This window comes from Meriones unguiculatus, chromosome 12, assembly GCF_030254825.1.
Source record: "Meriones unguiculatus strain TT.TT164.6M chromosome 12, Bangor_MerUng_6.1, whole genome shotgun sequence".
Taxonomy (NCBI): domain Eukaryota; kingdom Metazoa; phylum Chordata; class Mammalia; order Rodentia; family Muridae; genus Meriones; species Meriones unguiculatus.
In genome coordinates, this window is record NC_083360.1 from 34,656,785 (window position 1) to 34,727,915 (window position 71,131).

Consider the following 71,131-nt stretch of genomic DNA (forward strand, 5'->3'; position numbering starts at 1 on the left):
CCCTGCCTAGGAAAGTAAGTTGCAGGTATCTTTAGATACATTGGAAAGCATCCTAGAAAATAAGAATGTTTTCATGTGGGCCAGCCGGGTGGCTCTGCGAAGAAAAGCCATGCTGACAAGCTTGACAGGCTGAGTTCCACCCCAGAGCCCACAGTGAGAGGAAAGATCCAACTCCACAAAGTTGTCCTCTGCCCTCTGCATGGGCACGCCATATGCACTCACGCCCCACACGTCACACACACAAGAATACATACTAAAAAAAGAATGCTCTCATATAACCACAGAACCCATGTACCCGAGAAAATTACCAGTAGCTCTATAGCAGCATTTACTCACACCATCATAACCGCCCATTTTAGCCCACATTCTGATCAAGGCTCGCATTTTCCATCTGATCGTCAGATATAATCTGATGTTAGTCTTTTTTTTTTTTTTTTTAAGAAGATGGCTGATGGCTCATCCCTTTTTTTTTTAAAGATTTATTTATTTATGTATATGAACACTTTGTTTTCATGCACATCAGAAGAGTGAATCAGATTCCATTACAGATGGTTGTGAGCCACCATGTGGTTGCTGGGAATTGAACTCAGGACCTCTGGAACAGCAGTCAGTACTCTTAACCGCTGAGCCATCTCTCCAGCCCGATGTTAGTCTTTTTTAAACCACAATAATCTCCTTAAAAGTTATGTACTACATCTTTTTTTTTTTTAAATAAGATTTATTATTTATACAGCATTCTGCCTACAAGCATGCCTGTGCACCAGAAGAGGGCACCAGATCTCATTACAGATGGTGTGAGCCACCATGTAGTGAACTCAGGACCTTTGGAAGAACAATCAGTGCTCTTAACCTCTGAGCCATCTCTCCAGCCCCTACATCTACAACTTTTCCACCGTTCAAGCATGTTTCTTTGTAGACCATCCCCTGAGTGTCCCACTGAGAGTCTTCTACTCTTTATCATCACCGCCCCTCCTGTCAGTCAGGAGGCAGGTCTGGAGTGTGCTTAAACACCACGCGTAGGGGCACAGGGTGCAGCTGGGTGTCAGGCCACTTGCTCAATGCAAAGCTGTGGCTTCCATCCCTGGTATCACAGAGGGGAGAAAGTCTTAGCCCGGGGGACCCTGCTCTCTTTTTCTAGCTAGGCAGGGAACTCTTTGGGGTCACATTCTTCCTGACTGATTGCCCCAGCTCAGCATGGCCAGTGCTAAGGTCCGTACCTCACCATGTTGGGGTGACCTGCTAGTCTGCCCAGAATGCTCATGGATGTGAATGTTTGCATGTTCAGAGGTGGAAGTGTTTGCCAGTCTGCTGTGCTAGGACTGGTGACTTGTGAGACTCAGCAGGAAGTCTTGGTTGGGGATTGTCGATATCATACAGCCATGTGGCTGTGTGTTCATGGAATCGTCTTAATGCCGACTAGAGAGGGCCCAGCCAACTGTGGGCTGCGCCATCCCTGGGGAAGTGGTCCTGGGCTGTATAAGGCTATTTGACCATGACCATGAGCCAGTGAGCAGTATTCCCCCCCGCAAAAAAAAAAATCCTGCTTTAGTTTCTGCCCTAACTTCCTGCAATAATGGACCTGGTAGCATAAGATTAGATAAGCCCTTTCTTCCCCCCTAAACTCTTTTTTATTTTCCCCCTAAGCTCTTTTTGGTCAGCGTTTTATCACAGCAGTGGAAAGGAAACTGGAAAACCCAGTGAGTGAGGACTGGGGCTCTGTATTCCTGTGCTAATGACTGCTAGCAAGCCAAGCCGGGCTTGGACACTGTGTGTCCATGGTGGAAGCTGCATCCTCAATAAGTGTATTATGATGGAAAATTCTGGTTGTGCTCTGGGTGTGAGGACTCCAGCACTTGTTTTCTAACCTTGATTTTCTTGTTCTTCCAATGCATTGTGAGTTGTTAGCATGCCTTTCAATAAATCCATTGATCCATTTAGCTAGAGTTGGTTCTTCTGGTTGCAGTTCCAAACTTTGGCAGGTACAGAAACCTCCCTTTGAAAAAAGGACATATGTCTGGCTGTTGCGAGGCACACCTATAATCCTGGCACTTGGGAGACAGAGACAGGCTGACCTGGTCTACAGAGTGAGCTCCAGGACAGCCAGGGCTACACAGAGAAACCTTGTCTCCAGAAAAAAGAAAAGGAAAAAAAAAAAAAAAAGCATATGTATATTTTGATTTTGGCCATCCCAGAACAGCTGGTATGGAATTTGCCCATCCCCCCTATACATAAGCAACATAACGTTTAGCCATGGTCAGCACAGCTGTGCTCTCTGGAAGAAGTTCCAGGTCTACCCTGCTATTTCAGCTGAGTAATGTTGAGAAATGGGCAGAATCCAGAGTGCAGGCCTCATACACAGGGGCAGCTACGTCCAGGCTGACCCTGGAGATTGGCTCTTGGAGGACAGGGTCCCAAAGAAAAGTGGAGGGAGAGTGCTGTGCTTGGGTGCTGCCCCCTTGGGGCCTTCGCAGCATTGCCAACAGCACAGGTAGCACAGCCGGAGGCCGCCTGTCACACCCAGCTTAAGGCTTTGCTGTGTGCTGAAAATTCTCACGATGTTTGAGACAGGGAGACCTCTATAGTTTGTCCTGGTGGAAGAAAAGCTGCTGGAGGCAGAAGATTAAGCTAAGAGTTCCAAAGTGGTGCTGCCCAGGTCAGGAGTGACTCCAACCTACCTAGAGATAAGGATTTGTGAATGCATTGGAGAAAGACCCCACGTCCCAGTCACCCCGGAACAGAGAGCATCTCTTTCCCAGTATTTAAGCAAAGGTCCCAGGGAAGGATCCGATTTCTTGAAGAAAATACCAATATTTTCTATGCCAGAGCTACCCAGGCCCAAGGTTGGGAGTGGACCAGCTCCACCTGGAACACATCTGCTGCAGGAACTCCCCAAGAACAAGCTAGGATGCTGGGCTGGCGAGCTGTTGTTGAAATTGAGACAGGCCAAAAGCCCCTGGGAAGAGGCAGTGGCACTAACCTGTAACCCCAGCTTCCAGGAGGCTCAGAAGGAGGGTGGCTCTGATTTGAGGACCAGCCTGGGCTACAGAGTGAGATCTAATCCAGCTACTATATATATATATATATATATATATATATATATATATATAGCAAGATCCTGTCCTCTCCACCTAAAAATAGAGACGAGAGAGCTCTGTCTTGAAAACTGTATGCTGTTTCATCTGGCAGTCTGTTAGTGTCGGGTTCAAGTCCGTCCACTCTGCGTGGAGGGACATCAGGACTAGATTTCAGTTATTTAAGGATGACATCTCCCTGGCTTGTCCTTCTCCCCTCCTATGGTAATGGCTGATCTGGAGCAATCAGTGTAGCCCCTGGGGAAATCCCAGGTAGTTCTCCCAGGTCCCCCATAACACGAGCCCCAGTGCCTATGCCTTCGGGAAAGGCTCAAATCCCCTGTCACAGGCTGTGTGAGGCAGTGCAGGATTGGGTACGTTGGCCAGTTCCCAGCAGTTCCTCTGCCTGGCAGCTGTGCCTGGCTGCGTGTGGCTCAAGCCCTTCCCTTTCAGTGCTAAGTCAGTGCTGAACAACTGAGGTATACTCTTTTCTAGGGGTTTTCAGGAGAGAATAATGAATATTAAGATACAGAGAAGCCAGAACCCTCATGAATTGTTGGGAGCCTGGTCTGATGGTCTCCAAGAGCAAACACAAGTAAGCTGTGGTTCAGGGTCTTGCTACAGGTGCCTTGTTCACAGACCCTGGCTTCTAGCTCCAGCACTGTATAGACGGGGGATGGTGGCATAATTTTAGCACTCATATGTATTCATTGTGTGTGGGGCACCTTTATCTATTTATCTGTGTTCACATTTATGTACATGGGTTTACATTTATTTACTTACTTGTGTGTGAGAGAGAAAGCGGGCACATGTGGAACTTAAAAAACCTTTTTGCAGGTTGGATCTCTCTCTTTTTAACATTTATCTTTATTTAACAAATTACTGCATGTGGAGGTCAGAGGACTTGTGAGAGCCTGCCCTCTTCTTCCGTGTGGGTACCGGAGGTCTAACTCAAGTCCCTCTAAGTGTCTCTGCACCCACCCGGCTTTGAGGCGAGGTCTCTCAGAGATCTGTCAGAGGCTCACTCCTATCTCTGCTCCCACCTCACCTTCAGAGTGCTGGTACCACAGATGTAAGCTACTTCACCTGGCTTTTTATGTGGCTCCAGGGAAGTTGGATGGCAACTTTACCTGCTGAACCATCTTGCTGGCTCGTTGGGGAGGATGGGGGAACATTATCAGTAAATTGTGTCTGATAAGAAATTAAACCCAGACTATGTAAAGAATTCCTAAATCTCAACCATAACAAGAACTAATTAATTCAAGTGAAGGCAATGAGCCTGTGAGATGGCAAGTGCTCTTTACCATAGAGCCATCTCCCCATCCCTGTCTCTCTCTTAATTTTCAGCGTCTCATTGTACTTGGAGTTCAGCTTTGACTGACTGGCTAGCCAGTCTCCCTTCCCTCCACGTGTGGGCTTACAGAACTCTTCCAATGGCCTGGCTTTTACACAGGTGCTGGGGACCCAAAAGCAGGTCCTCAAGCTTGCACTGGAAGCACTTTACCGTCAGAGACAATTTTGAGAGCACATTTATAAATGCTATATGAATAAAAGCTACACTGGCACAGAAATTTCCAGTTCGGCCGATCAAGACTCTTTGTAGTTCAACCAAATGTGCTTTTGGTCTGATTCATCCAAATAAGGCATGGCCAGACCCACATTCCTGAGGTTCTGTGTCTAAGGCCTTACAGCTTGAGGCCGACTCCCAGAGCCGCTGCTGGTGAGCTGCTGAAGGATCCTCCGCAGCAGTGACTTTGCCATAATCATGCTTTGTTGTTCTTTTGTTTTCGAGGCAGGGTCTCACAGACAGCTCAGGCTGTCTGGAACTCACTGCGGTCCGGTCTCTGTCTACCTAGGGTGGGATTACGGGCGTGTGCCACCAAGCCGCGAATCACTCGTACTAAATGTACCTCAGGGCTCATGATGAAATGAGAAAACCTTGTTGTGAGGAAGAAAAAAAAATTACAGGTAGACTCTGGCCAGGATCCTTTTTAAATAGCTTCCTCCTGGAGAAAACTCAGGCTATTTTTGGAAAGTGGGACATTTAAAAACTATTTCAAAATCTTTAAAATAGGGGGCTGCTTGTTCCCGTTCCTGAGAGTTTAGGAAATCGGAGGGTCTCAAAGGAACCTATCAGGAAGCGGTTGCCATCGTAGGATGCCAATGCGGGTCCTGGATTTCCGCCCAGGGATGCCTGTTCCCATTTCCGCAGCGAAGGCCGCGCCACGGGACCCCGCCCGACCTTGAAGGGCCGCTCGACCTTGAAGTCCACGTTTGCCTCAGTTACTCCCTCCGTGCAATGGGAAGATCCCCATCATCACCGGGGAAGGCCAGAGGTCCCGCCACGCTCCTAAGGACTGCCAGATTGCGTGGCCACCTTGCTCAACTGCCCTGCGACTCTTCCCCCACCCACCGCGCCGCAAGCCCTCGGTAGGAGCCCGCGGGCGGGAACCTGCCTCCGCGCGCTACGGCGCACGCGCGCCTCGCTCCCCGCCCCGCCCGAGTCCGCGTGCGCCCATAGGCCCGCCGCCCCGTCACTCCGTCTGGGAAGCAGTTGTGATTGACCCAGGTCCGGGCGCGCGACCGGGCAGTGGGCGGGGCACAGGCCGGGTATAAAAAAAGCGGCGGCCAGGCTCGTGCCGCTTTGCAGACGCCGCTGTCCCCTGTCGTCTATTGCTGCAGCCATGGTCAACCCCACCGTGTTCTTCGACATCGAGGCCGATGGCCAGCCCTTGGGCCGCGTCTCCTTCGAGGTGGGGTGGGCGGTGACGCTCCGGGGTGGGGTCCTGGGGGCGGAGTGGGGGAGGCCCCCGCGGTCGCGGGCCGACCCTCCTGGGGAGCGAGCGCGGGCGGCGGCGCCATTTCCTGACGAGGGGCCATTTTGGGAGGCCGGCGAGGCGCGGGGAGGCTGGGCGGGCGGCGGACAAAGCCGGGCGCGGCCGTTGGGGGGAGGGGACCGCCGCCTCCCCCGCCCGCCCCGGCCTGCCCGCGGGCGCACGTGGCGGGGCCCTGTGGGGCCCCACGAGGCCGGGCGCACGTGCTCGGCGCGCCTCTCCCGTCGGGGAGCCGTTGGGCTCCGCCCTGCTGTGCGGCGGCCGGGGCCTCTCCCCGAGCACCCTCCCCGAGCCGCTGCCTTTTGGTTGCATCTGGGCAGAGACCCTGCCTAAGGTCTCAAGGACGAAGGCTCGGCGAGCCGGAGCGTGCCCGTTAGTCCGGGTGACTCGGGGGGTTCTTCCTAATGCGGGGTTTGGTAACAGGCTGTGCTCTATGACCATGACTCGAGCGTTTCTCCGTCTGGTCAGAAGCAGCAATATTTGTTTAGAGGCCCAAAACACTCCATCCACATCCACCCCCCCCAGCGGAAACGGGAAAGGCCTGGCCTTTGCTGGTACTCAAGGACCGCCTCCCGTCGCAGTGATGGCGCAGCGGGGGAGGCGCTCTGGAACCCCTCCCGATCACCCTCTGTGGAACAGACATGTTATGACTGGCCACGCTGCCGGTTTGCACTGACCAAGGTGGATTGCCAGTGGTTAGTGAATTCATTAATTTTGGAGATGTTAAGTGGTTGCTTAGAGATCAGTTAGTAATTAAAGTGTCCTAAGCAATTGGCGTCCTTCTTTTACAAAATGAAACGTTCTTGTTAACTCCAGTACAAGGCCTTAGGCCACAGTGAAATGTTACATAGTGTCTATCCTGTTACACGATTTCTCCAGAAGCTATCCTTGGTTGGGTTTTGATGCTCTTAATTCCAAAGCTAGATTTCCCCACCTACCAGTGCAGGAGGTTCTAATTAGTTTTCAGCCAGCGTTTATCTGTAGTTAGAGCTGATAATTGACAAGGGAAAGTTTCCTGTGGAAACTTGGCTTATGCTTAGTACTGGGTAGGAGGTTAGTATCAGGTTAGCCAGAGCTTAACAGGAGTGAGACAGGACCTGCAGTTCCATAGGTGAGAACAGAGACGGAGCTGCCAAGAAGGGCTTTAAAGCCTTACTGGCAATAAAAAATGGACTTGCAACGCTCTGAGAAAAGGAATTAAAAACCCTTTAAACCATAGTATATTCATCTGAGAAACATAGTTGCTGCAACTTGATAAGAAATTGTGGTTTTCAGCTAGGTATGACAGGGCTTGTAAACACTGAGGAGAAAGGGTCAAAGCCCCTACTAGGATGTAAGGGACCAAGAAATGGCCACTCAGCTGATGCTTAAAGCTACACTGACAAGGTTGAAGGTGTAGCATTTTCACTGCCAGTGTCTAACAGCTTATTTACCTAATACATCGTGGGACAGTGCTTTTTCAGAATTTTTGATTTTAGATTCCAACATGAAGTTGGAGGTGATGTACATTTGAGAAGCCTGAAGTCTATTCAGAAGTAGGTGTGATGTATTAAAAGCTCTGAGTCATGCTTAAGGAGCCTGCCACTATTTAAGTTATGACCAGTTTCGGATAGTCTGCATATCTTTGGTTCTCATGTTTCTCCCGACCGTGTAGGACCTTAAAAGTTGTTAGGAGTGATTTTTACTAGGAATTGAAAATGGTGTTCTCTCCTAGTAAGAATGAATTTATGATTTAGAAATCCTAAAGCTAAGTGTATTAGGTGTGAGCATAGTCACTATGTGTTGTTAATTAGCTGTTATTTTACCTTACAGCTGTTTGCAGACAAAGTTCCAAAGACAGCAGGTTGGTTTTTTTTTCCCCCCCTTTTTAAACATTTAACAGTTTTATGGATAGTTATTTTAAGAAGAAAGTATATATGTGTGTGCATTTTTGTTTCTAACAGAAAACTTCCGTGCTCTGAGCACTGGAGAGAAGGGATTTGGATATAAGGGTTCCTCCTTCCACAGAATCATTCCAGGATTCATGTGCCAGGTACGAAATTGACTGAATATTTTAGTTATTTTAATTTAGGATTGAATGTTTCAACTGTGCCTTACCTGAGCCAGTATTATACCATTTATTTCCAGTTACATAGTTTTTTTCCAGTATGTGAAGGTATGCACATGCATAACAGTGCACATGTGGAGGTCAGTTCTTCAAAGCAAGTGCCTGCCATACAAGGATCCCAGAACTCTGGGTGTGGAGGCACATGCTCTGACACTGTCAGCCAGCCTACCTAATGCTTTGAGCCCTAGGCCGATAAGACTTGCCAAAAGGTGGATGGCCCTTGAGGACAGCAGTTGAAATCCTGTGACTTATATGCATACAACAACAAAGAATTCAAAATGCATAAAAGCTGTACCTTGTAGACTTTCCAGTTACACTGCCAGAGTAACAAATTTCTATCTTATGTTCACAGGGTGGTGACTTCACACGCCATAATGGCACTGGTGGCAGGTCCATCTACGGGGAGAAATTTGAGGATGAGAACTTCATCCTGAAGCATACAGGTCCTGGCATCTTGTCCATGGCAAATGCTGGACCAAACACAAATGGTTCCCAGTTTTTTATCTGCACTGCCAAGACTGAGTGGTAAGAAAAGAAACATGATAAATGATCTGTTTGAGAGAGAACAGAGCCCTGCTGAGGGTCACTTGTTCAGTATTTCTTTTGTTCCACCTCTTAGATAGTGGAAGTTAAAGCCAGTAAGAATGCTGATTGTATCTGGATTGTAGCTGTCTTTATCTTAGTGTGCAATCTGCCTCTAGTTGCTGATAGTAGTTATCATTCTTCTACAGGCTGGATGGCAAGCATGTGGTTTTTGGGAAGGTGAAAGATGGCATGAACATTGTGGAAGCCATGGAGCGTTTTGGGTCCAGGAATGGCAAGACCAGCAAGAAGATCACAATTTCCGACTGTGGACAACTCTAAACTAATTCTTTTGACTTGCGGGCATCTTACCCACCAGACCATTCCTTCTGTAGCTCAGGAGAGCACCCCAATCCCATTTGCTCGAAGTACCCTGTGATCTCTGCTCTCGCTGAAGTTCTTTGGGTTCCATATTTTCCTCATTCCCCTCCAAGTCTAGTTGGATTGCAGAGTTAAGTTTATGATTATGAATAAAAATAAATAAGAACGGTTTGTCCTTGTTTGTACTGGGATATTGGTATAGGTCTCTAAGCAACTGGTTAGGTTACTTGGCTGTGAAGATAGCAGCACTTGTAAGGTTTTTGTTTGCCCTAACCCAAGAGGTCTTAACTGCCACTGGAGTAGAATGGGGTTAATCCTTGAAACCCAAGTAGACATGTGGCCAATCGAGTTAGGTCACTTGGGACTGGAGTGGGATTTGTGCTTATTAGTACTTGGTTCTTTTTCCAGAACTGAGGCTGCTCACCACCTCTAATTCAAGATCCAGGAAAGCCATTGCCCTCTTCTGATCTCTTTGGGTACCTGGTGTACAAACATGGCATACATATAGGCAAAATATTCAAGATTGAGAAGTCATTCTTGGCTATGTTTTTGTTTTGGTGCATATATGTGTCTAGAAACTGGAGGTTTCCAACCTCTTGGAGCTTGAGTTAGAAATGGCTGTGAGCTACCTGATGTGTTAACTGAACTCTGGGCCTTTGCAAGTGCATCTGATTGCTGAGCCATCTGTCTAGCTCCTAAACACTTTAGTTAGTATTCTGTTGGGTAGGGATATACATGTGGATTTTAGGTTAACTTTCAGGTTTGGTGGCAAGCACGCTTACCCGCTGAGTCACCTTGCCAGCCCCAGTATCTCATACAGTGATTACCTATATTAAGATTTATTTTTTTAGTTATCTTCATTTAGATGTAATTTACATTGGAATTGGAATTATAATGTTAAACATCCCTTTCAACAACTCGAATCACATTACTAGAATGGAATGGGTCCCTTGTGGCTAGAGTCTGAGCCACCTGATATGGTTGCCAGGAACCAAACTTGGATATATTGGATATATACAATATATTCTTAGCCACTGAGCCGTCTCTCCAGTTTTAATATTTAAAAAAGAAATGCCAGATAGTTCAGGGTTAAAATCATTTATTGTTGGAGAAGACCTGAATTAAGTTCCCAGTGCCCACAACCATCTGTGACTCCAATTCATGGAATCCAGTGCCCACTCCTGACCTCCATGGGCACCAAGTATACATGGTTCATATACAGAGATGCGTGCACACACACATTAGGGTATTTTCGGTTTTTGTGTGTGTGTGTGTTTTTAACACTTAAGAGCCAGGTGGTGGTGCATGCGTTTAATCCCAGTACTCAGGAGGCAGAGGAGCCAGCTCTACAGAGTAAATTCCAGGGCTGTTACACAGAGAAACCCTGTTTCAAAAATTGAAACAATGTTTCTTGTCTGCTGTACACCTGGAACAGCAAGGGACTTGGCCTCAGACTTGATACAACCTAAAAGCTAAACAGTAACTTCCTGAGAATTGAAACAGCCTCAAGCTAGGCATGGTGATACAGGCCTATCTTTCACCACTTTAGGAAATAAAAGATGTATCAAGTTTGAGACTAGCTTCAGCTGCATGAGTTCCAAACCAGCTTAAGCTGAATGAGAAGTAGTTACATACCCAGAGCCTCACACAAAGTGAATGTCCCACCACTGAGCTATGCCTCCAAGCATGTTCACTTTTTTATTCTTAAAGCAACTTGAGGTGGCTGGAGAAATTATAAGCTCGTGCCCCTCCCCAAATTTGAGGCCAGCCTGATCTACATAGGTCTAAGCCAGTAATGGCCCATAGAATGAGACCCTGTCTCAAAATTAATAAGCCAGACCAAACAAAAGACTGGATACAGCTATTTAAAGTGTTGCATAGTTTTGTCTCCTAAAAGTTTGTGTTGAACTTCAATCCCCATGATGAAGTACTAAGAGGACAGAAACAAAACAAAACTGGTGTTTAGAGGTATGTTTTTTTTGGCTTTCCTTTTTTTGTAGTCTTTGTAAGTCTGGAATTTACTCTGAACTCATAGGCTACCTCCTTCCAGGTGCTGGGTTCTGGGGTCAAAGAGGAACAATCCTAAGAGCTGATGAGTGCTTGAGAGGTAGTTGGTAAGTGAGCTAATTGTTCCTTCTCAGTGAAGTAGGCTCAGCATGGCAGGGGAATTCATGAATGAGCTAATCAGACGAGAAGCTCTAAGTCATTCAATGACCACGTTTTGTTTACCTGGATGTTCAATGACTACAGAATCTATAACTAAACACTTAGCATTAGTTTAGCATTCATTACTCAGAACTTTTAAGTATGTGCAGAAAAAAAAAACAGCACTCATTTAGGACGACAGACCCTGTTGTCCAGCTCCATGGTGGACCTTGGCACCCCTACCAACTCCAGCATTATAATGCCTGCATGACACACATTGCTTCTTTAAAGGGACATCTCTTCAGATACGCATATCTGAAAACAAATGTGGAGAGGAGAAAGTGCACAGAGGCATTCCAGGAGCTGGAAAAATGGCTTAGGTGTTTTCACGGGTGTTTATACGTGTGTGTGTGTGTGTGTGTGTAATTTATTTTTTTTCTCTGAGCATTGGTATGAAGGTGTCAGAATCCGTGGAACTGGAGTTATACACAGTTAATGAGTTGCCATGTGGGTGCTGGGAATTGAACCCCTGGTCCTTAACCACTGAGCCATCTCTCCAGCCCTTCACGGGGTTTCTTAAAGTGAACACAATGATTTGCATGGTTTTGTAGATATTTTGGGTTAATAGGGTAGCAAATCATTTTCAAGGTCACCTCAGGCCAACAGATTTTTCTTTTAAGACGTCTATGTAAATCTGGCATATGTATACTGAGTGCATTTGCCTGTGGACTGCAGAAGAGAACATCAGATCCCTCATGGAGCTGGAGTTATGAGAAGTTGTGAGCCACCCTGTGAACCCTGTGAGGCCTGGGAACCTGATTCAGATCCCCTGCAAAAGCAGAGAGAACCCTTTACTGCTAAGCTGTATTTCCAGCTCCTGAAGGCTCCTATGCACTTTCTCCTTCCCACACTTTTTCTTGATGGTGACAGCCAGAGAGCCAGTCTCTGTATCACCAACAACCCTTCTGAAACAGTGTATGGCAGAATCTCAGTACATGGAGTTAAGAGAAAGACACAGGAAGGAAAGCACACCTACTGTCACAGAAAATCAAACTTGTTCCGAGAGAACCCAGCAGAGTTCATACAAAGCCGGCTACAGACACCCAAGGCTCCCTGTCCTGGATGAGCTAGCCACTGGCATGGATTGGAAGCACAAACACATTTCAGGGCCACTCCAGCCAACTCAGATCAATTAAGTTGGAATGGAGACGCTGGCTAAGAGCCTAGGATCAGGGTTTGAGGCGAGCTGAGCATGATCAGAACTGAGCATGGTGTGTGGCGTGTGAACGCACTTCTGGATCCCCCTGAAAATATCGAGATGTATGTATGTGGTCACAACCCAAAGTGGCCTGAAGAAAAGGAGAGTTACTAAGGAACTGGTACCAGCCAGTCAAGAGAAAGGAGACATTTTGAGTTGGGTTGGAATTGCTAACATTTTTATCAGGGTAATGACAGGATCCCAAGGTGATGTTGCTGAATTCTATACAATGGATATGGCCACGGCAGTTCATCACCATGTCCATACCCATGCTTAACTAGGTAGTCTAGGTTTCTGGGCAGTTGGCAGTGTGCTGCTTTCCCACTGACCATTCTTGGGAAGAAAGACTTACACTGCTAGAGTGGAATCTTGCTCCACATGCACAGTTAATTGGACAGTGAAAGCCAAACTTTTTGGCTCCACACCAAGGATAAAGCCTCCATGCCTCCAGGAAGTGTATCTAATAGCTACCTCATCTATGAGCTGTTTGAAAAACCTGAGACTAGATGAAAAGCCACCAAAGCTCTGAACAGTCTGCTCTCCCCACAACTCTAGAACGAGAGCTTTGTGATGCTTCTACCTTCATCTTCAGAAAAACTAAAAACTGACATGGCATGCCCACAGCCATACCCAATCCCTTGTATAATCAAGCTCTTTGCACCAACAGAACCTATTCTTGAGGTCAGACTGCTGTGTATGAGCTTGGCAAGTACTTTTTAATCCGAATTTATAAAATCAGACCCCTGGGGCTGGAGAGAGAACCCAGCAGTTAAGAGCACTTCTTGTTCTTTTGGAGGACTGTGGTACAGAACTCCAGTTCTGAGGGATTCAATACCTTGTTTGACCTCCATAGCAACAGGAATGTACATGGGGCATAGACATACATTTGAGCAGAACACTCATAAAATGTAAAAAAATTAAAAAAAAATGAGACTGATTAGTTTATTTCCCAGTTATTCTTGGGATTAAATAGGTAAGTCCATGGGGGCTGGAGAGATGGCTCAGTGATTAAGAGCACTGTTTGCTCTTCCTAAGGACCCGAGTTCAAACCCCAGCACCCACATGACAGCTCACAACTGTCTGTAACTCCAGGCCTGACACCAATGCACATAAAAGAAAAGATTGTTTAAAAAAAAAAATAGGTAAGTCCATATAAACCATAATGATTGGTTTTCTTTTTTGTTTTTGTTTTGCAAAATAGGGTTTCTGTGAGTAGCTCTGGCTATCCTTGAACTCACTCTACAGATCAGGCTGGCCTCGAACTCACAGAAACCCACCTGCCCCTGCCTCTGGCCTGCTGGGATTAAGGGCATGTGCATCAACCATGCCTGGTTGGTTTTCAAAGAAAATGTTGAGTAGCCTTTCCTATCTGTAGAAAAAATTCAGGGTTTGGAATGTTGTTCAGTGGTAAAAAGCCCTGGGTTCAAACTCTAGAAGCATGAAAAAGAAAAAGCTACAAAACAATTCTTTAACTCTTTGAGTTAAACAGTGTCATCCGTTTCTTACCTCAGACATGTTGCTCTTGTGTTTAGTCATCTTGTACTTTGTGTGAAGTGGAGCCATCCCCTTCACAATTACCACTGTTTAGATGGAAACTAAGAAGATGGATGGTTCTGAGAATGCCACGTGGCCTGGGTGGCCAGGGCTGTGATGTAGGCGCTGCTCTCTCTAACATTGCAAGTGCTGAGGGAACCATACAGACTGCTTAGTCCAGCCCACCCCTTCTCACACAGAATACATTTAATTCCATCATATAAACTAGGAGCAACTTCGTCCACATGAAATTAACAAGCTACAGACAATGCAACATTCAATGAAGCAGAAGATGCAGGGAAAACTCATGCTAGCTGAAGTTTTTCTTTTCTTGTTATAAACTATACAGGAGAAGTTTAAGAAAAGACTAAAACTGACAACTTTCTAATTTGGAAAAGTGACTAATTTTATTTTTCAATTTTTATTAAACAATATACTGAAATCTAAGTAACAGCTATGAAAAGATATTTGTTGTTTTGTTTTTTGAGAGAGTTTCTCTATGTACTGTCTTAGAACTTCTAGTGACATTTTTTGAGAATTCTAGATTCTTTAAAAAACACAGAAATGCTGTAAGACTGTGCTTTTGTTTTAATCCCAGGTGTAGAGATGTGGAGCTGCTTCCGACTGTCCACAGCAGCTGACTATGATTTGTCTCATGCTCTAGCAGTAGTGTGGTTTTGCCAGCTACAGCTACTTTCTGTGATTGTGTGGTGTTTGGAATTCTGGAAACTTTTTCAGAGGGAACATAAATGCTAGGGCCCCAAGAGGTGTGGTGGGTGGTTGTTGTTTACTTAGGGAGGAGGGCTGCAGTTTGTTAGTAGCTGTGGCCAAAAAATAAAAATAAAAGGAAAAAAAATTACATTCAGGGATCTCTCTCCCTCCCTGCCCCCCGCTATCCTTCTTTCTCTCCTGTGAAACTGGAATGAGGGAGGATAAAGAAGGATCCACAAAGTAGCAAAGATCTACTACTATAGGAACTCACTCTGTAGACCAGGCTGGACTCAGAGATCTGCTTGCTTCTGCCTCCCAAGTGCTGGGATAAAAGTTGTGAGCTATCACCACCCAGCTATGGAACCTTCATCTTATTTGTTTGTAAAGTGGAATTTTCTATTAGATGCAAATGTAGACATTTGAAATTAGAAAAGAATTCAAATCAATTGGCTAAAGCTTTTTTTTTTTTTTTTAAAGAAAGATGGGGTCTCATGTAAGCCACACAAGCCTTGAATTCACTATGTAGGCAAAGATTGACCCAAGCGCTAGGATTACAGGCATGTACCATAGTATCTATTGTTGGGGTTTTTTCCCTTTTTTCTTTTTGAGATAGGGTTTTGTTGTAGAAAATAATAATTGCTAATAATATTTATTATTAAAAGCCTATAATTATTACGACGGTTTTATTTAACACGATATCAAACAATAAAGACAAAGGCACCTGATAAATTTTACATATGCAAGTACGTATGTGCACCACTTACATGCCTGGTACTCATAGATGCCAGAAGAGGGTGTTAGATGCCTTGGAACTGGAGTTACAGGGGACTGGGAGCAGCCCCATGGGTGCTGGGAGTTGAACCCAGGTCCTCTGGTAGAGTAGCCAGTACTCTTAACTGCAGAACCATCTCTCCTGCCCCAATCTTAACAAAAACACCGCTTTCTATATCTGATAGTTTAAAATAGGAACAAAAGGGACTGGAGAGATGGCTCAGAGGCTAAGAGCACTGGCTGCTCTTCCAAAGGTCCTGATTTCAATTCCCAGCAACCACATGGTGGCTCATAACCATCTAGAATGAGATCTGGTGCCCTCTTCTGATGTGCAGGCAGAATATAAATAAATAAATCTTAAAAAAATAAAATAGAAACAAAAACTATAAAATGGGTGCTGGAGAGATGGCTCACAGGTTAAGAGCACTGCCTGCTCTTCCAGAGGTCTTGAGTTCAATTCCCAGCAACCACATGGTGGCTCACAACCATCTGTAATGAGATCTGGTGCCCTCTTTTGGCATGCAGTTGTAATGCAGACAGAACATTGTAAACATAATAAATAAATCTTAAAATATATATATGTAAAATGGGTCTAGCGAGAGGGCTCAGTTGGGAAGTGCTTGCTTATGTCGACATGAGGATTTGAGTTTGGATCTTCAGTCCTCATGCAGAAAAGCACAGTATTAGGGGCTGTAAGATGGCTCAGAGGCAAAAACTTGGCTTGTAAGCCTAATGACCTGAGTTCATGCCAAGAACCCACAGAAGGGTGGAGAGAACGGACTCTGAAGTACACATGTACTGTGGCAGGCAAGCAAACACATCCTCAGTTCCCACCCCTATCCCCTGAGACAGGGTTTCTTTGTGTAGTCCTGGCTGTCTCAGACTTGATGTGTAGACCAGGCTGGCCTCAAATTCAGAGATCCGCCTGCCTCTGCCTCCTGAGTGGTGGGATTAAAGGTGTGCGCCACCACCTGCCTGGCCATACTTAAATTGTAAAGCACTAAAAAAGCAAAATTCTACACACACAGTAGCACCCATCTATAGTAACCCAGCATCAGAAGACAGAGCCAAGCAGATTCCCAGAGTTCCTTGGCTAGCCTGTTTAGCTGAACAGAAAAGTTCCAGGCTCAGTGGGATCCTGCCTTAAAGGGAAGGTAGAGTGTGACTGAAGAACTCACTTGATACCTCTGGCCTCTATACACATATAATAATGTATTCAGTAACAACTCTACAGGACTCAGTTTCTTCAAAAATTAAAGTTCAAGAACAGACCTATGGCTTAAACAAGTGAACAAAAGTAATAAGAAAATGCAAAATACAGGCTGGGTGTGGTGGCATATGGCTATAATCTCAGCATGCGAGCGGTAGAGGCAAGAGGACCAGGCATTTAAAGTGCACCCTCAGCCAAACAGTGAGCTCAGACACACTGGGCGATATGAGGCCCTGACTCAAAAAACCAATACCGGGCCTCAAAAGATAGCTCAGAGGTTAAGAGCACTGGCTGTTCTTGCAAAGGTCCTGAGTTCAATTCCCAGCAACCACATGGTGGCTCATAATCATCAATAATGGGATCTGGTGCCCTCTTCTGGAGTGCCGGCACACATGCAGGCAGAACACTGCATAAATAACATATCGTACAAAAAAAGGGGGGGGAGAGGGGGTCTGGAGAGATGTCTGAGCGGTTAAGAACACTGGCTGTTCTTCCAGAGGACCCCAGTTCAACTCCCAGCACGCATATGGCAGCTCACAACCGTCTGTAACTCTAGTTCCAGGAGATCACACACCCTCAGACACATGCAGGCAAAACATCAATGCACGTGAAATAAAAATAAATAAATTATAAAAAGAAAAAAAAAAAAAACCAAAACAACCAAGATAGAACTTGTCGAGCTTTTTTTTTAACTGTTTATGTTCTGCCTACATATATACCTGCCCACCAGAAGAGGGCACCAGATCTCATTACAGATGGTTAGGAGCCACCATCTGGGAATTCAGCTCAGGACCCCAGAAGAGCAGCCAGTGCTCTTAACCTCTGAGCCAGCTTTCCAGCCCAAACTTGTCTAGATCTTAATTCAAATAAACTATAAAAAAATAAAACTGTAGGGGCTATAGAGATGGCTCAGTGGTTAAGAGCGCTGTCTGCTCTTCCAAAGGACCTGGGTTCAATTCCCAGCACCCACATGGCAGCTCACAACTGTCTGTAAAGCCAATTTCAAGGGATCTGATACCTTCACACTAAATACACATAAAATAAAATAAAAATAAAAATAAAACTGCAAAAAAATAAACATAAACAAAAAACAAATAAACAAACAAACACTGACTGGTACTTGGTAATAAAAATGTTAGCTGTCTTAGAGGTGCCCTGTCTTTAGTGGACTCTAAGACGTCTCTATAATACACAGATGTGAAAGTAATGGGTTAAAGCAATCCATTAGTAGTGGCAGGTGGGACATGGTTAAAACTGATCACAACAACCGAATCTGGAGGACCAGGATGCATGGCTTTGTCACACTAGTGCTATTCTCTGTATTTCTGTGTATTTGTCAGAATTTTCATAACAACATATTTCTTCAAAAATGAGTTGTTTGATACTATTATATCATAAAATATTCATTTCTCACAAAGACTTATACTGAAGAAAAACCAAGTTTTGGCTGTCCTGTTAGCTAGTGAGTTAATTTGTATCTCGTCGTTACTTAGATGCCATTTTTAAAGACTGTAAACTACTGCAGGTTCTTGGGATCAATGAGAGAACACAAAAAATAGAATTCCAATACCAAATCAGAAAAGTTGAGTTCAGTAGCACCACTTCTAGGTCAGGGTGTGAACTCTGGAGCCAGAAAGACCTGGGTTTGTGTCCTAACTCCACTGACCTATCCACCAGCTAAGCTGTCTTCTCAGCAGATTAACAAGTCCTGTGGACACTAGGTAGCGTGCCCAGCAAATAGGGTAACAAGACTCCTCGATGAGCAGAGCAGTTAGCACAGGCACAGCACGTGGTGAAGGGCCAACTCATTTCACTGCCCAGTTTTGATCCTGAATGCACACTTCCCCACTGTCTAACACCCTGGCAGTATGTATTTCCCCATTGCCAGCATTAACTCACAAATTTTTCTTTCTTAGTAACAGTATGTTTCTAAAACCTGATCCAACCTAACACAGTTGGTTGAATTCAAACTAACATAGTATCAATTAAGGCACACTACATTCCACTCTGTGTTTTAAGATTATTCTGAATAATAATGTGCAACTTAAAATCTCAATGTCTGAACAAGATCTTTATCTTTTGAGAAAGAGTCTCTTGTAGTGTAGGTTGTCCTAGAACCTGGAATGTAGGCAAGGTTCAAGTGAATTCTGAAGGTCCTGCCCACACCTCCTAAATGCTGGGGATTTAGCATTTAGCAGACACTGGCCATGCCCAGCTGTAAGCAGCATATTTCCAACATATCATGAAGAAATACTGAGACAAATTAATTTTGTAAAAAAATTTTTTTATCAATTCTATTTTTGTATAAAACACAAGGGAGAAACCTGGTCAATCAACACATGACTCTGACCACAGGGAAAGGGACGTATCAAACTTCTCCAGTCTAAAAACATACAAATGTTTCTTTTATCCTGTCTACAGCAATTGTCTATGCTTTTCCATCGAACCGTTCTTAAGAATTCCATACACCCCACTGGGGTCCTCTGTCCCAGTTACAGACAGGGAGGGAGAGCAGGTGTGTTAACTCACTTCCTAGGCAGTTTTCTGCTGTCCCTTCTTTCCAATCAGAGATTTGTGAATGTGCGGGATCACACCTAGAACGAAAATTTTAAGAATGGTTATTTTTAATAATTCTTTATATCCTAATGCTTTAATGCTAAAGTAAAAAAGCAATTATACAAAGGATCAAATTTATTTAAGTCCTTTTTCTCACTTGGATCCTATTAAACCCACAAGGGCCTAGGAACCATTCTATAGGACAGTAAATGTAGCTAGCTACAGTCATCAGAAGGTTCTGTAAGGAATGTTCAAAACAGATGGGGAACCACCAGCTTAGCTCACACCTTTACAGATCCTCAATACAGAACCATTTCAATCCTGCCAAGTCTATTACATTAAGTAGTTCCTCAAGATCATGTTACCTCTCTAGCATAGTTCAAAATGAGTGGGGAAATATTTTAAACCTTAGACTGGAAGCATCGCACCTGTTTAGATAAAGAACAAGCTAAAATAAAAAGAGCACTGCACATGACAAGAGAACAAATATTTACTCGGATCACTATGAAAAGGGGGTTGGGGCTCCAGAGATGGCTCAGTGATTAAGAGCACTGGCTGTTCTTCCAGAGGTTCAGAGTTCAATCCCAGCAACCACATAGTGGCTCCCAGCCATCTATAATAAGATCTGGTGCCCTCTTCTGGCATGCAGATGTACATGCAGATAGAGTATCATCTACATAAAATAAATAAATCTTAAAAAAAAAAAAAAAAAGGAGGGCTTGTGGGCCCAGAGTTGTGGCTCAATTATACAGTGTTTACCTATAGTATTTGTGAGGACCAGGTTCACCCCACTACCAACTGTTGTAGTACAGGTAACACTTGCGGAATTCAAATCCACATGGTTTCTAGTCAACCATTTAAACACACAGCACCACTGATCTGAACGATATATTAGTTAAAAATAATCTAAGCTTAATAATACATACCGCCCCCAGCTATGGTAGCCTTGATAAGTGAATCCAACTCTTCGTCACCTCGGATTGCAAGCTGCAAGTGACGTGGAGTGATGCGCTTTACTTTGAGATCTTTAGAAGCATTACCTGCCAACTCCAGCACCTACAACGGTCCATAGAATGACACAATTAGGGAAATAGTGGGCTTCTAAACGTAGAACAACTTCTACATTTATCTGTATCTGTGCATAACGCAGTTTTTCCTGCATTGTAGTATGCTTTTGTGACATTCAATACCTCTTATTGACTCCTCTCATATTCATTCCCTGCACAAACACAAAGGAACATGCAAAAACCTGCTTTAAAAAAAAAAGGTTTTGTTTGTTTGTTTGAAGTCAGGGCCATGTTGTGCAGCACAACCTGCCTTAAACTCAGTGAGTGATCTTTCTGCCTCAGCCTCCTTGGTGCTGAAATTAACAGCATGTGCTGTTATGCCTGGTACACAAGACCCAAAGGATTAGCCAAGAATCTAAATTGAACATTTAGAAGCTATATGTTTTGATATGTGTGTATGTATATATATACACGTATACATATAAAATATATATGTATGCATATATGTATGTATATAAATTTGGTTTCTCAACACAGGGTTTCTATCTGTAGCCCTGGCTGCCCTGAACTCACTTTGTAGAGCCTGGCCTTAAACTCACAGAGATCCACCTGCCTCTGCCTCTTAAGTGCTGGGATTACAGTGTGTGCCACCACAGCCAGCTATATATTTTGATATATTAATGTAGTCCATTTTTGCTGTGTTTAGAGACAATTTAGTAAGTCCAGTTTTCTTTAATGGTTGGAACTTCTTTAACATTTCAGAAAAACGGGCTGGCGAGTTGGCTCAGGTTAAGAGCACTGGCTCCTTTTCCTGAGTTCAATTCCCAGCAACCACATGGTAGCTCCCAACCATCTATAATGAGATCTGGTGTCCTTTTCTTGCATGTAGGCAGAACACTGTACACATAATAAATAAATCTTTAAAAAAAATTAAGAAAAACAAAACTGGGGGACTCTGGTGGGTAAGGTTGAAGTCTGACATTTCCGAATAGCTCTGTGCTTGATCTGTAACGGTGGACTCCCTTTTCTCAGTGGGAGGATTCTTTCTGCACCTGACCTGGGTATCCCAGATCTCTTAAGAAGGGTCACATAGCCCTCAGAGAAGATCACAGTCCTCCCCTTAAGGGAAACCCCTGATTTCACAGCAAAAAAAAAAAGGTGCTATGTGCTGCATGATATCATCAGCTTTCCATCATGGCTGATGGCTGACTGAGATCTGTCATTTATCTGGAGAAGAGAGGGCACCCCTCCTCCCTAGAGACTCACTGCTGAACTCCTGAGGCTCAGCTCCTGGCCAGGCTGTCTGGAGCCTGCCCGACCACCAAGAGCTCGATGACCACTCGGGAACGCACCAGTGGACCTGCCTTCCGGCTGGTTTGGATGTCTGCCCGAGTCCTCTGCTGTGCTTACCTGGCACAGCAGCTTCATCAGGAGCTCTCAAACTGGTCCACAGGCTGCTGGAACTCCTGAATTCCCACTGCCCCTGATACTGGCAATTTCATTTTAAAAAGCTAACTGTAACACCCAGGTGGAAAACTCCGTTCCACCCCCACCTCACCCCCAATGAGACTGAGAGCCTTGCCGACTAGCACACTGGCCTCACCCTAAAGCACTCTAGATGGTCCTGAAAGAAACAGACCCGGCTCCCTGGGTCGCTCTGTTCTTTCTCTAGAAGCCAACAGCTGTGCCCCAGACTTCTGCTGAATGGAGAACTGACAAAAACAAAAGAACTTTTGGAGAAGGAAGGGGTCATGCATCCTAGGCTGGCCTTGAACTTCTGATCCTCCTGGTCCCAAGTTTGGGGATTATAGTTATGTGCCACACCTACCTTCATAGAAATCTTTTCAAATGTGAGCTCTATAGACCTATAATAAGCTAGAAGCATTTTATTCTGTAGTCGAAATTTTCTTTTTGCTTAGTTTTGAAAAGGATCACTCTTGTGGAGCTGAGACTATCATTTCTTTTGACAAAGTCTTGCTAATTTTGAGATTACAGTGTACCAGCTTGCCCAGCTAACACTGCATTTGTTATGTGTCATTACCTGCATCAGCTCTATTGGAACTGTTACTTCTGTTTTATTTTTCCTGACCAGGTTTCTCTGTGTAATAAAGCCATGGCTGTCCTGGACTTGCTCTGTACAGCAGGCTGGCCTTGAACTCACAGAGATCTGTCCGCCTCTGCCTCCTGAGTGCTGGGATTAAAAGCACATGCCAACACACTTGGCTCTGGCACTGTTACATCTTTGATAGAAATAACAAAAATAACTCCACAGAGCACCCTCATTTAAAAGCAGAGCACAGACAATGTCATATATCTGAATCAAATGTTGGGCAAGCCTTAAAACCTCCCAGGGCCTTACTTGGGCCTCTGGTTTGTCCAGGGTGGGTAGACCACAGCTGATGCATACCAGAGCATGCCTGCATGAGTGCTTTGAAAATGCTCCAAAAGGTTCTAGTCATTGGAAAATGATTACCTCTAACATAAACTCTTAGATTAGGGCTCACAATTTTATCTCTACTAAATAATGCCAATTTTTTTTTTGTTTTCTTTTGTTTTTGTTTTTCGAGACAGGGTTTCTTGTAGCCCTAGCTGTTCTACATCTCACTCTATAGACTAGACTGGTCTAAAAGTCAGAGATCCACCTGCCTTTGTCTCCAAGTACTGAGATTAAAGGTGTGACCCACCACCACCAGGTCAAAACTCCAAAATTTAAATACCTAGAACATGCTGACTTTTTTTTTCTTCAAAACATCTATTTATGTGGCACTTGTGTTTTTATTGAGTTGGTGGACAAAGACATAAAAATAGGTGCAAAAACTAAACCCCCTTTGCAATCCAGAATTCATGGTTCATTTTGAGTTTTGATACATGTAAGACATGATACTTAAGATAGTTCAAAGTGCTGACGGCATTGTCTTGCTAATAAGGCTGCGTCTAAGAATAAGGGGAGTGATAACTTAAAAGCATAAAACACTAAAAATAGAGAGCTCCACACATCTATTTATGTACCTATTTTCTCACTGAGCTGTACTGGTTGAAAGTCTAATGCTACCCTAAAAACTATGAGTGAAACAGCATGTTATCTCAGTCACTTAGGGGTTTAGGATAGGACAAGTCTAATGCGAGCTGAGGCAGCCTATAAGACTGCCTCAAAGAAACAAAGGATGGAACTAGCAAGGTGTCTCAGCGGTTATGAGCACTGGCTGCTCTCCCAGAGGGCCCTGGTTCAATTCCCAGAACTCACGTGGTAGAGCATAACCATCCTTCCTTAACTCCAGACCCAGAGTATCTGACACCCTCTTCTGGTTTCTGTGAGTACTGAATGCAAGTGGTACACAGACATACAAGAAGGTAAAACACCGAATACATAAAATATTAAGACAACACCCCCTCCCCCAAAGGAGTAGAGATGTAGATCATTGTAGAGTGGTTCCCTACCTCATCAGGTCTTGGGTTCAATCCCAAGTACTACAAACAAACTAGGACTGTAGAAAGACACCAAATGGAATGAATGAGCTATAATTCTATGTGCCATAGCACACAGAAATGTTTACCTTTATGGAGACTGTGAAAGTGTCACAACAGTATCAAAATGTCCCCGTGAAACCTTTGGCTCATAACACAACAAAGCCAAACTAGCTATAATTCAGTTAAACCTTGAGCCTCACAGTGAAATGAAGGCAACGATAGCTGAGAGACATTCCACCCACGCTGCTCAGCTGTTTCCTATCACATCTTCCCAATTCAGAATCTTCTGCCCTCCCTGGCTGTCTCTACTGCCTAACTTGCTTGCTATTCAATTACTTTCCTGGTTTGGAATGTTTCATGCAGTCCTAGTCACTCTCCACAGGTGGGCTAAAGATGGGAAAGCAGTGGTCCAGTACCCTCATATTAAGAAGTCTTGCCAGCTGGGTGTTGGTGGCACACACTTTTAATCCTAGCACCCAGGAGGTAGAGGCAGGTGGATCCCTGGGTTGGAGGCCAGTTTGGTCTACAGAGTGTATTCTAAGACAGCCAGAGCTATACAGAGAGACCCTGTCTTGAAAAACAACAGAAGTTTTGCCAAAGTAACTCACCTACCTGAAATGTGAAGCTAATCTGTAACCACAAGAAGAGAACTGTTAACTCTTCTACCTATTACATCAGAAGGTACTTGATTTTCACAGCTTGTTTTTTGTTGTTTTTGGAACAGGGTCTCTCTAGATAGCCCAGGATGGCCTCAAACTCACTATCTTCCTATCTCAGCCTCCTGAGTGCTAAGATTACAAGCATGTGCCACCATGCCTACCAATATCATTATGAATCTAAGAAGGCATAAACTAAGAAGGCATGCTGTACCTTCATTAATATTGTCCCCAAGAGTTTCTGATCCTGCCTCTACCTCTTACTGGGATTACAATATCCTCAGTTTATGTGCTGTTGGGAACAAACACTGCCAACTGACTAACATCTATACCTCATACTTCAGTTAATTAGAACAGTATTTATTTATCATGTCACTTAAAAATATGGTTTGCTGGCCCTCATTTGAATGTGAATAAAAAACAACAACAACAAAAAAAACAAAAAACAAAAAACAAGTACACCAAGACTCTTTAAAATTGGCCCAAATTGATAACTTGATGAGACGGCCTGGTCTACAGATTCCCAATCAACCAAACCAAACCAAACCAACAAACAAAAACCTCTCCAAACTAAGCAGAACACAGAGCAAGTACCAGACCAGCATGAGCTTCTGTCCCGAAAAAGTGAAACAGAAAGAAAAAAAGCAGCAGCGAGGGTGGAGGTATATATTTGCAACTCCACCAAGTGGAGACAAGGATCAGAAGTTCAAGGTCACCCTCTGGTATATTGGAGTCTGAGACTAGACTGGACAATGAGAGTCACTGGCCAGGCAGTGGTAGGGAACACCTTTAATCCCAGTCTCAGGAGGCAGAGGCAGGTGGATTTCTAAGTTTAGGGCAGCTTGGTCTACAGAATGAGTTCTAGGACAACCAGGGCTACACAGAGACCTTGTCTCAAAAACAAAAGTGCATTAACCTCTTTCTAAGCATTCTCCATGGCAGCCTCAGCGTTTAGTTTAGAGCAACCGTTTGGACCCCCACACAGGACATCTCCACAAACCTCAGCTGTGAGGTACTCCAGAATTGCAGCGCTGTACACAGCAGCAGTGGCACCCACCCGTCCATGGCTTGTGGTGCGGGTCTTCAAGTGTCTGTGGATGCGGCCCACAGGAAACTGAAAAAGAGACGTCTTGTTGGGGAGCACTGCAGAGTTTTGACAACATATGGTTGAGCCTAACTCGAGGCTTAGTGATATTACAGGCCAAGTTTACTTGGTAATGAACAGTCCTAGGGCCTACATGTGCTGAAATCGCCCCCAATCTTGACGTTTTGGACAACACAGTTCGACTGTAAAATGATAATTATACCATGTTGCTATTAATTACAAGTTCAACACAGCCCAATAATCACAACTATATCTACTCAATTCTTTCACATAAAAGCCACATGACTTTGAACCTCCACCATTCTCCTCTGACCCTAACTCTGTTCTTTCCTCAATTTCAAAAGGTCATGTGATATTTAAGGAAAATCAGTCCCTCTCTTTCAATGTGATACTTGCCTTCTGAGAAAGCAATTTTTCATTTCCAAAGGATCCTAATCCTACCATCCTACCTCCTTACCTGTACTATCTGCTTTGTTTGTTCATGTGTTTGTTCTGGTTTTGGGGTGTTGGTAATACAACCTAGGGCCTTGCACATGCTAAGTAGCTCTACTGCAGAGCTAGATTCCAAAGTACCAGTCTCCTGCCACTTTACTGCTTCATTATTTCAACAACTCCAATTACTTCCTTCCTGGCAGCTATCTAGGTACCTGTTTTTCAAAGGCAAAATTCAAAAACAAGTCCTGAAACCCTTACTTTTATGTGTATTTTCTGTTTGTGTTGTTTTTCAAGACAGGCTTTCTCTGTGTAGCTATTGCTGTTCTGGAACTCTCTCCGTAGACCAGGCTGGCCTCGAACTCAGAGATCTGCCTGCCTCTGCCTTCTGAGTGCTGGGATTAGGCGTGCGCCACCATAGCCCAGCTTATACTTGTCTAAGACAGTGTTGCACCTCAAGTCTGGCTTCAAATTCTCAATCCTCTTGCCATAGTATCTGTGGCACTGGTTTTATGGGTGTGCACTGCAATGCCTGGCTACCTGTAACTCAGGGTTCTGTTCTCACTTCTCCCGACCCAAACTTGGCTTCTGATAAATACTATTTTTGAAGTCCATGATATTTCAGTTACCAAATCTAGCAGGCACTTGTAGATCTCATTCTCAAGAAGAAAGAGCATCTCCAGAACTCACTACAATTTTCTTAAGAGCACTATCAATGCCTTATCCCTGGTTTTGTATTATTGGTAAGGCATGCTGTCTGGAATATAACAGTACCCCCAAGTCTGTTGGAGGAAGGTCCAACTATGTTTTCAAATGCTGATCTCAGTTCCTTGAGATCTGGATACCACCCTGCTGCCATGGGCGTTGTTATTAATGTTTTACTAGCTTCTGTACCCATGTGATGAGAAGTAATGTTCCCCAACTATACCCGATTGGCTGATTAAAAGACCTACACCTGGGCAGGGCCGAAGTGAGAGTCATGGCGAAGGCCCTTGGGTTTTGGGGAGAGAAGGATCTTGGGTAGAAGGAGACAGCGACCACAAAAGGAAGGAGGAGAGAGGCCACGATGGGTTAGCATGGAGAGGAGCACTTGGAGGGATCAGCGTGGATGGAGGAAAACAGCTCAGATGAGAGAATAAGCAACTATTTATGGAATTACGAATGGAAATTACCTAGATAGAAATTATTAGAGCAGATGGTGTGGGATGGGGGCTTGGGAGATAAGGGTAGCTTAGGAGGTACTATTTGCCCAGCCCCAGGTAAAATAAGGCTGTTCTATAAAGTCTATCAGGTGTCTGTATCTTTTATCGATTTTAAGATCATGCTGGATAATACTGCTGTAGTAATTACATGGCTAATAATAAACATTATCAACTCCTACTTTTTAAATTATCAGCAACACAAACCATCTCTTACTAAGCTTTAGAGACTATAAAGACTGTTATTATTTGTTTATTTATGTGTGTAAGTAAACATGTGAGCCTAGGTCCTGTAGAAGCCACTGAATCCCCTAAGACTGGAGTACAGTTGTGATCTGCCCTAGGAGTGCTGGGAATCCAACAAGGACCTTCTGGAAGAACAGCCAGTTCTGTTAACAGCTGAGCTTCTTTCCAGCCCTACAATGAGATATAGGGTCTTTTTTAGTTTTTACATTTTTTTTTAAGATTTATTTATTATTTATACAGTGTTCTGCCATACATAGCAGAAGAGGGCACCAGCTCTCACTATAGATGGTTATGAGCCACCATGTGGTTGCTGGGAATTGAACTCAGGACCTTTGGAAGAACAGTGAGTGTTCTCAACCTCTGAGCCATCTCTCCAGCCCTAATACAGGGTCTTGTTAGCAAGTTGGTGGTGGCACATGCCTTTAATCGCAGTACTCAGGAGGCAGAGGCAGTTGAATCTCTGAGTTCAAGGCCAGTCTTGTCTACAATGCAAGATCCAGGACAGCCAGGGCTACAGAGAAAAGCAAAGACAGGGTCTCGCTACATTCTCAGGCTGCCCTGGACCTTGATTCTGTTGTCCCTGACTCCTGGTAGCTGGGAGCACAGGCATGTGCCCAGGTCTTCTTTGCCTTGGTCATATGGACAAGACCAAGTATCCCTCTTAGAGCAGACTATTAGAACAATTTAGCAGACTATTAGAATACAACTGGAATCTAGCACTGAGGAGAGAAGGCATTAGGCTCACAAGCTTGAGGATAACCTGGGTTCCAAGACCCTGTCTACAAACTGGCCCCCAACCAAAACAAAACAATATTTTGAAAGGGACCATCAATGCTCCTGTGTTTCTTAGTAAACCTTAGATTAGGAAACTTATCTGTAATGTGGATTATTAGTTTTACATAAATGATCTCAAACTGGTTAACTCTGTGTACCACCATCTTTAGGAAGAAGGACTTCCTTCCACTTGTAAATATCTTAACATGCATTTCAGTGAACTTCACAGTAATGAGCATGGCTTCATCTTATAGCTCACTCACACTACAATTCCAATGTCTCTTTTAAGCTCTACATCTTAGAGAAACCTTTTGGGGGGACAAGGCAGGAGCTTCCTTTCAACGCTATGCCTCCTTCCATTTGCTATGGCTACTTGTTTTTGTAGTGCAAGAAACTGAATCTAGGGTCTCCTGCGTGATGTCCCTTTCTTTGTAGTTTTTCTTTGCTCTTGCTATGGCGTATGGGCTGGCCTCCAACCTGCAGAAATCTTCCCATCTTGCCTCCTAAGTGCCGAGATTCTAAGCTTGTTCCACACACAGACTTGCATTCTACTTTTTGCGGCAGAGTACTGCTAAGCTGCCAAGGCTGGTCTTGAAAACACTATGTATGTAGCCCAGGTTGGCCTTGAATTTGTGATCCTACTGCCTCAACCTCCTAAGCAGCTAGTGTCACAGGCAGCACTCTTTTTGTGTATGGGTACTTTGCCTATATGTATGTCTGCATACCACTTGTGCTCCTGAGTCTCTGGAACCAGATTTACAAACAACTGTAGCTGCCATTTGGGTGCTGAGAATTGAGTCCATGTCAGTGCTCTTAACTGCTGAGTTGTTTCTCCAGCTTCTACATGAATTGAGTGATTTTTGTCTTTTATTTTGTTTTTTTCTTGAGAGAAGGTTTCTTTGTTTAACCCTTGTCCTGGAACCTGTTCTGTAGACTAGGCTGGCTTTGAGCTCAGAGATCTGCCTGCCTCTGCTTCCCGCCTCCTAAATCCTGGGATTAGAGGTATGTGCCATCACTGTGCAGTTACATGCGTGCTTTTAATCCTTTTAAACTACACTAAAATATGTACCACCATCTGTGTCCTGGGTACTAAGGGATCTGGAAGTAAACGCCTTTATATGTCAGTCCCTCTAACCAGCTCTTTTCTCTCTTAAAAAATTAATCTATTTTATGTGCATTGGTGTTTTGTCTATCTGCATGAGGGTGTCAGATCCCCTGGAACTGAAGTTACAGATAGTTGTGAGCTGCTATGTTGGGTGCTGGGAATTGAACCAGGGCCATCTGGAAAGAGCAGCCAGTGCTCTTAACCACTGAACCATCTCTCCAGCCTTTTGTTTCTTAAACCAACGTAACAATCTCCACTTGACTACTGTCACAGTTTGCATACACTTGAAGTAAATTCTGAGAATTTAAGTAGTGCCCTAAAATACATAATGTATGCTGTAGAGCTAAGTTCCCGAACTCTAGAAGATGACTCGGTGATTAAGAGCACACTGCCTTTTACAGAGGCTCTGGGTTTGGTTTCCAGCACACACATGCAGCTCACTCCAGAGGTTCCAATGCCTTCTTTGGGCCTCTGCACACAGTATAAATATATGCAGGCAAAACACTCATACACATAAAATTAAATAAAAAATGGAGAAAAAGAAGAGAACTTAAGTTCTTATCCCTTTTCACATAGATGATGTCATCTACTTGCTTGAACGTTTGTTGTAAGAAACCTGATTTTGGGCTGGAAAGATGGTTCAGAGTTTAGGAACACTGGCTGTTCTTCCAAAGGTCCTGAGTTCAATTCCCAGCAATCGCATGGTGGCTCATAACCACCTATAATGAGATCTGGTGCCCTCTTCTGGCCTGCAGGCATGCACGCAGGTGAAATACTGCACACATAATAAATAAATGAATAACCTGATTTTGCTGTTGTGGTGGTGCACACCTGAGGCAGAAGGGTAACATGGACTACAAATGGAAGCTCTGCGAAAAAAAACAACAACACACACACACAAGACATCACACAGTACAGATAATTCTTCTCTTAAAAATTATTTATTTATTTATGTGTGCATAAATGCTTGCTATAACACACAAATGAAGGTCAGAACATAACCTGCTGGAACTGGTTACCTCCTTCCATTATGTGGGTCCTGAGACTTGAACTCAGGTCAGATCGTCAGACTTGATGCCAAGTGCTCTTCAAATTGAGCAATCCTAATTTCCCTTTTAAAAAGTATTTCTTGGGTAGTTGGGTATGGTGGCACATGCCTTTAATCCCAGAACTCGGAGAGGCACAGGCAGGTAGATCACTGTGAGCCTCGTGTACAAAGCAAGTCCAGGACAGCCAAGGCTACCCAGAGAGACCCTATCTCAAAACATCAAAAACAAAAACAAAAAAACAAACAAAAATAAAGAAGAAAGTGTTACATGGATCTGGAGGATGGGGAGGATGGGTCATCTGGTTAAGAGCATTTCCTGCTCTTGCAGAGGACTTGGGTTCACTTCCCGACAGCTACATGGCATGTAACTCCACATAACATGTAACTCCAGTTCCAGAATATCTGACTCCCTCCTTCTGGCCTCCTTGGGCACTGTACATACATGCTACACAGACATACACGTAGGCAAAACACCCACACACATAAAGATAAGTAAATCTTTAAAAAATGAAAGTGTTTCTTGGCCTGGGGATGTAGCTCAGTACCTTCCTAGAATGTGTAAGGCAAGGTCCATTATTTATTTTTTATGATGTATTTATTTTTAGCCAGGAGTAGTGAAACATATCTTTGATACCAGGACATGGGAGGCAGAGGCAGGCAGATCTCTGAGTTTGAGGCCAGTCTGGTTTATAGAGTGAGTTTCAGAACTGCCAGGACTATATAGAGAAACTCTGGCTCAAACAAAACAAAGCCAAAAAAAAAAAGTCAGAAGACAGTGTTGGATCCCATGGAAATGGAGCTACAGATGATTGAGTGATTGTGAGCTGCCATGTGGGTTCTGGGACTCAAACCCAGGTCCTCTAGTAGAACAGCAAGTGCTCTGAACCACTGAGCCAACTCTCCAGCCCCTCTTTAAAGTATTCCTTATGTGTAGGGAATAATTTTAACCCCTCTGGAAAAATTGAGTCTACAGGTTAAAGTTGTAATAACTCACATACAAGAAGTTGAAAATACTCAGAAATTTAGAGCGTACTTGTTAGTCTACAGTGGAGGCCACTGGGAAATAATCAGAATAGCAGAATCATCCAATATTGGCCTCCAAGTCTAGTCTATCCTGGAAGTCAATGAACCACTTTAAACATTCTCAAAAGGAAAACCAGAGTATACTCACTTTACATTTGTAACAATGGAGATCATGGATATAACCTTGAAAGAGCAGGTACTTCAAGGGTTTATGTTAAAGTACATGCGTGTTTGTGTGGAGGTAGGAGATGGGTCAACTCTCCCTGGAGCAGGTGTTACAGGTGGCTGTGACTCTTCCGATATGGGTGCTGGGAACCAAACCTACGTGTTCTACAAGATCAATATACACTCTTTTTTTTTTGTTTGTTTTCAAGACAGTGTTTCCCCGTGTGGCCCCCGGCTCAAGCTCACAGAGCCCTGCCTGCCTCTGTCTACAAGAGTAGTACAAGTTCTTAACAGCAATTCAGCACTTCAGGCCCAAGAACTAATAGGAAAAAATCACCAAGTTCATTAAGGCATCCTGTTCTCTCACACATTAATATCTTACTAATGATGTAAATCTTAACCAGTTAATCACACACTCAAGGTCTATCATAATAAAAGGACATTTCTGTAATTAATGAAACATCTCTGGGTCATGAATCGTAGAAAATAGTAAACTGCGGCAGAGTGGGTTCACGCGTTACCTGCAGCCCGGCTCTCTGGGAGCGGGACACCGCCTTAGCCTTGGCCTTCCCACTATCCTTTCCAGCTTTGCCTCCAGCCTAGAGGAAAAGAATTTCGAGTTGAAAATGTTACCTCAAGAAAAAAAAAAAGTCAAGAAACAAAATTTCTAGTTTTACTCTGTGTAGAAATATCTAATAATTAAAAACCTAAAATATCTAGGTAATCACCTACCTCACTGCAAATATATATATATTTCAAACATTAAACCTTATTTAAAATTTAAGATATCTATAAATTTAGACATATCTTGCAAATTTCTGATTGATCACATAAGTTTCATGCATTTCTGAGACATTTAACTTTTTTTTCTTTTTTAAGGCAGGGTCTCTCTATATAGGTTCTGGCTGTCCTGGAACTTTCTCTGTAGACTAGGCTGGTCTTGAACTCAGAGATCTATCTGCCTCTGCCTCCTGAGAGGTGAGTTTAAAGCTGTGTGCCATCACAGACCGGCTAACATTTAGCTTTTTAAAAAGTCAGAATCACATTTCCATACAAAACTAAGAATTTAGCTTTTCGGAGAAGAAAAACAGCACATTATCAAAAACTATGCTAACCAAAACCAATACTGAAAAAAGTGAATGATTTGCCTCATGATTCAGCAATTCCATTTTTAGTTATTATACCCCAAACAAGCCAAGACTTAGATGAGTACTTGTACAGCTCTGCTCACGGCTGTATTATTTACAACACCAAACAAACAGAATCAGTAAGTGTAATGGACTGAACTGACTTGGTGACTAAATGGTAGCACTCTTCAGGTCAGGAGAGAGAAATGAAGGATGTTGATGTTCGTCACTGAGGGTATGTCTGTACTGAGTATATTAATTTTGGCTGCTTCCTGTTTCATTCTCTGTTTCCTGGCCAGCCAAGAGGTAAACACCCTCTTGTTACCATAATGCTTTGCCCAAGAATATGGGGTCAAGTGAGCAAGGGCTGAATCATCTGAAACCATGAGCCAAAATCAATCCTTTTTTAAAAACCTTTCTGTCAAGTAGCTGGTCATAGTGATGAGAAAAGTAAGTAATAGAGAAATTGGTACCAGGAACAGGGTTATTGTCATGACCAAACTTGACCTGTGTCTCCGTTGTCTCCTTGGCTTCTAGAACTGGTTTATAAGAAGAATGTGGAAGAGTTTGGAGATGTGGGTTATAAAAGCCCTGGGATGTTGTAAGCAGAACTCAATCAACAATTTTGGTGGTAGCTCAGAATACGACACATTTAAAAAATATACAACAAAGATTATACAGGGATCCAGATAGGAACAAACATTCTATTGGGAAATGGACAAAGACATTATACACTATAAACACAATGTCCCATTCACATTATAATTGTCTATATTTTGTATATGTCCTGAAACTGTGGGAAACTGAATTTAAAGATGCCACATTAGTGAATTTAGGGAGGGATTTCAAGATTGCAGAGCACCCAAGCTTTGCTATTGTCATTGCTAGCTGCTGTGAACAAAGATCAGGATCAAAAAGCTCAACATTTTTTTTTAAAGATTTTATTTATTTATTTCGAATGTTCTATCTTTATGTACACCTGAATGCCAGAAGAGAGCAGAAGGTATAGATGGTTGTGAGCCACCATGTGGTTGCTGGGAATTGAACTCAGGGATCTCTGGAAGAGCAGTCGGGGAGCTCTTAACCACTGAGCCATCTCTCCAGCCCAAAGCTCAACAGTTTTTAAAAGTAAAAATTTAAAAACATTAATTTTATCCTTTTATGTGTGTGTTATGCCTGCATGTCTGTCTGTGCACCTTGTGTATGCCTGGCACCCATGGAAGTCAGAAGAGCACAGTGCCCCAGGTCTGGTTGTGAGCTGCCATGTGGGTACTGGGAACTGAACCTTGATCCTCTGAACAGCAGTGCTCTTAACCACTGAGCTATCTGTCCAGCCAAGTAGGATTATAAAAACTATTGTTGGCTACAAAAGGAATGAGTTAAGTTGTGGTAAGGTGAATGTGGTTGTTAAAGCAACATCATTAAAGATATGTCAAAGCCCAAGTGGGTGTCACAGCCTCTGTTCCTACTATTCCAGAGTCAGAGACAGGACTTAGAGTTAGAGTTAGAAGCCAGGCTGAGGTGCACAGTAAGTTCCAGGACAGCCTGGGTACACAGTTAAGTTAGGCTCCTGTGGTAGGTTCTGGGAGCACAACTTGTTAAATGACTACTTCCATTATACAGATTCTGGATACCTTTTTAAAACACAGCAACAAAAGCAAACCTCACAAAAACAATAAATTGCTACTTCACCTAACCTCCCAATTCATATATAATTAATTCTTTTCACTTTACATTTAAAATAGTTGATGACTGAGAAATAGAAAATGGAGCTCATCCAATAGAGGGGACTGGCACTAACCTGAGCACCTCAGCTCGATCCCTGAGGCTCACTGGTGCAGAGAGAACAGACTTTGGCAAGCTGTCCTCTGCCCTCCATAAGCCCACCCATGCATAAACACAACATATACGCACTTAAAAAAGTGAAAGAGGAAAAATTTCTTAGATTGGGATAAGCTTCTTGGTTAAAAGTTTATGCACAGGAAAAGGAGCCCATTGAAATATATTTTCATTTCTAAAAAACTTGAAAATTGATGTCTTCCTATTACTTCTAATAGATACACTTTTACTTCTTAACTATTAAAAATAAACCTTACCAAGGACAACCAGTGCTTCCGGTATCTTTTTTGGTTTGTTGTTACTGTTTTTGTTTTTCCAAGACAAGATTTCTGTGTAGCCTTGGCTGTCCTGAAACTCACTTTGTAGACCAGACTGGCTTCAAACTCAGAGAAATCCTCCTGCCTCTGCCTACCAAGTGCTGGGATTAAAGGGATTAAAGGTGTGTGCCACTACACCCAGTATTTTATATTTTAAGTTAATGCTTATGTACTTTTAAATGGATATCGAAAACCTATCACTAGAATTTTTAAGAAAAATAAGGATCATGAAAATCATTTGCTTGAGCAAATTTATTTACAAAGAAGTAACACATGCTGCTTGTCAGAGTGCGTCCCCATAATCACCATATAACTGCAACAACAGAACTTTTTTTTAAAAAAGATTTATTTATTATCTATATAGCATTCTGTCTGCATTTACATCTGCATGCCAGAAGAAGGCATCAGATTTCATTTATAGATGGTTGTGAGCTACCATGTGGGTGCTGGGAATTGAACTCAGGACCTCTGGCAGAGCAGCCAGTGTTCTTAACCTCTGAGCCATCTCTCCAGCCCATGACAGAACTTTTCTAGTTCAATGTTTGAGAATTTTACAATCCAAACTTGGATACTTTCCATGAGTCAATCTGCTTATAGCTGATCTATTAAATACCTCACATTTCTGTCAACATGAGACAGATTACATTATTTGGGGTTGATTTTAACTTTTAAGCAAGAAGCACCCATTGAAGGTAACTGTTGTCTTGTGAAGACATTGATGAAACTTAAAGTAATAAAATTGATGTTATATTGGATTTACTAATAGATATGCTCAGGAGACATGGACACAGCGAAATTTAGTTAAAAGAGCATTGCCTCCAAAATACCCCAAAGATAAGTAGGCTAACCAGACTAAGTGAATTTTAGGATGCTACGATGTAACTGTTCACCAGGATTGACCAGCCAATTAGATTACCATGACAAAGGAGACAGCACTGATTTCTAGATTTATTTATAGAGTATCCTGCCTGCATATGTGCCTGCATGCCAGAAAAGAGTAACAGATCTCATTATGGATGGTTATGAGACACCATGTGGTTGCTGGGATTTGAACTCAGCTCCTTTAGAAGAACAGTCAAGTGTTCTTAACCTCTGAGCCATCTCTCCAGCCCGACAGCACTGATTTATGACCAGCAGTTAGACCCAGATTTCCATATCCAAAGACAAACCCTTAGCTGGCAGCTCAAGCAGGCAGAGCAAGGTCACAACCATCACTAAGTACCTTAACTCCCTTGTGCTCTTCTTCTGCCAACTGGGCAAGATGACCCTGGGTAACAATTATTCGAAAGAACAACAACACTGGCATACCTAAAAGTAATACTGACAGTACGGAGTATTTTTGCTGTGTAAACCTCCTATCTGTCTAAATTGCTAGACTTGCAATCTCCTGTCTCTGCTTGAATTGCTCGAAGTGTAACCTGGGACCCAAAAAGAGATTTCAGGGTGACCGTGTCTATGGAATGTAAGACCTTCGGTTGGAGGCCGGCTCTTGGTTGGGTGTTAGCCCAATCGAACAAGCGTCATTAAAGAGCTTTTCCTTAATTATAATTAATCTGTAAGTGTGTGGAGAGATTCCTTCGTGGGAAGGCATATTACTTCTAGAACAGCGAAAGGATACTTCAAACAGGGATAAGTACATATCGACAAAAATACAAATCCAAAATGATAGTCACTCCCCTTAACAATATCGATGCAACGCAGAGGTTTCTGCAGCTTTTAGCACGTTCTTCTTCCCCTCAATTTAAGAGCGGAGCTAAAGTTTTGTTCGCTCTCGTTCTGTACGAGCCGCTTTGAGCTAGATCTGAACTGCAGGACGAAAAGATACTTTAAGACGAAGCTAAACAGAAGTCCTCGGGCAAAGACGTCGCGGCAGAGGCGGCAACCGGCGGAGGGACCGGGTTCCGGTGGGAGGACCAGAGCGGAGCCTCAGCGGGGCATTACGTAACCCCGGAGCCGAAGACTCCAGGCGCGCGGCGCCAGCCCGACCTCCTCCGCCGGGCGCAGAGCCCGCCCCTCCGTCCGCCTCCCCCGGCGGAGTCCGGAACAGCCGCGCTCCCGCTCGGCCGTGCGACGCCGCCCGCTCCCGGCTCCACAGGTGGAGGCGCCGTCCGGGGCTTCCGCGCGCCCAAGCCCCGCGCGACCCCGCCACTCACCATGGTCCCGGCCGCGCGACGCCCGCTGTCGCCCCGCGCCGCCGCCGCCGCTGCTCTCGCAGCCGGAGCGCCGCTGCCGGAGCCGGACAATGCCCCGGGCCCGCCTCGCGCCGGCGCCACCAATAGCCGCTCGCGTTCTTCGTTTGAACCTCGGCGGCGGGCCAATTGTACGCCGCCTTCTAGCCTCAACCCCGCCCCTCCGGCGCCGCCTCCCTAACGGCTGTTTGTTTTTGCACACGGCACGTGGAGGCGGGGCCTCCAGCCCCAACTTTGACGCGCTCTCCGCCTCTCATTGTTGGCGGAGTTCTGACGAGCGGAGGAACGGACCAATGAGAGAGGAGGAAAGCCAATGAAAACATTGTCGGCACCGCAGGCGGAGGATGGGAACAGCGGCAGGGTGAGCCAATGGGCCGGGGTGCTTCGGGGCAGCTGTGCCTTTCCCGCCCATTCAAGCGCCCGCTAGGCCTTCAGTTTGCTTTGTTGTTGTTGTCTTTTTCTGTTGCTAGAAGTTTAGGAGCGACATCCAGCTAGCACGGAAGGGAAGGTCTAAAGTGGAATCGCCTTCTTGCGGGAGCTATTGCGAAACTTTAGGACTGTGTGTGAGTCGCCCTCGGCACGTAGTAAAATTCCCCAGCTCTCTCCGACCCGGTCACACAACTTTTTATAACGCTCTTTATTGTTGTGGTCATCACTGAACCCGGCTGTTTGGGAGAAGCACGTCCGTTTAGTTCTGGGCTGGAGAAATGAGCTTAGGCGTACAGCCCGTCAGAGTTCTTAGACTCTTCTGGTTCCGGCCTCAAATGCCTTACAAAGTCCTTTCGCAGTGGGAAGCACAGATTAGTTCCAGGAGTTAATTGTGAGCAAAAGACCCACTTGTTTGTTGTTGTTTTGAAAACTTGTTCTTGTGATTGCATTTTCCCCTGTCAACCTGCATCAAAAGCGGTAACCTTGGGGAAGTGAGCCTTTACGAGAAAAATAATCTGAGTTCTAAACCAGGAAGGGATTGGCTTCTAAATTAATTAGGTAAAACCCAAATGAAGATATGGGCAAGTAGCCGGGCGGCCAGACGGTGATGCACACCTTTAATTCCCCGCCCCCCCCCCCACCTCCCACCCCCAGGAAGCAGAGGCTCTCCGAGTTCGAGGCCAGCCTGGTCTATAGTGGGAGTTACAGGACAGCCAGAACTACACAGAAATGCTTTCTCAAAACACTGGGGGGAAAAATATAATATATATAATCTGAATAAGCATGAGGAGGAGGGGCCAAGGAAAGGAACAATGTGCCCAGATAATAGAACCCTGTGTTCAAGTTTGAAATTAGGTCACTAGACAGTATTCTGTTTAATACTTTGTGTTTCATACCATCGAATGATAACACTGGTCTACCAGGGAATGACATCACCAGTGCACCAAGATGTAAGCCAGGCATTATATTTCTACAAAGACAGAATCCAAATCATTAGCGCAATATTGAAGGCCCTACATTTTCTGACCCTGCTCAGTATCTTTTATCACCTCCCCCTAACACTCTAAACTCCACCTCGCCTTTGCCCATGTTTTTGCCTTTTCTTAAGACACCCCTCTGACCTGACTCTCTTAACCATCTTTTAAAAGTAAGCACAGCTAGATAAGATCTGAGCACTCCGCAGGCTAAGGTAAAGATCACAAGTTCAAGGCCAGGCTAGGCTACCTATAGAGACCCTGTCTCCAGGAAAAAGGAACGAGCTTACTGTAGACATTTCCAGAACATGCAAACCATCTGTCGACATCTCAGTGTAACATGAGTGCCTTCCTGTGTGCCTACAGCACACATTATGTCCTGTAAGGTTTCTTTCTCAGTGTATAGAATTCCTTTTTAGGTTACATTTTGCCTAGTACTATTGAAATTTCAGTTGACAAATGAAAAGAAATATCATTTTAAATCACTAAGATAGTGTTGTCCATGGAAAAACCTAACTGGATCTGGACTCCTTTACTTAAACTCTGTACATGATTTAATGAAGTATTTCATATCACCAAAGCCTATTTCTGTTGTTACCAAAACTGAAAACAGCACTACCTATTCTAAAGGATTGTGTATGTATGTCCACATGTATGAGTGCTGTGCACACGTGTGCGTAAGTGCGGAGGTCAGAGGAGGATGTCAGAGGTCTTGCTCTATCTCTTTCTGCTTTATTCCATGGAGACAGGGTCTCTCGGTGAACCTGAAGCTTGTCACGTTGGCCACGCTGGCTAGCCAGCACACTCCCAGGACCCACCTGTACGTGTACCCAATTCTGGGGTGACAGGCATTTGTGGGTATTGTGACCGCTCTTGGCTCTGTAACTGAGATCCTTGGTCCTGAGCACATGCCCACACTGCACTCTTCCACGCTCAGGGCTTGCGGTTCCTATTCTGTGGCTCCTCACAGCTTTCCATACACTTTCAGTCTCAGCTTTCTGCTCTCCCTCCCCTTCTCTGTCCTTCCTTCCTTGACCACTCTTGCGCTGTTTAGCTACCTCTTTAGCTGTCAAACAGCTGGCAGCCTTGTTTCTTTCACAGTTGTTTAGACATCATTGCCTTTCCCTGCTGCACTGTTCTGCTCCGCTCCCTGCTTCTCTCTCCCTGAAGATAAGGGCTTTCAGGCTATAGCTCAGGCTGGCCAGGAACTCACTGTATAACCCTAGTTGACCTCAAAGTTATAGAAATCGTATAAAATGTGGGTGAAAAATTAGTAAGATAACATCAAAATGCTCACTTATTTTATTGAAGCATTCGGTGAAGAAACCTTAAAAATCATACACAAATGCCAGAGAACTAGAATAACTATAATGATCTTCAAAAAGAACCAAGTTGGAGGACATACCCTTCTTAATTCTAAATGAGACTACAAAGCTATAATAATTAATTGAATGTGTTCTAGCAAAATGATAAACCAATGAGTCACAGTGAGAGTGTCTGAAAATGAAACCACACGTTCATGGTAGGTTGATAATTTGACAGGAGTGTGCTGTGGACCATTAAGCAACTTATAAAAAATGAATACACAGTGGCTGGAGAGGTGGCTTTGCCAGCATGACATGCTGAGTTTAGATTCGTGCACTCAAATAAAAAGTCAGACACAGGACTGGGTATAGAGGCACATGCCTTTAATCCCAGCACTCAAGAGGCAGAGGCAGGCAGATTTCTGTGAGTTTGAGGCTAGCCTGGTCTACAGAGTGAGTTAAAGGGCAGCCAAGACTACACAGAGAAACCCTGTCTCAAAAAAAAACCAAAAAGAAAAGATAAGAAAGGACTTACAGACTGAGTGATTACTTTGGAGTAAGAGCATGAAAATAAAGAATGGTTCTCTGTTCTTGACTGAATATTTTACATTAGGTATATTTACGTAAAGCTTGTGTTTAAAAGTATAAGATACTTAAAGTTTAATTTCTAGTCCAATACAGCCATTTTTGCTATTGAATTTGCTATTGAATTTTTAATTAGTTGTTTTTTTTAACCATTACTGGAACAAAATACTTGACAAATGCTAGTTAAGCAGGTGTCTTAGTTATTTTTGTTGTAGTTGCTGTAATAAAAAATACCCTAAGAAAGGCAATTTAGGGCTGGAGAGATGGCTCAGAGGTTAAGAGCACTGACTGTTCTTCCAAAGGTCTTGAGTTCAATTCCCAGCAACCACATGGTGGCTCACAATCCTCTGTAATGAGATCTGGTGCCCTCTTCTGCCTGGAAGATGTACATACAAAACAGAACATTGTATACATAATAAAATGTTGAAAGAAAGAAAGAAAGAAAGAAAGAAAGAAAGGCAACTTAATGGGGAAAGGGATTATTTTGGCTCACAATCTGAGGTTACAGTTTGTCTTGGTTACTTTTCAACTGCTGTGATAAAGCACCAAGACCTCCAGGCAGCAGTGGAGGACACCTTTTATCTCAGCGCTTGGGAGGCAAGGCAGGCAGGTATTTTTGTTAATGGTGGAAAAATTATATATTTAGAATTAACCAGCTGAACTCAGCTTGGACAATCCCAGTCTTGTTGGCAACATCCAGAGCATCACAATCAGGATGCAACCGATCATTCACCTCCTTCTCTCCCTCTGTCAGGATTTATCTGGGTATTCACTTTGGCCACATCAATGTCATAGAGTTTCTTCAAGGCCTGTTTGATCTGGCGCTTGTTGGCCTTGACATCCACAATGAACACAGTGTGTTGTTGTCCTCTCTTTTCTTTATGGCTGACTCGGTAGTCAGGGGAAATTTGATGATGGCATAGTGGTCAAACTTGTTTCTCCTGGGTACACGTTTTCTTTTTTTTTTTTTCTCATTAATTAATTAATTTATTCTCTTACATCCTGATGATTGCAGCCCCTTCCCTCCGCTCCTCCCGGTCCCACCCTCCCACCTTCTTCCCCCATTTCCCCTTCTTCTCAGAAAAGGAGAACACCCTACATCAACCAGCCCCAAAACACCAAGTCAATGTCTTAGACAGCCCCTGCTCCCCTTACTAGTGAGCCCACATGAAGACTAAGCTGCCCATCCCCATTGGCTACATATGTGTAGAGGGCATAGGTCCAGTCTATGCAGGCTCTTTGGTTAGTGGTTCAGTCTCTGTGAACCATCACTGGCCTAGGTTAGTTGACTCTGTTGGTCTTCTTGTGGAATTCTTGTCCCCTCTGGGCCTCTTTATCCTTCCCCCAACTCTACCACAAGACTTCCTCAACTCCTCACGGAATCTTGCTGGCATTCTAGCAAGATTCTTAAGGCTAACTTATTTCTACAGATTAATCTTTGCTCTTGTAGCAATGCTTTCTTTTTTTTATTTTTTTTTATCAGTTACATTTTATTAACTCTGTATCCCAGCCGTGTCCTGATCCCTCATTCCCTCCCAGTCCCTCCCTCCCTCCCTCATCTCCACGGTGCCCCTTTCCAAGTCCACTGATAGGGGGGACCTCCTCCCCATTCATCTGATCCTGTTTTATCAGTTATCTTCAGGACTGGCTGCAAAGCCCTCCTCTGTGGCCTAACAGGACTGCTCCTCCCTTCGGGGGTAGGGAGACCAAAGAGCCAGTCATTGAGTTCCTGTCAGAAATAGTCCCTGTTCCCCTCACTTTGGGAAACCAATTGGTTACTGAGCTACCACAGGCTACATCTGAGTGGAGGTTCTAGGTTATATCCATACATGGTCCTTGGTTGAATGTCAGTCTCAGAAAAGACCCTGTGCCCAGATATATTTGGTCCTTGTGGAGCTCCTATCCTTTCCCCATCAGACTAACTCCCCTTCTTCTTATGATTCCCTGTACTCTGCCAAAGGTTTGGTCATGAGTCTTTGCTTTGAAAACACTGCTAGTTAGAGTCTTTCAGATGCGCTCAGTAGACTCCTGTCATACGTTCAATGCACATCCCATCTGTCTTTCTACTGGGTACACGTTTTCAAGGGTGTTTGGGCTGCCTCCGGAGCTGCAGGGTCTTAGGCAGCCGGAAGGTGGGTGGCATGTGAATCTTCTTTTTGTGGCTGTGGACTTTCAACACTGCCTTCAGAGCCTTTAAGGTCTTCAGTTTGGTTTTGGCTTTGGGAGGGGCAGGAGCTTCCTTCTTGGTTTTCAGTGCCATCTTGGCAAAAAAGCAGGTCAGGCCGATTTCTGAGGTCAGCCTGGTCTACAGAGTGAGTTCCAAGACAGCCAGGGCTACACAGAGAAAACCTGTCTCAAAACAAAACAAAATGAACAGAAAGCACCATGACTAAGGCAACTTATAAAAGAAAGCATTTACTTGTGGTCTTGCTTATAGTTTCAGTGGGTGAGTTCATGGACAACATGGTGGAGAGCATGGCATCAAGCAAGCATGGCATTGAAGGAGGAGCTGAGAGCTTACAGCTGAACCAGAAGCAGGAGGCAGAGAGCAGACTGGGCCTGGCTTTTGAGACCTCCAAGTCCACCTTCAGAAAACCTCCTCTGAAGCCACACCTCATTGTCCTTCCCAAACAGTCCACCAACTGGGAAGCAAACATTCAAATACATGAGTATAGGGGCCTTTCTCACTCAGACCATCACATTCCACTCCCTGCTCCCCAAAGGCTTGGAGCCACATCATGATGCAAAATGGTTTGTTTTTTGAGACAGTGTTTCTCTGTGTAGCCTTGGCTGTGCTGGACTGGTTTGTAGACCAGGCTTGCCTGGAACTCACAGTGATCCGCCTGTCACTGCCTTCCTGAGTGATGGGATTAAAAGCATCCACCACCACACCCAGCTTGCAAAATGTGTTTAATCCAACTTCAAAGATTCCTATAATTTTCTTACAGTCTCAACATAGTTTTAAAGCTCAAAGTCTCTTCTGAGACTCAAGGTAATCTCTTGACTGTAAAGCCCTGTAAAATTAAAATCAAAACAAAGTACATATTTGTAATCAGATGTTTTTTTCTAAGTCCACCTTGTTTTGAATTATGACACAGAGACCTATTATATTTATTATAAGCTTAGGGCACTATAGCTGGGCAGATACTCAAGTCTTCTAACCTGATAATACTAGTCAGGCCTACAGCCATCATGTGACCCATTACCTGCCATCTCAGTTTCATCCTGGCTCCAGCTTCTTCCTCCATGTCCCAATGGAGACTCCCTTTCTTCTCTCTTCCCCACCTGATACTGTCTCAATGGGCTCCAAAGTCCCTTCTTCCTCTTTTTCCCAGCTATTGGTTAGTCAGCTATTTATTTGACCAACCAAAAGGTGATAGAGAACAATGTTTACAAAGCACTAAGGCAGGAGATGCTTCATAATAATGGCAATACCAAAGTTGGCCTGTAATAAAATCTCTATGGGCACAGAAATCAGCATTTCAATACACAGTGCACAAAGACATCACTCCAACATCTATTTTTAATATATGATGGCACAAAATATACATTACCATTCTAAAAGAGAGGAAAGAGCATAGTGAAGACCAAAGCAAGACCAAAACTCAGCAGGACAAACTCCAAATCCTATACATCCATGTCTGATGTCAAAGGGCAGAAAGTGTTGCTCTTGAAATCTCCTACTCCTTCCAGCTTTGCTGACGGCCACACGGTTTTCCCTCTTGGGCTGTTTCCACTTTCTGTTGGCAGCAATCCTCCACAGATATCCCATGGTTCTGGCACCTCTAACAAAATCCATGCTTCAACCTCGCAGCTTCATGCCATCGCATCTCTCTGCTTCCAAGCGGGCAGACATGCCCAGCCTCAGTGGCTTCCTTCACCCCAGAGGAGGAAGACCCCACAGTTCCACTCCTGAGGCCACCAAGTTCTGCTTGCTTGGGCTGGAACCCAGCCCCTTCCTGAAATTACATCTGCAAAGCTTTGTCTTGTTGGTGCTTTTACTTTGTTGCATAAGCTTTCCTTTTCCACTGCAGGATTAGCTGGGTGGAGTCTCACCCTGAGACTTCCTTTATTCCACTTAGCATCAGGCCTTTCTTTAACTTCATCTTCTTGAGCACAGGACTTGGCTCCAGCATTACAACCCTGGTGCTTTTTCTCAAACTGCAAACCCTCCCCGCTCCCCATTTAAGAGTGGTCAATAATAACCATGTGATACAGTCAATACTAGGCTGTTTTGAATTCTTCTCTGCCAAACTCTTCAATTTGGCCTCAGGCAGATTTTTTTAAATTATTATTAATTACAGTTTATTTGCTTTGTATCCCAGCTGTAGCCCCCTCCTCCCCTCCCAAACCCACCCTCCCTCCTTCATCTCCTCCTATGACCCTCTCCAAGTCCACGGATAGGGGAGGTCCTCCTCCCCTTTCATCTGACCCTAGCTTATCCGATCTCATTCTCGGGAAGATTCTTAGAACAAGGGCAAAAGCAGCCACTTTTTTTTTTTTTTTTTTTTTTTTTGTCAAAATATCTCAAGAATGAACTTCAGCAGGTAAGATTTCTAGCCACCACCTGACCCAGAACCTTCTCAGGCTATTGGTTTTTAGCTTTATCCCATTATGGTTTAAAATGGGACTTTCTTTGGAGCGCCAGCTCATAAATAATGACACAGAGACTTATTATATTTATTATAAGCTTAGGCACTATAGCTGACCAGATTCCCAGCTATTCTAACCCTTCAATACTGAGCTATGTCCTGCCATGTGGCCTGTTACCTCTCTTCAGTACCTTAGTCCAGGCACTTGTTTCTTCCTCTGTGTCTGGCTGGCAACCGTTTTGTGCCTGATTCTTTCCCAGAGTTCCTGACTCTCCAGAAGGCCTGACTTCCTCTCTTGCCTTTGCTATAGGCCATTCAGCTCTTTATTAAACAAATCAGAAGGTTATGGAGAACAATGTTTACAAAACACTGAGACGGTGATGCTGAAGAATACCAAAGCCAAGGCTCGAGAGATGGCTCAGAGGTCAAGAGTTCAATTCCCAGCAACCACATGGTGGCTCACAACCATCTATAATGAGATCTGGTGGCCTCTTCTGGCATGCAGGCACATGTGCAGGCAGTATACTGTATAATCTAAAATAAATAAATAAATAAATAAAAAGAAAAATAATATCAAAGTCTAGTCTGTATTCAGCTCTCTGCTGGTATAGAAATCAGCATTTGAATATACAAGGACAACCTTTACACAGTGCATAAAAAGATCACCTAACAATGGTTATTTAAATTTTCATATATTTGTTGAGACTGCCTTTTTGTTCCGAGATATCCGATATATATATATATATACATATATATTTTTTTTTTAGAGAAATGTCTCTGTTGAGAAGACTATGTGTTTTGCACTCTTTGAGTAGATGATTCTGAGATGTTTGTTAAACTCATGCTCAGTCTGATAGTCTTTCTTTGTAGGATGAGCTGTCTATTGTTGAGTGTGATATTAAAGTCACTCACTATTGCTGTGTTCATCTGTGACTTATCCTCAATAGTACTTGTTTTATTTAATTGGGTGTACCCATGTTCATAGACGTTTAGAATTGTAATATCCCCTTGATGGATTTTTCTCTTAATCAGTATGAAGTGACTTCCTATATCTCCTTTGAGTAATTTTGTTTTGAGATCTATTTTTTCAGAGACTAGAGTAGTGACACCTGCCTGTTTCTTTATTCTATTTCCTTGGAACACCTTTTTTTATTATTATTATTTCATAATAAAGTAGTGTGTACCTACTTTTGTTGGTGAGGGGTATTGTATTTCTTGGAGGTAGCAAATAGGTGGTTCCTAGCTTTTATTTGTATAGTACTTCGCTTGTTTTCATAAAAACTGGCAGTTTGTATCTTCTGTTTGAGGGGTAGAAACCATTAATATTCAAAATTGTAGTAGAAAGTTGTGTATTTTTCCTGTCATGTTGATTTTGTAGTGTTTGGTGTTTTTCTAACAATCATTTTCTTCCTACTGTTCTAGCATCACTTTTCCATGCAGCTTCTTGGATGGTTTACCATTCTCTTCAGACCAAATAAGTTTTTCCAGTATTCTTTACTGAGTGTAGAGATTGTAAGTCACTTCGTCTGCTTTTATAATGGAATCCCTCTTTCTCCATCAATTATTGACAGATATATTTGCTGGTGCCTCACTTCGTGCCTAGGATTTTTTAGAACTTGGTGTAAAACATTGCATGTTCTTTTAAAAGTTTCCATTGAGGGGCTAGAGAGATTATCTGTTGTTTTTTGTTTGTTTGTTTGTTTTTGCTTTGTTTTCAAGACAGGGTTTCTTTGTGTAGTCCTGGTTATCCTGAAACTCTGTAGACAGTTTGGCCTCAAGCTCACAAAGATTAGCCTGGCTCTGCCTCCCAAGTGCTGGGATGAAAGGGGTGTACAACCACCAACCAGCAAGATTATATGATTTTTAAGACGAAGTGATAGAAAGGATTGGAAAGATTGCTCATCTGTTAAGAGGACTTGCTGCTCTTGCAGAGAAGCGAGGTTGAATTCTAGCACCCAGGTGGTCATTCACCACAGTGCAACTCCACTCCGGGGGATCTGACTCCTGGACTTTGTGGACATCTGGCATGTATGTGGTACACACACATACATGCATATATACATATATACAAAACCCACCTGGCTCTCCTGTACCCAGGCTGGCTTTGGGTTGAAGATGGCCTTGAACTTCTAATCTTCTTGCCTCTACTCCCAGGTATTGGGATTACCTTGGTCAGTTTATGCAGTACAGGGATTTAATCTCAGGGTGTGATGCATGCTGGGTAAGCATGCTACCCACTGAGCCTCATGTTGTGTTTAATGAATGTATTCATATCGGAAGTTTGGTGCACACACACATAAACGGGCTGGTGTGCAGATGTCAACATCGGACATTTCCAGGGGCTTATTCCACCTTATTTTTTGTGACAGACTCTGTCACTGAGACATGAGGCTCACTGATTCAGCTAGATTGTCTAGCTAGGGAAACCCAGAGGTCCTCAGGTCTCCACCTCTCCAGTGTTGGGATTACAGACAAAAGCCACCACACCAGGCTCTTTATGTTAGCACTGAAGATCAGACTTCATAGCAAGCGCCTTACCGTCTGAGCTGTCTCACGGAATCCCAGCTTAGAATACTTTTAAAAGAGAAAACACTCTCCATTCAGAAATGCCTCAGCAGAGAAAGTTCTGCTACACAAAGGAGAGTTTCAATTCTTGTTTGCTTGGTTGTTTTTTTTCTTGTAGTGAAAGATACAAACATTTCAGTGCAAGTGTTTTGTTTTTCTTTCAGTCCCTGTCTTTTGACTTCCAGTGCAGAATAGCCATCTTTGACAAAACTTGAAACTTGCCTCCATAGTTTAAATATTTAAATTTAAATATTCCATTCTGTAAGCCCTTTGATTGCACTTAAGTCCAGTTGAAAATAGAAGATGCATTTAAGAATGGTGGTACCTGTAATCCCAGCACTTGGCAGATCGAGGTAGAAAGATCCAGTGTCCAAAGCCAGCATGAGCTACACAAAGAGACCTTGTGTAGTACAAAAAATATTTTAAAAATTTTTATTAAAAGATTCTTTTTGGGGGCTGGAGAAATCGCTCAGAGGCTAAGAGCACTGTCTGCTCCATCAGAGGTCCTGAGTTCAGTTGCCTGCAACCACATGGTGGCTCATAACCATCTATAATGAGATCTGGTGCTCTCATCTACGCAAATATACATGTAGCCAGAACACTACATAATATAATAAATAAATAATTCTTTTAAAAATTCTTTGTAAACCAGGCATGCTGGTGCACACCTGTAATCTGAGTACTCAGGGAGGCAGAGGCAAGATATCTGTGAGTTCAAGGCCAGCCTGGTCTACAAAGCAAGTCCAGGACAGACAAGGCTACATAAAGAAACACTGTCTTGGGGAGGGGTTGGGGGGTGATTCTTTTTGCTAGACATGGTGCCTTCAATCCCAGCACTCAAGAGGTAGAGACAGGTGAATTTTTGTGCATTTAAGGACAGCCTGGTTTACATGGTGCATTCCAGGACAAGCAGGACTTCATAATGAGAGTCTAGCCAATTAGGTTTGATATCCCCTTCTCTTTGTGTTTTTATCTATTGTTTTGGCTGTTAATATTGTGATAATTGAAAGGCAAGCTGAAATTTTAAAATTGAGATTTCTGATTTGCCAGGCAGTGGTGCTGCATGCCTTTAATATCAGTTCTCAGCAGGCAGAGGCAGGCAGATGTCTGTGAGTTTGAGGACAGCCTGTTATGCAGCATGAGTTCTAGGACAGCTAGGGCTGCACAGAGAAACCCTGTCTTAAAAAACCAAACCAAATCAAAACTCCAGAACAACAAAACCAACCAAGCAAAAAGACTTGTGATTCACTGAGCTTGAACGATGCTATCATGCTTATGTAAAAATGGAGGTGGCACATGGTGGCAGTCAGCAAGAGATAGTTTCTCAGCTGTAACAACTAGATTTCTCTTTCCCCACTGTCTGGAGCCATAATGAAAGGACACCGCATCTCTTGTTACTGCAGTGCTGAGGTTGCTGTAGTAACAGAAACGCATCTAGTTTCTTAGGTGTCTGATAAGTCCCAGGAGGTGACTGACATGTTTTGTTTCCCACACCACTGCAGCAAGATTTGTGTAACCACATGACTTCATAGTTGGGATCTCAAAGGAACTTCTCCCTTAATTTTTCTTGCAATTAATGTAAGAATACTCTACATCTCAAAACTTAAGATATGTTAAAGGTAGATCTGGTTTTAGTAAAGTTGTAACCTTTTATCCATTAGGCATGAGTTTATTTTTCTTTAAAATCTTGAGGTGGTGCACACCTTTAATTCCAGCATGTGGGGAGGCAAAGGCAGGCGGATCTCTGTGACTTTGAGGCCAGCTTGGTCTACTAGGACAGCCAAGGCTACACAGAGAAACCCTGTATCAAAAAAAAAATTAAATAAATAAATAAATAAATAAATAAATGGAAGAAAGAGATAAAGGCCTGTCTACCCAACAATCAGAAATGCTTCTTAACTTTATACTGTGTTTAGTACTTTGACTATCTTTTCTCCATACAAGCAAGCTTCTTGAAGGTCCTCTGTAACTGCATTATAGAAGAAACAATGTCATACATTGTTATTTTGACATTCAGCTGAAGCACTCACATGCTGTTTACTTTCCTGATGAGTCCCACAATGGAAAGACAGATGAATCTGAAAAATACTGGAATTAGCTTCTCATGTTCTGCTACATTGTTATATATAACTTGCTTAACTTCTACCCATCACATTATATCCACTCAATCATATAAAGTAAATTTGGAGGGAAAAAATAGAGGGCTGGAGAGATAGCTCAGAGGTTGAGAGCACTGGCTATTCTTCCAGAGGACCTGAGTTCAATTCCCAGCACCCACATGTCGGCTTATAACTGCAACTCCAGTTCTAGGGTGTTATTATGGCCTCTGTGGGCAAAATGCACATACATAGTGCATATACATGCAGGCACACATACATGTAAAAAATAAACAAGTCATTCAATGCTATGCAGACACTTATTTTTGAAGACTCAAATATTTCTAGACAGAGTGTGGGCAGCAAAGAAAGAAAAACAAATAACCATTTGCATACTTCTGATTCACAACTACTTTATTACAATTTGCAGAATAACTGAATTCTAGAGCATGGTGTAATTCAACAGCTCCTCCATCTTGACAGAATTTGTTTGTTTGTTTGTTTTTCAAGACAGGGTTTCCCTTGGCTGTTGGAACTCGGTCTGTAGACCAGGCTGGCCTTGAACTCAGAGATCCGCCTGCCTCTGCCTCCCAAGTGCTGGGTTTAAAGGCATGCACCACTACTGCCCACCTTTAACAGAATATTGAAGTACACTCAGAATTGTAAATCATGTTTACACTGCACCCACTTCCAGATCCAGGGTATATAGCACCCTCTTCTGACCTTCTTGGGTACACCAGGCACATAAATGGCACACATACATTACATGGAGGCAAAACATTCATGCACATAAAATAAAATAAATCTTAAATTTAAACAATAGTCTATGAGCTGGGTACAATGATGGGGCACACCTGTGATCCCAGCACTCTGGGAGGCAGAGGCAGGCAGATCTCTGTGAATCTGGGGCCAGCCCAGTCTACAAAGAGAGTCCAGGATAGCCGGGCTATATAGAGAAACCCTGTGAGCTCACTCTTGCTGTTACTGCAGAATTTAAAAAGACATTATCATATAACCCATAATTATGTTTCCGCCACACTGTGCATGACAAAACCACCGGAGCGTGCACATTTAGAACTCTCTAGCTGAAGCTAATGCTCCCTAAGTTATGATTTACCACTGATGTCAAACTGTCCAACACCTGTCCAATCACCACCATTCGCTCTTGCTGGTAGCAAGTGTTGGTTGTCCTTGCTGACTTGGAGGAAGTGTTAAGCCGAGTCTGAAGAGGACCAAGAGTGGAGAGATTACTGTGGGTGTTCTTTCCTAGTCACCCAGGAACTCATTTTGTTCACTGATAAGCAATAATAGACCACGACACACTAGGAGGGAAAGCGCTGGGAAAGCTCCCTGCCTTAAGTCGCATCAGCAGCCAGGCTGGTGGCACAAGCCTGTAATCCCAGATTTTGGGAGGAGGAGGCAGGGGGAGCAGGAGCTCATCCTCAATTAGGCACTTTTGGGTCAGCTTGGGCTGAGGCCCTGGTTTAAAAACAAAACAAACAAACAAACAAAAAATTCATTTTACCTTGTCAAAACTAGAAAAGCCAGGGCAGATGCTGGCCAGAAAAAAAAAAAAGGTTCCGCGTTTAGAGAAAATGATAAACAGGTGATAGGAAAACGAGATTAAGACCCCTCGTTCAGGGCTGCAGAGCTGGCTCAGTGGTTAAGAGTGCTGGATGTTTGCACAGAGGGCTGGGGGTCGGTTCCTAGGACCACAACCATCTGCAACTTCAGTCTCGGGAAATCTGCCCCCCTCTTCTTGCCCCCTGGAGGGCACCAGGCACACATGGTGCACATACATGTATTAGAGTAAAACACTCATAGACGTAAAAGAAAATAAATCATTGTGAAAAAGGCATCCTAGTCTTTATGTTCTTTTTTTTTTTTAACTATGTAAGTACATTATGTATTTTAAAAGCTAGACCAAACAATGAAAAAACAGGCAAAGTGTCACCTATGTATGAAATGCTGAGCATGTTCGAGTGTGAGCATACACATGCATAAGTATACGTGTTCGGAGTCCTAGTGTGTACTGAAGCGTTTCTTGGCGTCAGTGGACCTCTACCCTTCTGAAACTGTAAACTGAAAGAAGCCCTTTCTTCTGTAAGTTGCCTTGCTCATGGCGGGTTTTTTTGTTTGTTTGTTTTTGTCTTGTTTTGACACAGGCTCTCTCTGAGCAGCCCTGGCTGTCCTGGAACCAGGCTGGCTTCAGACTCACAGAGATCTGCCTTTCTCTGCCTACTGAGTCCTGGGACTAAACGTATGTGCCACCCCTGGGCGTGGTGCTTTAACCCAACAATAGGAAAGTAACTAAGACAGAGCCGGCCTCAGGATACCACCTGCCTGTCGCGATACCTTTTTACATTTATTTACTTTGTGTTTATGAGTGTGCCTGTATATGTCTGTGTGTGAGTACATACATGTGCCATGCCTGTGGAGGTCAAAGGGTATTGCCTTCTACCGGGTGGGTTCCAGGACTCTAACTCAGGATGTCGGACTTGGCGACCAGGTACCTTTCCTGCTGAGCCGTCTGGCCTGTGCCATCTTGTTTATTGAGTCCATCTCTCACTGGTCTCCAGCTCACTAAGAAAGCTAGGTTTGCTGGCCAGTGAGCCCAGAATTCCCCTATCTACACCTCTCCGGCACTGAGGTCTCAAGCATACACCTGTTGTGGATATAAACATGTTTTTGTTTTAATTCCAGGTGTGGGATGTGGGACTGATTTAGATGGTCCACAGCAGCAAACTGTTTGCTTCATGTGGCTCTGAGAGGGGCTCTTTGCCAGCTGCAGATAGTTTAAATCTGAGGACTCTGGAAGGAGAATAAATGCCAGAGCCCAGAGAGTGTTGGGGAGCTTCAAAGAAGAACAAGACTCTTGCTGCTTCCCCTGCGTCTCCTGGTTGCTGCTGTTACAGTGAGACAAGAAATTGGAGATCTTCTGAAATGAGGATTGGACTAGCTCCAAGGGAACCCCACAGCCCTAACCGGCAGGAAGCAATTAAGAGAACTATACCCTCTCTCACTAACCCTTTCTCTCTCCTGCCTGGTGTTGGGGTGTTGGAAGGGGTTGGGGTAAAGTAGGGAGAAAGAGATATTAGAGATATAAATAAAAAAGTTTTTAAAAAGTACGATAACACACACCACCACATCTGGCTATGAGCATATGTTTTATTTTAGCTTTTTAAGTGTGTGTGTGAGTGTGTGTGTGTGTAGTATGTGTGATATGTATGCCTGTGTATGCACAGAAGCCAGAGGACAATGCCAGGTACTCTGCTCTGACCCTCTCCCTCTTATTTTTATTCTCATTGAACCTGGAACTTAGCATGTTTTTCAGCAAGGCTGGTTGGCTGGCAAGCCTCAATGACCCTACTGTCTCCCTCCCCCACATGGCTGTGGGGATTTGAACTCGGGTCCTCATGCCTGTGCAGCAGGCATTCCTTTGTTTGCCCTGCCAAGGCCGGATTACTTATTTGTTACTCTGAAAGATTCGTATTCTTGACAGGACTCAGAAGTAGAAACTCTCAGCGAGGACAGCGTCTGTCTCCTGGCAGTCTGTTCCTGGTGTTTTTCTTTGGTTCCCTTCATTCTCTTGGCCAAAGTTTGGCACATTCTGCAGCCTCTCCTTGCTTTTCATTAATGTGTCGTTTCTTTAGAGCAATTTAGAGCTGCAGGACACGTGGATAACAAGAAGCTGAATCGTGGGTGCTTTGGTCCTGGTGTGTGTCTTACCTTCTTTAAGAGCTCCCTGAAAACATATTAGCAGAGAGCATTTGCCAGAGACAGTAAAAATTTGTGGATTCTGCTGGCTTTTTGAGGCCCCAATTGCCAAAGTAAAGTAGAATCTGTCCATCCAGGAGGACCCACCCCCCTCTTTTTACATTCTTATACTAACCAAGTTGAGAACAGTCAAACCAGCAGACACAATGTACCCTAAACACACTTGTACCTTTTCCTCTTCGGTTCCCCTTGGTCTAGTACAAGAATATTTCTGACTCAACAACGCGCAGTCTGCCGAGGGTCTGTGCGTATATGTGTACATAGATAAACCTGTGTGTGTGTGTGTCTGAGTGTGTGTGGTGGTCTGAGTTTGACATGGGTTCTTTTCCTCAATCACCTTCCACCTTTCACTAAAGTGAGGTCTGTCAATTGAACCCAGAGCTCACCAGTATGGCTAGTCAGGCTAGTGGGCTTGTTCTGAGTATCTTTTGTCTTAGCCTTCCACGCTCTGGAACTACAGGGAGGCCACTGCCTCTACCTAGCATTTATGTAGGTTCTGGCGTGGGGAGAGGTCTGGTTCTCACTCTTGCTTAGTAAGATCTTTAACCGCTGAGCCATCTCTCCTGCTCCAAGTGTTTCTTTTAATGTATTTTACATGCATCTCATGTAAAATGCTTTTCATGTTTTGCCTGAGTGTATTTTTTGTGTGAGGGTGTCAGATCCTTTAAAAATGGAATTATAGACAGTTGTAAGCTGCGTAATAGGTGCTGGGAATTGACCCTGGGTCCTCTGAAAGAGCAACCCCTGTGGGTTTTTTGTTTGGTTGGTTTGCTTGTTTTTAGATTTATTTATTATCTACACAGCATTCTGCTTGCATGCACACCTGCATTCCAGAAGAGGGCACCAGATCTTACTATAGATGGTTGTGAATCACCATGTGGTTGCTGGGAATTGAATTCAGGATGTTTAGAAGAGCAGTCAGTGCTCTTAACCTCTGAGCCATCTCTGCAGCCCCCCCCCTTTTAAATGCCTATCTGCTATATCTTATTGAGTGCGTGTATGTGTCTTCGTGTGTCTCTTCTGTGTGTGTCTGAATGAGTGTCTGTGTCTGAGTGTGTGTCTCTGTGTCTGCATGTGTGTATGTCTATCTGTCTGTCCATATATATGTGTCTGTGTGTCTCTGTGGATGCTGCTTGGTCCAGCAAGCACTTTGCCAGTTCAGTTCTTCCCCAGCCTTTTTTTTTTTTTTTTTTTTCAAGTAGGGCTCTGAGGCTTTTCAACTTTGGCTTGTAGTCAGTGAGGAAAAGATTAAAAATGAAAAAAAGGAGTATGTTTTAATGATCATTTAAATTATGAATTGTTGACTGTCTCTCTTTTATTAATGAAACAAGAGGCAGAGGCAGGTAGACCTCTGTGTGTTCAAGGCTAGCCTGGTCTACAGGGTTAGTTCCAGGACAGCCAGAGCTACATAGTGAGAATCTGTAAGAAAGAAAAGTGCAGAACCAATAGGAGTGCTTGGTCATGGGAATTCACTTTGGCTCTAACTTTAACTTTGTGCCACCAAAAGAAATAATCTTATCTTAATTGCTGAACATTTCAATTAACTTTACAGTAAAACCATCAGAGAACATTATATGTGTGTCACCTTCTGTGTTGATTTTGAAGACTGGATGCAATTTTAGATCTTTTCAAGAGTCATGGAGTTGATTTTTGTGAACCTTCCTGACAGGGAACAAAAGGTGCACAGCTAGCCTCTGCTTTCTTCCGTTTTTACCATGATGTCTTTGGGATAGATTCCCAGGCATGGGCTCCCTGCCTCTGAGGTCATTTTGTTGGATGTTGCTAAGAGATTTCTCAGTGAATTGTTCATCCCCACAGCAGTGCCTGTTTCCTGCAGAGTCATCAAAGGAGCTGCCTTTAGACCACTTTGGTGATGAAAACCTGTTCTTAATGCAGTTCTCATCTGCGTTCTCTTCATGAAGGGCTCATGAAGAAACATGGTGCAAACACCAGACTCATCAGCATCCATTTATAACGGGTCTGAATGGGCTACTAGCAGATGGGCTTGGTTGGAGGAAGCTGGTTACTGGAAGAATACATCTGAAGGATAGATAATGTTTCTAGACTCTACGACTTCTTTCTCCCTCCCTCCCTCCTCCTTGGCTGCCACAGATGAGTAGCCTCCTCTGCTACATGTTTCTATTGTCCTGATGCTAATACAATATGTAGCAAACATTTAGGATTTTTTTTTTCCTTTTTGAGACAAGATCTCACTATATAGCCTAGCTTGGCCTGGAATCTGGATCTCACCCTGCCTCAGTTTCCTGAGTTCAGATTATAAGCAGTGCACCATCAAGCCCCACTTAGTATTTAAATTTGTATATCCTGACTCTCCAAGAGGCCTCCACAGCCGAACACGCACATTCACCACCTCAGCCAAGTAAGTCTGCAGTGCTACAGCGCAGGTCCAGCACAGAGTGCTGAAACGCTGCCAGCTCCTAGACGTGGGGCGTAGCTCAGTGGTAAAGCACTTGCCAAGCACATGTGAGATCCTAAATTCAACCCCCAGCACCCCACCCTCAACACCTACACCAAGTACACACCGCATTTACTAGATACTTTTGTACGTTGGTGGGGGTTTTTTCTTTTTATATGTTATATACTTTTTAAAGGGGTTTATGTGTGCTGGGTGTGGTGGTTCATACCTGTAATCCCAGAATTCAGGGAAGCAGAGGCAGGCAGATCTCTTGTGAGTTTGAGGCCAACCTGGTCTACAAAGTGAATCCAGGACAGCCAAGGCTACACAGAGAAACCCTGTCTTGAAAAACCAAAAAAAAAAAAAAAAAAAAAAAGAGATGGTTATGTGTTTTTAATTATGTGTATGTGTCATGTGTGGGAATGTGCATGTGACTGCTAGTGCCTTTAGAACCTGCATCAGTCTTGCCAGCTGTTATTAAAACAATGCCTTCCTTGGTAATATATTAGTAGTTATTGAAACTTACTGAAGCACAGTACTTTCTTCTAGACACTGAATGACCTGTTCTGAACTGAGCTTAGATGCAGCCTTTGTTTTGAGATTATTATAGTGAAAAATGTCACTCTCACAGTTGCTGAAATGTAGGAAGATCACATTTGAGCTTGATGGGATCTTGGGAAGGCCAGTATTAATCCCAAGGCTATGTGTGCCCATAGTTGGGGTTAATGACAAAAAGAACGACTGTTCCCTCCAGCTCTTCTCCAGAATACATTCTAACAGTGATGTCAGGCCTGGCTCTTAGCTGGAGGGGAGCATCTTGCAGGGAAAATGGAAGAGCCATCTCTCCTAAAGGTGGTGGCAGTTAGACTGTGAAAGCACTGCAACAAAATCCCACAGAATCTCCTGAACCCTGTTTCCATCCTAAGTCTTGTCCACAGAGGAAACGTCCAGCCGATGAGGATTTGGGAGAGTCCAGCAATTGTATCCAAAAGAGAAAGGTACACAGGCCATCAGAGATAGCAGCCTTGATGAGTCACGCGCCCCCATGATGTCACCAGCTGGCTATCCACTCCAGAACCCAGCAGCTGCTGCCCTCCATTCCCATGACCTGACAAGAGCTCCTCTTCCAGAGCACTCAACACACGCTCTCTCTTCACACCATCTACACTAAAGGATAAGGGAGGGATCTGATTTTCCGGTCTGAACTATGTGTTACATCAGGTAATAAACGTTTGGATGGCGAGATAACTTAGCAAGCGAAGGTGCTTGTTGCCAAGCCTGATGATCTCAGTGGGATCCCCAGCATCCACACGGTGGTAGGAGAGAACCAATTCCCCCAGATTGTCCTCTGACCTCCATATGTGTGCCACGGCATTCACACACACACACACACACACACACATAAATGTAATAAAAATATTTCTTAAACAAGAGTATAGTTGGTTTGGGAAGCTAGCTCAGAAGTTAAGAGTCCTCGTGCTTTTGCGGAGAACCTGAGTTAGTTCGCAGCACTCCCGTCTGGTGCCTCACAACCACCTGTCACTTCAGGAGCTACCAGTGCCTCATCCTCACACGCTGACGCTCTCATGCACATGATTAAAACCATGAAAGCCTTTTTAGGAAGTACATAACATATTTAAAAACCACCCAGCAAAAGTATAGAGTGTATGTAGTGTATGTTTGGGGTATGTGTTGAGGGTGGGGTGCTGGGCATTGGACTTACGGCCTCATATGCTGCCCACATTCTACACCTAAAATCAGTGAATGGAAATGATTTTTCTGAATTATCTACCAAAGCTTCAGGTCCAGAAGCAGAAGTTAGCTGTAAACAGGTATAGGGGTTTTATATAAAGAAAAACAAAACAAAAAGCAAGAAACAAGCAAAAACAAAAATTAAAAAAAAAAAAATAACCTAAAGGCCATAAAAAAAAAACAACTGATAAAACCAACAAAAATTTTGTTGTTTTTTTTTTTAAACACCATTGAGCTCCCTCGCTCGCTCTCTTAGCATTTGTTTTATTGATATTTTTGTTTATGCTTATGGTGCTCTACCTGAATATCTATCTGTTCACCCCACGTGTGCCTAGTGTTGGAGGGTGTCAGAAGAGGGTATTGGATCTTTTGGAGTTACAGAGGGTTGTAAACCATCATGTGGATGTTAGGAATTGAACCCAGGTCCCCTGGAAGACCAGCTAGTGTGCCCTTACTGCTGAGCCATCTCTCTAGGTCCACACCCCACTGTTTCTTGTTGTTGAAATAGGGTCTCAAGCGTAGGCCAGACTGGTCTTGAACTTCTATATAGGTAAGGATGACCTTGAGCTGCTGATCCCCTTGAGTTCTAGGATTGCAGGTGAGCACCACTGCACCTGATTTTCGTGGTCAAACCCAGGCCTCTGTGCATGCTGGGCAAGCACTAAGCACCCTTCCAACCGAGCTACCTGCTCACCCTTCCTTTTGGTTTGTTCCAGACAGTCTAGCCCAGGCTGCTCTCACTGTACTGCCAAAGATGAGCTTAACTGTGCTGATCCTCCCGCCCCCGCCTCCGAAGCGCTGGGACCACGGCTGTGTGCCACAACATTCCACTCCCAATCATTGCTGTTTTTGTTTGGCGGAGGGTAGTGGGTAGGTGAAAAAGGGTGTCACTACGTAGCTCTGGCTGGCCTAGGACTCGCTGTGAAGCCCAGAGACTGGTTTCAGACTGGCAGTGACCCGCTGGACCTCTGACTGAAGTGCTGGGACCCTGCCATGTGCCACACGTTGTCCTCTCTCTTAATGGTCTCATAATGCAAAACCAGGGTCAGCTGGACACACACGTCTGCCCGGGGATGCTCAGAGCCACTCTATTTAGTAACTTCTTTGATTTGTTTGTTTTTAAGACAGGGCCCTGTGTATTCCAGATTCCAGGCTGGCCTTGAACTCCACACCTAGTCCTACGTGACCATGCTCACGGGCACTGGACACAAGGCTTCATGCCTGTTTGTAAGCTCTCTGTCAAATGCTACACCCCAGGCTTACTCTATTTAAGATTGATGTTATTTTTATGTGTGTGGATACTTTGCCTGCCTGCCTGTCCGATGCCTGCAGAGGCCATAAGAGGGTGTCAGATCCCCTGGAATGGGAGTTACAGTAGTTGTGAGATGTCATTTGGGTGCTGGGAACCCAACTCAGGTCTTCTGAAAGAGCAGCCAGTAGTCTTAATCACAGAGCCATCTCTGTGGCCCTGACTCACTCATTTTAAATGAGTGTGTTTGTCTGAGAGGGAATGTGTGCCTCCAGAGAGCAAAATAGATGTGTGGCATCTAATGCTCTATCAGAGCCAGAGTAATAAAGACATTTTCTTTATTCCTTCCAAAGACACAAGAAATGTCATTTCATCTGTGTCTGAATGGAATTTTACCCATGGAAGTTAAATTACTTTTTCAAGTTAGTTTTTGCATAAGTTGTGTGTCTTGTGGCACAGTTTAATGATAAAGTGTGTTTATCACAAAATATTTTGGAGTCCAGTGTGATGGTGCTCAGGCTATATTTTGCCTTTTTTTTTCGTTTCCTTTCTTTCCTTCCTTCCTTCCTTCCTTCCTTCCTTCCTTCCTTCCTTTCTTTTTTTTCTTTTCTTTTCTTTTCTTTCTTTTTTGAGGTAGAGTTTCACTATGTATCTCTGTTTGTCTTGAAGCTATGTAGACAACAGGCTGGCCTTGAACTCACAGAGATCAGCTTGCTCCTGTCTCCCAAGTGCTGATATTAAAGGCACACAAAGCATTTATTTTAAATTGTGCGTGTGGGGGTATGAGCACTTGGGTGAAGGTCAGAGGTATCCCACTTTGGTATTGGGAATTGTACTCAGGTCCTCTGCAAGAGCAGTAAGTAATGAGCCATCTCTCTAATACTTATTTTCTTGATAAAAATCAGTGCAAGGAATCAGGAGGTTGTGGCATACACCTTTAATCTCAGCAGGCCAGTTTGGGTCTACACAGAAAGTTCCAGGACAGCAAGGGCTATACAGAAAAACCTTAGCTCAAAACAAAACAAAAAACAAAAAACCCCACAAACAATAAATAATGAATAAAAAAGTGCACATATAAATGCAGTGGCCACTTGTCAATGCTGAGATTCAAAGAAAACTCTATCAAAATATTCAAATGGATGCATGCTACACTCTTCAACAGCAGCTACCATCAGCCATCTTTATGTAGAGGTTTGGAGAGAAGAGGCATATTCATTTGTTGGGGTTGGTTTGGTTTTGAGACAGTCTCAGGTAGCATGGTTGGTCTCATACTATGAGATCTAGATCCTCCCAAGTGCTGGGTTACAGGTTTGAGGTTCATGTCTTTCTTCCAGTTTCTCTGCAGCTGTGTCTTCCAAGAAGCAAATTCTTGAGTTAGGAATGGTGCTGCTGATGAGATCTATTGCTCCTTAAACACTTTCTCCTGGCTAAACTATGAATTCCACCCAAACCGTGGACTGTATCTTCTAAATCCAGTATAGCATATAATAGCTACCCAGTAATTAACTGAATGAATCAATTCACAAATACTCTAACCTAAGTTGCTGAGATGCTGGCCATGACCACCAGGTGGCTCTCAGTTCTGAAAGTCTCAGAGTTTCCCTGGGAAGCTAGATAGGTTTGGCTGGTGGCCCTTGGAAGCTTTAATGTGCCCCAACGCTGAAGATCCTCTTCTGGGTGCACGCTGGTTCATTTTATTTTTTGACAGGGTCTCTCTATCTAACCCCAGCTATGGGACTCACTATGTAGACCAGACTGGCCTTGAACTCAGAGATCTACCTGCCTCAGCTTTCCAAATGTTAGGATTACAGGTGTGCATCACACCTGGCAGTTGCGAGTTCTGCTTTTTAAAATTTTCTTAAAGATTTTTATGTGTATTGGTGTTTACCTCCATACATCTGTGCAGCACACGTGTGAAATATCCATAAAGGCTGGGGCGGGAATCGAACCCCCTGAAACTGGAAGTACAGAGCTGTGAGCTGCTGTGTTGGCGCTGGCCTGAGCAATAAAGGGCTCTTAAACCCTGAGCCCTCTCTCCAGCCCCTCCTCCTACTTTTTTGATACATGGTCATGCTATGTAGCCCAGGCTTGCCTAAAAATTACATTGATCTGTTTCAGATTCCCAGAGTGCTAGGATTACAGGAGTGCACCACCATGCCTGGCTTCAGTTTATAATTTTCTGTGTATGTGTGTGGGTACATTACCATGGTGTATGAGTGGAAATGAGGATAACCCTTGGAAGTCAGTTCTCTCTTCCACCATGATCCCTTCACCCCAGGAATTGAACCTTTGTTAAGCTTGGCAGCAAATACCTTTACCTGTTGAATTATCCCATTGGCCCTGTAGCTCATCTTTAAGTTCAGTCCTCAACCCAACAGCATAACACTACCAGAAGGGTTGTTAAAAGTACAGCTTCTTTTCTAGGCCAAACCCAAGGCTTTGGGCAACTCCAGTGCAAGGTAGAGTTCTCTGTGTAAACCCAGGCCAGGAATATCTATATATATAATTTTTTTTTTTTTTTTGGCAAGCAACTGAAGATAATGCTGGAGGATTTTCTGTTCCAGCCTTTCTCAACATCCTCTATTTTAAGCACCACAGTAGCATGCATCATTCAAGCCCGGAGGTTACAGAAAAGCTGTACATCGAGGACTGCTTTGGCAGAGATCCCTCAAGGCTTCAATCATCTCTTCCTTGTACCTTATAATTTCACAAGCCATTTGTTCTCAGCCCTGACTACAAAGCAAAACCACTTTGGAGCAGCTTAAAAAGGTCCACACACCAGAACTGAAGACTCCGGCCCAGTTGGCCCGGTCTTTAGAACCCATAAATTTCCAAAGTGTTCTGTCCCTGGCACTAATAACCACTGCCAGACTGCACAAAGGCATCATCGCAGGAAAATTATGTATGCACTTATGTGGTGTTGTGTGTAGGATTACTTTGTAAAAAGAACTAAATAATTATTTATTTATTTATTTATTTTTTTGAGACAAGGTCTTACTCTGTAGCTGTGGCTGGCCTGCAATTTGCTATGCAGACCAGGCTGGCCTTGAATTAACTGAGATCTACCTGCTCAGATTAAAAGCCTGTGCCACCACACCCAGCTAAGCTTCCATCTCACCAACTCCATCCGTCATTTTCAGAGATGTCACTTACACAGACTGATGCCTAGTGCAACAGTTCCCCAAGGTGATCAGAATCCTAGGGCCTTCTCAAGGAGTACACCCAACAAAACCTGATCGCTCACTTACTATTCTTACTCTCACGTCTATGTGGTGCTCCAGAGGCCAAATAGAATGGTCTCATCGCTCTGACAGTGGATCAAATGTGTGCTTATCTGTCTGCTATTGCCCAGAAAGACTCCCTTGGATATGAAGCGTAAAGCAGTTCCTGAGAAGAAGAGCATCTCTGGCCAGGACCGCCTGACACGACCATTTTGGTTTTCCTCTATTATTTGGGCAAGAGAATATTGGCCTAATTTGCTGGTTAGCCAGTCCTTTAACAGTTGATAAATGAGGGAACATCTGGGGCAGCAAGGTTTTGTGAGGAGCCCTTCTAATCTGCTCTTACTCCACAGATGCCTATCTAGTAAGGACCACAGAAGCCCAGATGATCTCAAGTGGCTAGATTTCAGGCCACTTCAAGTGGGAACTCCCTCAAACCCACAGCCATTTGTGAACCACAATGGATGTTAATAGGTCTTCCCCAAACACCATGCAATCCCTTAAATAAGAGACAAAGGCACAAGACTGTCATTCACTTTTCCGCATACTTTATTTGTTACAAACATACAATTTTTTAAATATAGACTGTAAAACTCCATTTGCAAAAGTCTGCTATTGGAAGGAGTGCACACCAGCAGGAAGGATTCTTAAACGTTTATTTCTATGAGTTTTTCTGTCAGTTTTGCTAGTTAGTGGTAAATACGGGACCCGCCATTTTACAGACCTGTCTGAAGCTTCTGGCTGTATTCACATTGCTCTTTGAAGCAGCCCTGCTTGTCTCACAATTCATCAGAATCTGAGCTTCAACCTACAGGCAGTGAGCTCAGCAGCCCGTGTGGACTCTGCTTTGAACGGTTTTCAGGAAGTGTGGTTTCTGGATGGGGACTGCACTTCATGGAATTGTTTGAATTGCCCATGCAGCTGTGTTTGTTAAAGTGCATTCTTCTTTTAAAAAATAAGAGGAATAATCTTTACTCTTTAACCAAGGTACTTAAAAAAATGAACTTTTTGGTCTCTCAGCAGATATTTCCCAAATTGATCCTACCGCTACAAATTTTAGTGTTCTATTTACAAACGTTTATAGGGTTCCGGGTGGAGGGGACCTTACAAAATCAAAGGTGCAGCTTCTCTTGAAGCAGAAACCAGCTCTACAAATCCATACACAGGCATACACACTGGTTTACGATGCATAATAAGCATGTTGGTATTTACACAGAGACTAAAGACATTCCTAAACCATCTTTAAAGTAATTTCCAACCTAAGCTAATTGTACATCTAGACCAGGAAGCTGTCTCCTGCTATCAAGATTTGGTTTTAACTCATTCAAATTACTTCTGTAGATTCCCAACTAGAAGGACATGAGTCCCAGCTTTGGAGTGAAGAGCCTAGCCTAACAGAGCCACCGGCAGACAGGACTGGCAGTGAGATTCCTACAACACAAAGTGTGTCATCTGCACTGTACTCACAAGACTGGTAGACATCTGCATGAAGACTCACAGGAGTAAATGCCTAATACAACTCTTCTAATTTCAGGGGAAAGTCCAAATAGACCAAGGTCACGACAAAGTAACTAAAATATACTTGCCTGCCACCACAGTATGCAAAACCACAGACTTTGTAAAAAGTAAGTCATGCTGTCCTACAGCCAAATTTCTAGACTTTCTGCCCAATTGCCTGACTTTTCAGACTCCCGAGAGCTTTGGTTCAATGGATAGTAACATGGGCTTGGAGAAAAAGGGTTTATTATAAAACCTCCAAACCCCTCCAACACAATGCTTTCAGTGATATGATTCTGTTCATTTTCTTGGACTTTCCTGCACTTATATTTCTCTAGAACATTTTTAAAAGGGAAGAAACAAACGTCTTGTCATTCTCTTTCCAAACATTAAGAGTTTACTAACTATCGTGGTCTTGCAACACAGGGCACAAAATATTTTGCCTTTAAGAAATAAAAAAAAGTGTTGAAGAAATTAGCCACTGAAGAGTTCCTGAAGGTGGGAGAAAGGGCACACATGTGCCTTCTGTCTTCACTAGTGGACACTGAACAGACCTACTACTGCTTGCTCTCCAGAACTTTTAGATCCATTTTTCAGAGCATAAAAATGATTCCTCTTATACATGCAGTGGATAGTAATGTAGTGGACATAAAATTTGATCACAGAACCTTATGTTTATAGTTAAAATCTTCTCCAAAGTGTTAGAATCACAAAAAGGCTTTAACTTCTAATAAAGTTCTGTTCTCTTTATTAGAAGTCCTACTGAAACTACAAATATGGCATTTGCTATTATTTAACATGGCTCTACCTATTCCAATTGGAAAGTCTAATTCAAGAGGCATTTGCTTTTCAAATGAAAGTAAAAGTGAATAGAAGTGGTTGCATGATTACATTGGTGGCTATTTCCTATTTCATTAGGAAATATAAAATACATTCATAAAGGCCTTAATAAATCTTTATGGTGCAATTTTATTATTTTTCCATTTTCCAAATTTAATTTTCAGTATTGACAACTGGATCCCATTTGTTCACATAAAAGTTTATTAAATCCTTCAGTAATGAAACTAGGGTCAAAAATTGAGGACTGAAAAAGGTAACTTTAATAGCAAAGTCAGAGATATCTATAGAATTTATCATTTATGAGTCTAGTTATCTCTTGAAATTTCTGCTATAGAATTCATCTTTCACAAGTCTAGCTACCTCTTGAAACTTCCAGGGGCTAATATTTGAAAATAACTTAGATTTTCTAAATTAAAAGCTAGGGGAAATGAATTTATACTTTGCCATTTCCACCTTACATCTGAAATTTCCAACAGGACAGGACATGAACTTTTTCTTTATATTTTAAGGTAAACGTGGCTTTTTTTCTTTTTTCTTTTCTACAAACTACGTCCCTCTCTTCCCTCACCCTCCCTCCCCAAACCCACTGTTCAGTCTATTGAAGGGAGTTATGACTCTTTAGGAAGACAGCTAATTGATTTACAGTACTCTAAAACCAACCCTGAAAACAGATAATCTCATTCACTTACTATAACTTCAGTGCTGTTGTTGACAGAAAAGAAAAGTTACCTTAAGGCTCGAGGGAAAGCAACTTATTAAATTGTGAATGCAGCATTGTTTACTCTCCCATCCATTGGAAACTAGCAAATGCATTCTAATCAAGAATACAAACTTCCTAACATTAGCAAAGATCTCTATTCTCCTTACATAGAACAATACTCAGAAGTGGATTATCTAGGGGCCTGAGAAACCATGATCCACATCACACATTATCCATGTATTTCATGTTCAAAAAGTGCTTTATCTTTGAGAACTACGTCAGGGTTTAAAATGGAAATATACAATGCAAAGTCACTTGACACTTTTTCAAGTGAAGTAAGTACAAAATGGAAAAGGAGCAAAAAGATGGAGGCTCTGCTCTCTGAACAGGCCTTATGCATGTGACTTTTAGGGTATACTACATCAAAATTGTCTTAAGAATTAGTAACAGTGGGCTTTTATACCACTATATTTTAAAACCTGAGATTGGACATCAAAGCAGTTAACTTTGTTACTCATCAGAGCAATTCTGATACTTCCTAAAAATAGAAGAAAACTCAATTCAGGGTCAAAAACATTAACTCTCCCCAATGAAAAACACGATAGTAAGAGTGCTGCAGAACAACCACTCTCAGCAAACAGGTCATTTTAACACACGCATAAGTCACTTCTTCCCCTTCTCACTGGTCAAGGCCACACTATTTTCAAATGAATATCTACTGAGAGATCAGTTGTGCATTGGACAAAGTACCATAATTGGGTTAAAAATGAAAACAAAATTTACAGTGAAGAATACTTATGTGCATGACTTACACACTCCAGCCTCTCCTTACTTCCATCCACCTCAACAGCAAGGTGGATGCAAACAGTCGAGGGTGTAAACTGCTCTATACCCCAGTAAAGCCAGTCAAGGTCACATTAACAGAGCATCCTCAGCAACTCTAGTGCTTGAAGTGTGCAGCCATTTACAGACCACTCAATATGAGGGCATTATTATAACCAGCCTCTTTTGCCCACAACCCTGCATTTTCAGGTAAGACAGGATAATTGTTTTGTTTTGAGAAAACCGAAGCTTGAATCTTTTAAAAGACCTGCAATTTACTGCAAAGTGATCCAGAGGTAACAAAGGAAGCAGGAGGCTAATGGCTGCCTGCACCAAAAGCCTCTCAATCATTTTGCAGTAAATAATTATGGAAAGTGAGATGACAAGTAGCCATGTGTGCTTCATGGCTACAGTCATTTGTACCACCTACATGCTTCCAACAGATACATAGGGTGTCTGGGTTTTTGGTTTGCTTTTGTTTGGTTTTTGGTGCCGTGCAGATTTATGTTTCGTTTTGTGCAGAATATGCACTGAAGAATTTGCTGACAAGATCTGCCATTAGACTTGCTGAAATGATGTGTAGGGACAATAGAAACCAGAAAGTAGTAGGGTCTCTGCATAGATTTGTTTTTTTTCTCTTTGATTTTCTTAAAAATACATTTCCGTATACATTAGCCTGAGAAACATCAACAGTAATTTGAATTGGAGTTTAAGCTCCAACTTCTCTCAGGACTGTGACTATTTTCATTAGTTGGGATATCTGCCAAATTTGAAACAAAAAAATACAACTCTAAATCGTTCATAGTAGCACTTCAAAAACAGAAAAGTTGGTTGATTCCCATAATTTGTACAATGTCATTTTCTGACAGAAGTTAAAAAAACCAACACCTTCAAAAAAGCTAATATTTATGACCGACTCTCCATGTTTGCAGATTTCTATTGTCCCTAGTCCCTGGAATGAGGATCAGTGAAATGCTACAATTAATCCCCATCCTTCTGCTATCTTCCTACAGTGGGAAGAGAGGCCATGAACCACCCCCTGCAGGAGAAATAAACCTCAGAGATGGTTAAGACTTAAAAACCCACCACTATGACATTTACCATTTAATCTTACAAAGGCAGGTCAAAATTTTAATATAAATTACTTTTGCCAACACATAGCTTATGCATTCTTTGCTCCTTTTTTTGGAGGATTCTCAAATTGATATCTAAAGATTTACATATGATATATTACTGTTATATGGTCTAATGACTAAGAAAATTTCTCTGGTAACCAAAGCTGATGCCATATATGGTAGTGTTCTTGGCATATACTCTATATGCCTCAGACCACTTCCACATTCTTTCTATTCAGCTAATTATAGCTTAGTAGCCACTGGTGAAGGATTGTGAAGACCCTGTCATTTCTACAGAATAGAAAGGCAAGGCTAGTTACTGCAATTCAGCCAAATAAAAAGAAAAAAGAAAAACAAACAAAAAACAAAAACCAACCCCTTGAGAAGGAGAGGTACTGCACCTTTGCAAAACTGAACTGGCTCACTGCAGCTGAGCAACAGAACCACCACTGAAGCAAGAAAACAAGTTGGTCTATACAGGAATTGTACATGATTTCAAAATGAAACCGTTACAGCATCAACGAATAGCTGCAACCTTAATTTTCATTGCTGCCTCAGAGTTTGAAACTATAAAGTTCCTGCAAATCTAATGCTAGCTTCTTAGCTCCTTTACTAAAAGTAGGAATTTGTTCTCCGCAGCAAAGAAACAAACACTCAAAACACATAGGTAAATACAGCAGGACATTATTGAAAACAGCTGCCTTGTAGTACAAAATACAGTACAAGTATACGGATGTCATTAGAACATCAAAAATACTATTGCTCCCATACAATTTAGGAAACATTCTTTGCAACGGAGAAAAATTTAAAAGAAAAGCTTTAAAAAAATCTGTTTAAAAATTCTACTGTGACGATGAGAGTAGAGAAATAGTCTGTAAGGGCACCAATGTTTGTGGCTCTTCCATTTTTAAGTCTAAGATCAACAATTTTCTGAATCAGTCTATTTTTTTTCAAAGCCTAATTTTATATACACAAATATTTCCCTCCCTCTCAGCCACAGACAAGAAAATGACCTTTTTGTATATCACTTATTTCCCAATAAATACAAAAAGATTGTATAGATTGAATAATACCAAAATAAGATAATAAAAAGGATATGCAATAAATTAAAAAGGCAGCTCAAATAAAGGGCAGGCATGCAGTTAAAAAACAAAAACAAAACTAAGATTGTGGAGGTGGGGTTACTTGCCTCCTGGTTCTTGAGAAGGTGTCACACAAATACCTGAAAAACTTTGGAAAGAACATTAGCTCCCATTCGATTCGAAGTTGCCTAGGTCTATGACATTTCTAGGAATACCTTTTGATGGGGTGGGATTAACTTGATTAGAAAAATCATTTATACTGAAAATCCATTTAAAATATAGAAGAGGCGATCCTTGAAAACCCCAACTTTTATTCTTGAAAGACAGCTGGATAAACCGGCAAATGCCAGTTTGTTGAAATTTCAAGATGGTATAAAAATGCTTCCAGGATCAAGTCAGCATTCGCGTTCACTTCAGTTCCATTCATAGATGGATTTCAGCTTCCACCGGGTGCAATGCTTGAATCATTCATCCATCATTTGCCAACTTTGATTGTGAGGTACTGAATACAATGGATCAAGTTCTTAAAAATTTATTTTAAAAGAATAAATGATGCTGGAATTCTGGACCTGAGGATCGTCAGTATCTCAATAAATCCACAGATTAAACTGAAGGTAAATTAAGACTTCAGTTCTGGTTTCTTCCAACTTCTCTGTGAGGATGTATACTCCATTAAAGCTCAGGCTTGTAGCCACACTTCCTTTCTGCAGATAGTCAAGTTGTAAGGTTTAAAATGCAGCCACAGTGGCTGTAACAGCCGAATTAGCCATAATTCACTAGCTCATACGGTGGAGCCACAGGGATCCAGCTCTCACTCATACTAAGCCATTTCTTGGTAAAGATCTCCATACTTAAAGAGATCAAGGGAAGAACTTTAGTGAGCAGCAACCAATCCACTCAAATGGTTTGCCTTGTGCTTTGTGCCTGACTTCTTGTGCCTACCTCAGCAATCCCCATCGTAAAATTGCTTTTGCTTTCGAAAAAAATTTTCTGCGAACTTTTAAACTATTTTAATAATGGATTCTAGTTCAAGCTTTGATATCTGAATAGATTTGCATCCCGGAAAACACTTCTGCAAAGAAAAGACAGGGGCCTTGGTCCAGGTTCCATGCAAAACCATTTTTAAAAATGGATCCAATTGATTTTTGAATTCTCCGATGGCTTCTTGAACTCTTCTCTTGCCCTGTCCATGATTGTGTAAAGTTGCATTCTTTTTCATAAACCTGTACCCTCAGAACTGGGTAACTGAAAAGGCCTCTTTCTTCTCAAAGATTCCATTAACACCTAGATCCAAAACGCCGATTTCGATGGAGGTGAAGGGATAGATGCTGCAATAGTGAGGCCTGGAGGTAAGACCAGATTACCCAGGTACAACACAAATTCAACTATTACCAATGGATGAGTCTGGGTAACTCAGATGTGTTTTTTTTGTCCCAGACGTTCGAAGATCTATCCCCTCCAATGTTTTCCTGATGAATTTACGAACCTCGGTTTTTAACAACAGAAGCTGAGACTCTTGCGCAGGTGAGGAGATGCTGCTGTCCTCTTTGCAGGTTGCTGGCAGTTCCTTGGAACTTAACTGCTTTTCTCTAATTGTCTGTGACTGTTTTCTTATGGTTATTTCTCTTAACTATATTATCTTAAATTTTGTTTTCTCCGTCTGTGGCCTCCCCTGATCCCTCTCCACTAGCTCACTGGGGACGAGTAGGAAAGGGAACTCTCTAGCCAAGGGGGGATGGTGGTGGGGTGGGGGAGGCCAGCACGGCAAGCTGCCCGTTTCAATCCTCATCCACTTCCTCACCCTCGGACTCGTCGCCGCCGCCGCTGCCCCCACCGCGTCGCTCGTAAAGCTTATCCCTCTGTCGCTCCTGGATTTCTTTCATCTCATCTGCATACCGACAGAAGGCGCCTCCAAACTTGCCCCAGGCCTTGAAGGGCACGGTGATGGCATTGCGGTAGGACGGCTTCACCTCGCTCACTCGCAGGAAAACCCCGTACTTGTTGCAGCCGACGTCGAAGAAGAAGCGCTTGGAGTCCACCGTGATGGAGGTGCCCTCCGGGAGCTCTCCATACAGGCCGCCCCCAGGGCCGCCGGCACCGCCTCCCGGGCCGCCGGCCAGCTCGTCATCCTCGCCCCCGTAGTCGTCGATGAGCTTGGCCAGCGCGTCGCGGAACTCGATGAGGCCCTGCGCGGGCAGCGCGATGGTCTGGCCGCTCTGCAGGCCGCCGGGCCCGGGGCCCCCGCCGAAGCCGCCGCCGCCGCGGTTCACCGTCTGGCGGATGCGCAGGAAGCGGCCGCGCTGGTTCTCCTTGAGGTCCAGGTAGTACTTGCGGTTCTCGCGCACCAGGAACTCGCTCTTGAGCGCGCGGCGCGGCCCGCCGCCCTCCTCGGCGCCCGCCGCCAGCTGCTCCGGGCTGCTGGGACCCAGCTGCGCGTAGTGCTCGATGAAGTCGCCCAGCGAGTCGCGGAACTCGGCGGCCACCGCCATAGACAGCGTGAGGCGGCTCTTGGAGCCGCCCGCGCCCACCTCGGCGATCTTGAGGAAGCGGCCCTTGGCGTTCTGCTTCACGTCCAGGTAGAAGCGCTTGTTCTGGATGTCCAGCCGCTTCGAGGCCAGCTCCTGCGTCTCCTGCTCACCGCCGGGCCCGCCGCCGCCGCGGGGCGCGGGCTGGAAGCCGCCGGGCCCGCCGCCGCCGCCGCCGCGCTCGCTGCCGCTGTCGCCGTCCGCCATCTTCTCGGCCGCCGCCTCACCGCCGCCCGCTGCGCTCGCGCCCCCGCCCTCCGCCCTGCGGCTCGCGCTCCGGGGCCCCCCAGCCTCGCCCGCCGGCTCCTCACGCGCGCCCGCCGCTCATCGCCGGCCGCCGCCGCCCCCCATCGCCTCCGCGCCCCGCCCCCGCGGCTTCCGTGCAGCTCGGCTCGTTTCCGGCGCGCGGTCCTCGTGACGTCACTCCACCCCGCCTGCCGCCGACTCTGGGCCGGAAGATCAGCACGGCACGCCGGCGGGCGCAGAGGTGACGTCACTGTCCGCGCCGGGAAAGGGCCTTGGAGCGCTCTGGGTGACTCTTTCTGCCTCTGTCCACCGGTCTTAGGGTCCGCTTTCTTGACGCTCATAGTCTCAGAGGCTCTAGTCTATGATCAGATGGCTTTGTTGCTTTTGGGCTGTGGTAAGGCAGAACATTATGCTGAGAAGCACATGAATTACTCAAGAGTGGAGCCGCTCACCTCCTGGGAAGCGGAGACCAAGGAAAGAAGTGTCAGGGATGAGAGATCTTTTCAGAGCATAACCTAGTAACTTGTTTTCTCCAGTGAGATCGG

The 71,131-nt window shown here is 43.8% G+C and overlaps 3 protein-coding genes, 1 long non-coding RNA gene and 1 other non-coding gene across 6 annotated transcripts; 3 read left to right on the top strand and 2 right to left on the bottom strand.

The window, feature by feature from the left end:
- Positions 1–5,678: 5,678 nt before the first annotated feature.
- On the top strand, positions 5,679–9,086 carry Ppia (peptidylprolyl isomerase A). Its single transcript, XM_021632741.2, has 5 exons — positions 5,679–5,824; positions 7,718–7,748; positions 7,849–7,937; positions 8,365–8,537; positions 8,744–9,086. The coding sequence occupies exons 1-5, from the start codon at positions 5,756–5,758 to the stop codon at positions 8,874–8,876; spliced, it is 495 nt and encodes a 164-aa protein (XP_021488416.1). The 5' UTR covers positions 5,679–5,755; the 3' UTR covers positions 8,877–9,086.
- Positions 9,087–18,806: 9,720 nt separating this feature from the next.
- On the bottom strand, positions 18,807–36,932 carry LOC110546113 (histone H2A.V). 2 transcript variants are annotated; one of them, XM_021632729.2, is made up of 5 exons: positions 36,764–36,932; positions 31,849–31,926; positions 25,231–25,344; positions 20,026–20,155; positions 18,807–19,137 (listed from the first exon to the last, which is right to left on the bottom strand). In XM_021632729.2, the coding sequence occupies exons 1-5, from the start codon at positions 36,764–36,766 to the stop codon at positions 19,076–19,078; spliced, it is 387 nt and encodes a 128-aa protein (XP_021488404.1). In that variant the 5' UTR covers positions 36,767–36,932; the 3' UTR covers positions 18,807–19,075. The 2 variants fall into 2 exon arrangements, with proteins under 2 accessions (XP_021488404.1, XP_021488405.1); XM_021632730.2 differs by lacking the exon at positions 25,231–25,344.
- Positions 22,869–22,991, top strand: LOC132646922 (small nucleolar RNA SNORA40). Its single transcript, XR_009585249.1, has one exon. It is a non-coding gene; the product is annotated as a small nucleolar RNA SNORA40 (small nucleolar RNA).
- On the top strand, positions 36,899–43,143 carry LOC132646813 (uncharacterized). The gene is made up of 2 exons (XR_009585117.1): positions 36,899–37,160; positions 42,529–43,143. It is a non-coding gene; the product is annotated as an uncharacterized LOC132646813 (long non-coding RNA).
- A 19,142-nt stretch (positions 43,144–62,285) lies between these two features.
- Positions 62,286–70,743, bottom strand: Purb (purine rich element binding protein B). Its single transcript, XM_021648225.2, has one exon. It carries the CDS (start codon positions 70,545–70,547, stop codon positions 69,594–69,596), a length of 954 nt encoding a protein of 317 aa, XP_021503900.1. The 5' UTR covers positions 70,548–70,743; the 3' UTR covers positions 62,286–69,593.
- Between the last annotated feature and the right edge of the window lie 388 nt (positions 70,744–71,131).

Excerpts from the sequence above, each read along its gene's own strand:
- Ppia (XM_021632741.2), top strand. The coding sequence starts at position 5,756 with ATGGTCAACCCCACCGTGTTCTTCGACATCGAGGCCGATGGCCAGCCC. Across the intron at positions 5,825-7,717 it reads TGGGCCGCGTCTCCTTCGAG|CTGTTTGCAGACAAAGTTCC; the intron begins GTGGGGTGGGCG and ends TTTACCTTACAG. Across the intron at positions 7,938-8,364 it reads TTCCAGGATTCATGTGCCAG|GGTGGTGACTTCACACGCCA; the intron begins GTACGAAATTGA and ends TTATGTTCACAG.
- LOC110546113 (XM_021632729.2), bottom strand. Across the intron at positions 20,156-25,230 it reads TGGAGTACCTCACAGCTGAG|GTGCTGGAGTTGGCAGGTAA; the intron begins GTTTGTGGAGAT and ends GGACCGTTGTAG. Across the intron at positions 19,138-20,025 it reads GGCTACCATAGCTGGGGGCG|GTGTGATCCCGCACATTCAC; the intron begins GTATGTATTATT and ends TTTTCGTTCTAG.
- Purb (XM_021648225.2), bottom strand. The coding sequence starts at position 70,547 with ATGGCGGACGGCGACAGCGGCAGCGAGCGCGGCGGCGGCGGCGGCGGG.